The sequence below is a fragment of the Salvelinus sp. IW2-2015 genome, linkage group LG32, assembly GCF_002910315.2.
Source record: "Salvelinus sp. IW2-2015 linkage group LG32, ASM291031v2, whole genome shotgun sequence".
Lineage (NCBI taxonomy): Eukaryota > Metazoa > Chordata > Actinopteri > Salmoniformes > Salmonidae > Salvelinus > Salvelinus sp. IW2-2015.
This window is the reverse complement of record NC_036871.1, coordinates 12041361-12113449: the sequence shown is the minus strand read 5'-3', so window position 1 is coordinate 12113449 and position 72089 is coordinate 12041361. Positions and strand designations below refer to the sequence as shown.

At 43.6% G+C, this 72089-nt stretch overlaps 2 protein-coding genes across 2 annotated transcripts; both read left to right on the top strand.

The window, feature by feature from the left end:
* Nucleotides 1-18641: 18641 nt before the first annotated feature.
* LOC111957153 (actin-related protein 2/3 complex subunit 5) lies at nucleotides 18642-26046 on the top strand. Its single transcript, XM_070436645.1, has 4 exons — nucleotides 18642-18908; nucleotides 19428-19499; nucleotides 19725-19901; nucleotides 25101-26046. The coding sequence occupies exons 1-4, from the start codon at nucleotides 18768-18770 to the stop codon at nucleotides 25161-25163; spliced, it is 453 nt and encodes a 150-aa protein (XP_070292746.1). The 5' UTR covers nucleotides 18642-18767; the 3' UTR covers nucleotides 25164-26046.
* A 5129-nt stretch (nucleotides 26047-31175) lies between these two features.
* Nucleotides 31176-68275, top strand: si:ch211-106h4.4 (MAM and LDL-receptor class A domain-containing protein 1). Its single transcript, XM_023976810.3, has 50 exons — nucleotides 31176-31292; nucleotides 31724-31852; nucleotides 32238-32366; nucleotides 32580-32679; nucleotides 33064-33229; nucleotides 33327-33469; nucleotides 33580-33647; nucleotides 35720-35851; nucleotides 36093-36217; nucleotides 38170-38410; nucleotides 38513-38781; nucleotides 42093-42183; nucleotides 42367-42507; nucleotides 42781-42915; nucleotides 43240-43367; nucleotides 43459-43627; nucleotides 43898-44017; nucleotides 44505-44659; nucleotides 45149-45244; nucleotides 45947-46037; nucleotides 46318-46440; nucleotides 46660-46762; nucleotides 46934-47084; nucleotides 47279-47498; nucleotides 47829-47952; nucleotides 48420-48549; nucleotides 48644-48722; nucleotides 49818-49979; nucleotides 50062-50187; nucleotides 50997-51212; nucleotides 51470-51589; nucleotides 51750-51911; nucleotides 52117-52208; nucleotides 52482-52649; nucleotides 54446-54782; nucleotides 55049-55142; nucleotides 55395-55554; nucleotides 55832-55937; nucleotides 56112-56255; nucleotides 56685-56872; nucleotides 57012-57177; nucleotides 58546-58764; nucleotides 59100-59278; nucleotides 64120-64357; nucleotides 65515-65674; nucleotides 65813-65924; nucleotides 66258-66381; nucleotides 66678-66768; nucleotides 66984-67029; nucleotides 67203-68275. The coding sequence occupies exons 1-50, from the start codon at nucleotides 31265-31267 to the stop codon at nucleotides 67302-67304; spliced, it is 7098 nt and encodes a 2365-aa protein (XP_023832578.2). The 5' UTR covers nucleotides 31176-31264; the 3' UTR covers nucleotides 67305-68275.
* Nucleotides 68276-72089: the final 3814 nt, after the last annotated feature.

Here is a 72089-nt window from a genome sequence, read left to right as displayed (position 1 = left end):
ATTGTGTTTATATCCTCAACAGTTTTTGGTTTATGTATCTGTTTCCGGTTGTAACATGTCTATGTGTTTTAAATTGTTAACCCTCCTGTTATGTTGCGGGTCAATTTGACCCATTTCTGCTTTTGAGTTGTCTAAAATACTAGTTAACCTCTCTTTTTCGCCATGAAATGAAATGACTTTTCCTAATTTAGGGTCATAAACCTAACTTCAAAATGTGGACACACTGATGTGTTGTGGAATGTCTGTAGATTTCGTATACAAACATGATGTTGTCCAAAATAAACAAGTGTCTTTGATGTGTTTTGTTTTGACTGGTTCTGGTTGCACTTTTATCATTATGTTTGGGTGAAAAGGAGTTCCCCCAAGCGTCTCCTTCTCAGTGCGAGAGCAGCAGATCTCTGACACAGACGCTCCAAAATGAGCTCCAAAAAATGTTCAGTCAACGAAGCCTTCTCACAAATTCTGGACTGTGACAGTGAAGGTTTCAGAGACAGAGGACATTTCAGAGACAGAGGACAATGCTGTTGATGATCCAGATAGTGCATTTTTATTTGGTGAAGAGGATTCAAAGGAGGAGTCTAACATACCATCCCGTCCATCAGATGAGAGGTCATGAAGGTCTAAAGATGGTACTATAGAATGGCCACCATCAATCACCACAACGAAGTCAAGGTAGACTGTCAGCTTCCAGTGTAATCATAATTGTTCCAGGGCCTACACAATTTGCTCTCCACCCCTCGCCAAGACAGTAAAACCAGCACCACTTGTGTAGAATGCAATGAACACATCTGCAGAAAGCACACATGTACATTGTGTTCAACATGTGGAGAGAAAGACTGAATGGATCATTTTGACCAATAGGGTCAAATCACACCTAAGTGTTGCTGTTACTGGGAAATTCAAAACCAATGCCTGCTTGGGGAAACAGAAAATGCTTGTTTGTGAGAAAGGAAATATGTTTAACAAATAATTCTCAAATATAGAGTTTTTGAAATCAAATGTTCTTGTATTTTTTCTTTCTGTAAGGTCTGAGAAGACAAAATAAAGTTTTGTCTGTTTTTACTTGATTCTTTGACTGTCTTGAGCGTGTTTAAACTGTGCGTGTCAATCTGAGCCATACCACAATGGGTGTCATTTTTCCCCCAGCAAAGCACAAGGGTTAAATCAATCAATTGGATATCACATGATAAATCATCATCATAATCATCCACAATTATTTATTAGGACTATTATTATGGTTATTATTTATATAGTTGTTTTTCTCATTTTTATTCTCATTCATATTAACACAATATTCTTTTACTTTTTAATATTTAGATATTTAATAAATGTTAGGCTGTGTAATAGTTGTGTAATTAAGCAATTATTTCAAGATATAATCCTGATTTCTTTTTTTGTTGAAAATGCATTATTGGCAAAGTTCCAAAGCAATGACCAGTAAGTAAGGCATGGACCATATATATAGAAATCATTGACATTTGTTCAGTAAAAACAGTAGGATAAATATAAATGTTCTATTCTTTACTTTTTAAGAGCTTTGTCAAAACGGACCACGTGCACGGACCATGTACAGTATGGACGGTGGGAGATATATGGACGGTCAGACGCATTTCTAGTCATTTGGCGCCGACATGTGGACAAATGTACAACTATCTATACAGCAGTGGTGAAAAAGTACTAAATTGTCATACTTGAGTAAAAGTAAAGATACCTTAATATAAAATGACTGAAGAAAAAGTKAAAGTCACCCAGTAAAATACTACTTGAGTAAAAGTCTAAAAGTATTTGGTTTTAAAAATACTTAAGTATCAAAAGTAAATGGAATTGCTAAAGTGTAGTTATGTATCAAAAGTAAAAGCAGATATAATTTCAAATTCCTTATATTAAGCAAACCAGACGGCACAATTTTTTTATTGACGTATAGCCAGGGGCACACTCCAACACTCAAACATAATTTACAAACGAAGCATTTGTGTTTAGTGAGTCTGCCAGATCAGATGTAGTAAGGATGACCAGAGATGTTCTCTTGATAGGAAAATTGTCCAATTCACACACTTATCAAAATGTAACAAGTACTTTTGGGTGGTCAGGGAAAATGTATGGAGTAAAAAGTACATTATTTTCTTTCGGAATGTAGTGAAGTAAAAGTAAAAGTTGCCCCAAAAAATATATTGTAAAATAAAATACATATACCTCCAAAAAAGACTTAAGTAGTACTTTAAAGTATTTTTACTAAAGTACTTTACACCACTGCTTTACAGTGAAAGTAGTATGACTGACCAGGCTACTAAAAATTGTTATTTGCCTTTGACGTCCTTAATATGTTTTATATGTGATGCTTAATTTGAATACTTATTTGCAAGAGTTAGTAACACCTGTTTATGAAGGAAATATGAACTAATTAAGCTTGCTCATCTACAGTAGCTGAGTTGAGAGACTAGTGACTGACAATTTACTAATAGTAATTGACTATAGTATACCTAGTTAGTAGCCTAATAATGAACTCAGATCAGTGAGTGAACTTAACTTTTTAAAAGTGCCAGAGGTTGGCTAACTGTCCACATTAGTTCTGGCTGTGCAGTTACTGACATTGAATAGGTGCATGTTTTTGGCGATGGCAATGGTTTCGTGTAAAACAGCTTACTGCAATTAGCCTAGTCCAGGGATGGGCAACTTTGATGGCGGTGGGGGCCACGGAAAAATAAAACAGCCCCTCCCCACCTTGTGAGCAGAACATTTTAGCGGTCCCCATCGTGACAGCAAAGAGAAAATAAAATTCTACACATTTTTCCATGTGATGGAGAAAAGATCTTGCAATTATATAAGTAATTTCCTACAATTCAACACATTTTGCCATAGGGTGGATGCAAATGTTTGCAGTTTTTATATGACAATGGGCCCCACCCCAGTCGGAAATATGACCATGCTTACTACAACTTAAGAAAGCTGGCCGCTAGACTAACTTACCAATCCTAACATATTTAGCTGACATGGGATAATTGAGTGACTAGCGATGCACAACCACATTTCTAAATTGGTGAAGCAGTTCCGTCCACCAATGGCGTGCTTTACCCTCGAGTTCCCTGAAGGTGACATGGATGCACAACCACATTTCTAAATTGCATCTTGTGTATTTAATTATTCTAACTCTCAGTAGGTTGAGACCCCCAATGAGTTCACAGATATATACACACACAGTTGAAGTCAGAAGTTTACATACACTTAGGTTGTAGTCATTAAAACTCGTTTTTAACCAGTCCACAAATTTCTTGTTAACAAACTATATTTTTGGCAAGTCAGTTAGGACATCTACATTGTGAATGACACAAGTAATTTTTCCAACAATTGTTTACAGACAGATTATTTCACTTATAATTCACTGTATCACAATTCCAGTGGGTCAGAAGTTTCCATACACTAAGTTAACTGTGCCTTTAAACAGCTTGGAAAATTCCAGAAAATTACTTCATGGCTTTAGAAGCTTCTGATAGACTAATTGACATAATTTGAGTTAATTGGAGGTGTTTCTGTTCTATACCGTACCAGGGAGAGATGGTTCCAGTTTGGAGTCAGAGGGCCAGACACTGGTCTCTATACAATGAAAACTGTTGACACAGCAGATACTGTCCGCTATGTATTATAGGTATCTTTCATACAAATCTTAACCTTGTGACCCATTCTATATATCTGTTGTTCGTCATGTAGGTTGAAAGAGGTGTATCTTGGCTATAAAAGACCTTTGTACTTTTGTTTCGGCGCTTTCAACTAATCATTTGACCGTGAATCGTCGACTAGCAATGACCAGCCAACATGATCGAAGAGCACTCAATCGATTCACTTTATACGTGTGCGTTGTATTGACCTGCTCAATCTTTAATAGTGATTAAAGATTTAGTTTAAGTATAACTCTGACTTGTGTGATAAGTTTGTCTCTCCTCATTTGATAGTAAAGAAATGAACTACCACAGAACGGAGTTGACCTGCTCATGAAGTACATCTACAAGGGTTTTGAGAAGCCTTCTGAAAACAGCAGTGCTACACTGCTGCTGTGGCACGAAAAGGTAAGACTTATCCTTATTGGTGTGTGGCTGGAAGCACTTACAAGGTGTGTGGGCATGCTAAAGCCTGAACGATGATACAGTTGAAGTCGGAAGTTTACATACACCTTAGCCAAATACATTTAAACTCAGTTTTTCACAATTCCTGACATTTAATTACCACTTTATTTTAAGAATGTGAAATGTCTGAATAATAGTAGAGAGAATTATTTATTTCAGCTTTTATTTATTTCATCACATTCCCACTGGGTCAGAGGTTTACATACACTCAATTAGTATTTGATAGCATTGCCTTTAAATTGTTTAACTTGGGTCAAACGTGTCAGGTAGCCTTCCACACGCTTCCCACAATAAGTTGGGTGAATTCTGGCCCATTCCTCCTGACAGAGATGGTGAAACTGAGTCAGGTTTGCAGGCCTCCTTGTTCGCACATGCTTTTTCTGTTCTGCCCACAAATTTTCTATAGGATTGAGGTCAGGGCTTTGTGATTGCCACTCCAATACATTGACTTTGTTGTCCTTAAGCCATTTTCCCACAACTCTGGAAGTATGACTGGGGTCATTGTCCATTTGGAAGACCCATTTGCGACCAAGCTTTAACTTCCTGACTGATGTCTTGAGATGTCGCTTCAATATATCCACATAATTGTCCTTCCTCATGAAGCCATCTATTTTGTGAAGTGCACCAGTCCCTCCTGCAGCAAAGCACCCCCACAACATGATGCTGCCACCCCGTGCTTCACGGTTGAGATGGTGTTTTTCGGCTTGCAAGCCTCCCCCTTTTTCCTCCAAACATAACGATGGTCATTATGGCCAAATAGTTATATTTTTGTTCTTGTTTCATCAGACCAGAGGACATTTCTCCAAAAAGTACGATCTTTGTCCCCATGTGCTGTTGCAAACTGTAATCTGGCTTTTTTTATGGCGGTTTTGGAGCAGTGGCTTCTTCCTTGATGGCCTTTCAGGTTATGTCGATATAGGACTCGTTTTACTGTGGATATAGATACTTTTGGACCTGTTTCCTCCAGCATCTTCACAAGGTCCTTTGCTGTTCTGGGATTGATTTGCACTTATCGCACCAAAGTACATTCATCTCTAGGAGACAGAAGGCGTCTCCTTCTTGAGCGGTATGACGTCTGTGTGGTCCCATGGTTTTTGTAGTTGCGTACTATTGTTTATACAGATGAACGTGGTACCTTCAGGCGTTTGGAAATTGCTCCCAAGGATGAACCAGGCTTGTGGAGGACTACAATTTTTTTTCTGAGGTCTTGGCTGACTTCTTTTGATTTTCCCATGATGTCAAGCAAAGAGGCACTGATTTTGAAGGTAGGCCTTGAAATACATCCACAGGTACACCTACAATTGACTCAAATGATGTCAATTAGCCCATCAGAAGCTTCTAAAGCCATGACATCATTTTCTGGAATTTTCCAAGCTGTTTAAAGGCACAGTCAACTTAGTGTATGTCAACTTCTGACACAACTGATTGTGATACAGTGAATTATAAGTGAAATAATCTGTCTGTAAACAATTGTTGGAAAATTACTTGTGTCATGCACAAAGTAGATGTCCTAACTGACTTGCCAAAACTATAGTTTTAACAAGAAATTTGTGGAGTGGTTGAAATAACGATTTTAATGACTCCAACCTAAGTGTATGTAAGCTTCCGACTTCAACTATATATCATATATACACTGCTCAAAAAAATAAAGGGAACACTTAAACATCACAATGTAACTCCAAGTCAATCACACTTCTGTGAAATCAAACTTCCACTTAGGAAGCAACACTGATTGACAATAAATTTCACATGCTGTTGTGCAAATGGAATAGACAAAAGGTGGGAAATTATAGGCAATTAGTAAGACACCCCCAAAAAAGGAAGTGTTCTGCAGGTTGTGACCACAGACCACTTCTCAGTTCCTATCTTCCTGGCTGATGTTTTGGTCACTTTTGAATGGTGGCGTGCTTTCACTCTAGTGTAGCATGAGACGGAGTCTACAACCCACACAAGTGGCTCAGGTAGTGCAGTTCATCCAAGAGGCACATCAATGCGAGCTGTGCAAAAAGGTTTGCTGTGTCTGTCAGCGTAGTGTCCAGAGCATGAAGCGCTACCAGGAGACAGGCCAGTACATCAGGAGACGTGGAGGAGGCCGTAGGAGGGCAACAACCCAGCAGCAGGACGCTACCTCCGCCTTTGTGCAAGGAGGAGCACTGCCAGAGCCCTCAAATGACCTCCAGCAGGCCACAAATGTGCAATGTGTCAGCATAAATATGCATCACAAGGGTTCTGAGGATCTCATCTCGGTACCTAATGGCAGTCAGGCTACCTCTGGCGAGCACATGGAGGGCTTATACAGTGCTGTGAAAAAGTTGTTACCCCCTTCCTGATTTCTTATTTTTTTGCACATTTGTCACACTTAAATATTTCAGATCATCTAACAAATTTAAATATTACACAAAGATAACCCAAGTAAACACAAAATGCAGTTTTTAGGTGATGATTTTATTTATTAAGGGAAAAAAGCTATCCGAACCTTCATGGCCCTATGTGAAAAAGTAATTGCTCCCTAAACCTAATAACTGGTTGTGCCACCCTCAGCAGCAACAACTGCAATCAAGCATTTGCGATAACTGGCAATGAGTTTTTCACATCGCTGTGGAGGAATTTTGGCCCTCTCTTCTTTGCAGAATTGTTTTAATTCAGCCACATTGGAGGGTTCTTGAGCATGAACCGCCTTTTTAAGGTCACGCCACAGCATCTCAATCGGATTCAAGTCCGAACTTTGACTAGGCCATTCCAAAACCTTAATTTTGGATTTTTAAGCCATTCAGAGGTGGACTTGCTGGTGTGTTTTGGATCATTGTCCTGCTGCAGAACCCAAGTGCGCTTCAGCTTGAGGTCACGAACTGATGGCCGGACATTCTCCTTCAGGATTTTTTGGTAGAGAGCAGAATTCATGGTTCCATCAATCACAGCAAGTCGTCCAGGTCCTGAAGCAGCAAAGCAGCCCCAGACCATCACACTACCACCACCATATTTAACTGTTGGTATGATGTTCTTTTTCTGAAATGCTGTGTTACTTTTATGCCAGATGTAACGGGACGCGCACCTTCCAAAAAGTTCAACTTTTGTCTCGTCAGTCCACAGAATATTTCCCCAAAAGTCTTGGGGATCATCAAGATGTTTTTTGCCAAAAGTGAGACGAGCCTTTATGTTCTTTTTGGTCAGCAGTGGTTTTCACCTTGGAACTCTGCCATGGATGCCATTTTTGCCCAGTCTCTTTCTTATGGTTGAGTCATGAACACTGACCTTAATTGAGGCAAGTGAGGCCTGCAGTTCTTTAGATGTTGTTGTGGGTTCTTTTGTGACCTCTTGGATGAGTCGTCGCTGCACTCTTGGGGTAATTTTGGTAGGCCGGCCACTCCTGGGAAGGTTCACCACTGTTCCAAATTTTCTCCATTTGTGGATAATGGCTCTCACCGTGGTCAGACCCCTTTCACTTTTTCAATTTTGTTACATAAACAGACTTATTCTGAAATTGATTCAATAATTTTCTCCTCATCAATCTACACCCAATACCCCATAATGACAAATTATTTTAGCAAAAAAACAAAAAAACATGTATTTACATAAGTATTTTGCTCTGAGACTCAAAATTGAGCTCAGGTGCATCCTGTTTCCATTGATCATCCTTAAGATGATTCTACAACTTGATTGGAGTCCACCTGGGGTAAATTCAATCGATTGGAAATGATTTGGAAAGGCACTCACCTGTCTATATAAAGGTCCCACAGTTGACAGTGCATGTCAGAGCAAAAACCAAGCCATGAGGTTGAAGGAATTGTCCTCAGAGCTCCGAGACAGGATTGTGTCAAGGCACAGATCTGGGGAAGGGTACCAATCAATGTCTGCAGCATTGAAGGTCCCCAAGAACACAGTAGCCTCCATTATTCTTAAATGGAAGAAGTTTTGAACCAGCAACCTGGCCGCCCAGCCAAACTGAGCAATCGGGGGTGAAGGGCCTTGGTCCGGGAAGTGACCAAGAACCCGATGGTTACTCTGACAGAGCTCCAGAGTTCCTCTGTGGAGATGGAAGAACCTTCCAGAAGGACAAACATCTCTGCAGCACTCCACCAATCAGGCCTTTATGGTAGAGTGGCCAGACAGAAGCCACTCCTCAGTAAAAGGCACATGACTGCCCGCTTGGAGTTTGCCAAAAGGCACCTAAAGGATTCTGACCACGAGAAACAAGATTCTCTGGTCTGATGAAACCAAGATTGAACTCTTTGGCCTGAATGCCAAGCGTCACGTCTGTAGGAACCTGGCACCAGGATCAAGGGAAAGATGAACAGAGCAAAATACAGAGAGATCCTTGATGAAAACCTGCTCCAGAGTGCTCAGGACCTCAGACTGGGGGTAAAGGTTCACCTTCCAAAAGAACAATGACCCTAAGCACACAGCCAAGACAATGCAGGAGTGTCTTCGGGACAAGTCACTGAATGTCCTTGAGTGGCCCAGCTAGAGCCCGGACTTGAACCTGATCGAACATCTCTGGTAAGACCTGAAAATAGCTGTGCAGCGACGTTCCCCAACCAGAGCTTGAGAGGATCTGCAGAGAATGTGAGAAACTGCCCAAATACAGGTGTGCCAAGCTTGTAATGTCATACCCAAGAAGACTCGAGTCTGTAATCGCTGCCAAAGGTGCTTCAACAAAGTACTGAGTAAAGGGTCTGAATACTTAGGTAAACCTAATTTGGCTTTGTCATTATGGGGTATTGTGTGTAGATTGATGGGGGGAAAACAATTTCATCAATATAACACTAACATAACAAAACGTTGAATAAGTCAAGGGGTCTGAATACTTTTCGAATGCACTGTATGTTATGTTGGATGGAAAAAGTCATTTGTAAATTCTTCTGTCCTGGTTAAAAAGAAGTTGTCCTCCAATAGATTTCCAATATCCTCGCCCACGTGGAAATTCTGTTAGAGTAATGTATATGCTAATTGTTTGATGGTCCGACCGCATTCTGTCCCCTATCAATACATGTTTTACTTTTGGTGCCAGCGAGAATGACATACGGAAGTAGTCAAGATGAATAGCTTGATTGGGCCTCTGTCATGTATATCTCACTAGGTCAGGATATTTATGCCTCCATATATCCACTGGTTCCAATATATCTCCACCAGAATTCCCACCAGCTAGGTATAAGGTCGTCAAGGTTCTCATTAGCAGCTTTGAGAAATTCCTTGTATATAATGCTCACTTTGTTTGACCAACCTTGGCAGGCAGGCTCAGACTCTTGAGGGGGCAGTGTTGCTTTAGTGGGTCTCTGGCCGTGTTTATCTTTCTGTCTTGGCTACGTATAGGCTACTTGCAGTAGGCCTATAAAACAGATAAGTACTTCTCCTTAGTGTGTGGGTTGCTCAGGTGGGTGTCTAGGGTATAGGGTTGGGGACTGTTCCATCATGACAATAAATAAATAGCCAGTTTGTCATTTATTTTCAAATGTATATCCCATATCTGCACAAAATAGAAAACTCTGTCACAACTCCTGCTCACAGACAGACATGGGCTCTGGCATTTGCAACCATTTCCCTTTTTCACCACACTTTTCCAATCACAAAAACACACACCCCATATTCAATTACAACCACACTCCTCCCATATATACACCCGCACATACCCACATACTGGCCCTCTATGTCCTCTGTTTATTGTGTTTTTATCCCTACCATGTTGATTCCTACCTAATTTTGGGCTTTTGAGTACTTTTGTATTCCATTTCCTTATATTTGAAAAAGTATTATTTCTATAATTGTCCCTTCTTCTAATGCTGCCTTTTATCTATTTATAAAAAGAAAGTCAAATACAAATTATTTCACAACATTCCCTATCGTGAATGGTATAGTGTATTTGTAATTTATGTCTTTAGCAATTGTTTTGTTTTCCTCAATTTTATATTACAATCCCTACCATGGATAGTATTGGGTGTTCCATTATTCGAACTTCGTATGATTTCAAATAGCCACGGAGTAGTCTTGGTATCTCGGAATAGTTGGTTATCAATGTACAGTTTATCGACTACGAGAGCTACACGTTTCCCTTTTAGTCTACTCACTTTGAAGAGTGGGTACAGAATTTGTGCCGTTCCGCAATTTCCTTCAGGAACTGATCATTCATGTCTATTTCCGTGCCAGCGAGTCATTTGCTCTGGCTTTTAACCATTATTTATCCTTAAAGAATGCCAATCTGACTCACACTATGTCATGCTAAAGTTTGATTTTGTCTACAGTATCACCTGGGATCTGTAGCGTTTTGACCAGGAAATCTTTCACCACACTCTCTGGAACTTCACCCTTATTCCCTTTAATACCGGTAAATACCAGATTTTCCCGCCTAGATTTAGTTTGTATTTCAAGTAAGACTTCTTTCAGAAATGTGTAACGTCCGTTTCAATGGTACTGACTGCACCTTTAAACTCGTTTGTTTCTTTCTTTCTCTATTGTCGTGTCTTTTTTCGTCACTCATCTCAAGTTCAAGTACGCCCAATTTATAATTTATCGACTTTAGCAAGTTGGTTTCTGCGCTTACCGTTCCTGGTGGTGAAAAGCATAAATCGTTTGTGTCAGTCGAGGAGTCTAGTTTTCTTTTGGGGATTGGTTCTCTGTGCTTATTCTTCAACATGTTTTGGTGTTGAATGTATTGGTAATGTTGGTTGACACATTTCTCTAGTCTTATAATTTGTTTTGTGTTATCCAGATTGAAAGTTATTTCCCACAAGTATACGAGTATGTGGAGTGAAGTGCTAATATTTAGTCAGATATTGAATATTAGGTTTTTATCTTGAGGCATTCTGCTCTGTTGTCTATAGTCCGCCATTGATCCCTATCAACAGAGTAAACGTTATCATATGATTCATGTTTTATTAAGTACAGTGTGACAAGTATTGTAAATAATTATGTGTTCCTGGGTGGGATCAAACCATGTCTTAAAAAAGGTCATAAGGTCACCAAAATTGTGCTACGGCTATACACGACTGGCCCACCCGTGACAGGCGGGGATACTGACCACTCACTATACTAATGAGGAGCACATGCCTGCCTTTCCACAGCGCCATCACTCCTTATGTGAGTCAATCAGTGAAATTCCATTGGCCCGTACCCACACTCTCCCTACGCAACCTCACTATTCACAGCATTCACACAATGCTCAGTTCCTTTTCCCTCTTTCTCCATCCCCTACACTGCGGAAGAGAAGCAGAGAAAGGGTTGGGGGAATGTTAGCGCTCTCCTCCCCTTCCCCTGTTCTACCCAGTGGGAGAGAAGCAGGGGATGGCTGACTGAATGGCGTGATGTGAGGGTGAAAAGAAATGTGGTTGTGTGAAAAGTTGAGCAAACCTGTATTTGTTTCTCAGAGGCTGGCAGGCTGCAGGCTGAAATGGATTGGCAACACACCATAAGCTCATTATACACACATTCCAAATTGGGATGGCCCTATTCCATTGATGGTGTCTCACTAAGGAACCTCTTCCTTTGAGTTGCTTTTAGCTACTCTGCCGCTGGCCATATCATGCAACAAAGTGAACCTATACCTGTGGAATGGTTAACCCCTTATTTGTATATAATAGATAACAAATAGTATACTGCCCTGTTGCCAATACAGAGACGTATTCAAAAAGTGGGCCAGGAGATGCAATGATTCATTAATGGTTTGAATGTGTTTAAAATCTGTCTTTGTGAACCGGTAGTGTAGCGATGTTTCATGTAAATTAAAGTTATGGGTTCCTGTTTCACAGGTAGAAAATGTTGTTTACAAGTATCAAATACTGATAAAGAAATGGGCATCACAAGGACTGGATAATATGTGTGCGATGGTATGTGTTTAGAAAATGGGACAATGTTTATTTACATGACAAATTAAACTGCTATTTGCCTTTTAAATTAGTCCTATGTGTGTAGTAACTCAAACTTTTGACAGAATAAGCCCACATAAGTTGCATTGTCATTCTTGATGCACTAATATCGTCAAGAAATTAAGATCTGCATTAGAACATTGAGTGTGTGGTTAGTCCCCTCCTGTACTCCCTGTTCACCCACGACTGCGTGGCCAAGCACGACTCCAACACCATCATTAAGTTTGCCGACGATACAACGGTGGTAGGCCTGATCACAGACAACGATTGAGACAGCCTCTAGGGAGGAGGTTAGACTGCCAGGACAGCAACCTCTCACTCAATGTGAGCAAGACAAAGGAGCTGATCGTGGACTACAGGAAAAGGAGGGCCGAAAAGGCCCTCATTCTCATCAACGGGGCTGTAGTGGAGCAGGTCGAGAACTTCAAGGTCCTTGGTGTCCACATCACCAACAAACTATCATGGTCCAAACACACCAAGATAGTCGTGAAGAGGGCATGACAACACCTTTTCCCCTCAGGAGACTGAAAAGATTTGGCATTGGTCCCCAGATCCTCTAAAAGTTCTACAGATGCACCATCGAGAGCATCCTGACCGGTTGCATCACCGCCTGGTATGGCAACTGCTCGGCATCCAACCATAAGGCGCTACAGTGGGTAGTGCGTACGGCACAGTACATCACTGGGGCCAAGCTTCCTGTCATCCAGGACCTATGTACCAGGGGGTGTCAGAGGAAGGCCCTAAAAATTGTCAAAGACTCCAGTCACCCAAGTCATAGACTGTTCTCTCTGCCACCGCACGGCAAGCGGTACCGGAGCGTCAAATCTAGGTCCAAAAGGCTCCTTAACAGCTTCTACCGCTAAGCCATAAGACTGCTGAACAATTAATCAAATGCCATCAGGACTATTTACATTGACACCCTGTCACGGCCGTTGAATGAAGAGGACCAAGGTGCAGCGTAGTGAGCGTACATATTAATTTATTTATATGACGCAGACAAAAACAATAAACAATCCAAAAAAACGTGAAGCTATAGTGCCAACAAACAAAGACAACCTCCCACAAAGACAGGTGGGAAAAAGGGCTACCTAAGTATGGTTCTCAATCAGAGACAACGATAGACAGCTGTCCCTGATTGAGAACCCTACCCGGCCAAATCATAGAAATACAAATAATAGAACTAAAGAACATAGAATGCCCACCCCAAATCACACCCTGACCAAACCAAATAGAGACATAAAAAGGTTCTCTAAGGTCAGGGCGTGACACACCCACCACCGCCCCTTTGTTTTTACACTGCTGCTACTCACTGTTTATTATCTATGCATAGTCACTTTACCCCTACCTACATGTATAAATTACCTCAACTTACCTGTATCCCCGTACATTGACTCGGTACCGGTACCCCCTGTATTTAGCCTCGTTATTGTTATTTTAATTGTGTTACTCTTTATTTTTAACTTTAGTTTATTTAGTAAAATTTTCTTGAACTGCATTGTTGGTTAAGGGCTTGTGTGTAAGCATTTCACGGTAAGGTCTAAACCTGTTGTATTCGGCGCATGTGACAAATAAAATTTGATTGGATTTGTATTGTGTGATTGTATACGTGCGATGTATGCAAGTGGAAGGAATCCACATACAGCTCTTGGTGGACCGAAAAGAGATCATTACAAAAACAATGACTCAGCTCTATTACCTTTTTGTCTGTGGACCAGCTGTCTAGACACACGCTCCTGTATTTCCCCTAGCAAAAACTTCAAAGACTCACACACTTGTCATCTACTGTAGAAAGTGCATGCTGACTCACTGTTTCACCCCTATTTCCTGGTTTTCAAAGATATATTTAATAACACATACTACTAACACTTAAGTGAGTCACCTAAACACTCAGTATCTATTCCATTCATAAAGTGGAATAAACTGGAATAAACTGGAGCAGGAATGTGTTAGTTGACTCATGTTATGTCACAGTACCCTCTGTTAACCTAGTTGATGAGGCTGACTAGGCTCTCAACTTAGCATACTTCATTGTCTGCTGATGGTTAACGGGATCCTTATTGAAAGTGGTTAGGGGTAGGCTTAAGGTATGGCATCCAGGAGTCATAGAACGTCCTACCTCTTGCTAGGAACCCACATTTAAGCAACGTGTTTCAAATAAGCTACCTGGGAATTTCGTCATTCCTCAGCAATGCGTTTCAATAGGCTTCCTGTGAATTTCGTCATTCCTCAGCAATGCGTTTCGATAGGCTACCTGGGAATTTCGTCATTCCTCATTTAAGCAATGCGTTTCAATAGGCTACCTGGGAATTTCGTCATTCCTCATTTAAGCAATGGGTTTCAATAGGCTACCTGGGAATTTCGTCATTCCTCATTTAAGCAATGAGTTTCAATAGGCTACCTGGGAATTTCGTCATTCCTCATTTAAGCAATGTGTTTCAATAGGCTACCTGGGAATTTCGTCATTCCTCATTTAAGCAATGCGTTTCAATAGGCTACCTGGGAATTTTGTCATTCCTCACCTATAATTGAGAGGGAAGTTCCCTCTTCTCTCTCCCACCATAGTTTCGGGGTTAGAGCGTTAGGCCAGTAACCAAAATGCTGCTGGTTCAAATTCTAGAGCCAGCAAAGTTTAAAATCTGTTGCTATGCAGTTGAGCAAGGCACTTAACCCCAATTGCTCCAGGGGTGCTGCAAAATGGTGACCCTGTCTGTGAAGCCACTCTCCGCGGGTGTCTCAGGGGGAGTTGGGATATGCAAAAAACATATCCCATTGTACAAGTGTGTAACAGGACAAATAAAAGTACCCACCAATTTCAGTAACCCTACCAATGGCTATGAAACTGAAACAAAGCAATTTGTTAATAACCTTAGACACACAGTACACTCAATACATTGGATCTGACACAGCATTATTTTTTATTTTTTACCTTTACTTATCTAGAAAAGTCAGTTAAGAACAAATTCTTACTTACAATGACAGCCTAGGAACAGTGGGTTAACTGCCTTGTTCAAAGGCAGAACAACTGATTTTTACATTGACAACTGATTTTTACATTGTCAGCTCAGAGATTCGATCTAGCAACCTTTCGGTTACTGGCCCAAAGCTCTAACCACTAGGCTACCTGCCGCCCCGAAATTATTCACGTGGATTTTGTCTCATATACAACGATACCTTGTTTATTATTATTCTCAAATGGTCACTATGCAACTTCAATAATAATAATAATTTCTGTGGCTCATAGGCTGCGTTCAGACGGGCAGCTAATTTCAGATATTTTTTTCACTAATTGGTGTCACACCCTGACCTTAGAGATCCTTTTTTATGTCTCTATTTTGGTTGGTCAGGGCGTGAGTTTGGGTGGGCATTCTATGTCTGGTGTTCTATGTTGTCCTTGTTTTGTATTTCTATGTGTTTGGCCTGGTATGGTTCCCAATCAGAGGCAGCTGTCTAGCGTTGTCTCTGATTGAGAACCATACTTAGGTAGCCTGTTCCCACCTGTGTTTGTGGGTAGTTATTTTCTGTTTAGTGTGTGTTGTCACCTTACAGAACTGTTCTTTTGTCTTTTGTTGTTTTGTTCAGTTGTTTAATTAAAATAATGAATGGTCCTCTTCTCCTTCTCCCGACGACGTTCGTTACAATTGGTCTTTTGACCATTCAGATCAGCTCTGAAAAAGATCTTATGTGACTGGTCATAAAACCAATTAGGGAAAAAAAGATCAGAAGTTGGCTGCCTGTCTAAACGCATTAATAACGTTTTATTGGTACACACCAGTGGCAACCCGTCACCTGTTTAGCAAAAAAAAATATATACAGTACCAGTCAAAATTTTGGACACACCTACTCACACCTACTCAAGGGTTTTTCTTAATTTTTTACTATTTTCTACATTGTAGAATAATAGTGAAGACATCAAAACCATGAAATAATATATATGGAATCATGTAGTAACCAAAAATGTGTTAAATCTAAATATATTTTACATTTGAGATTCTTCAAAGTAGCCACCCTTTGCCTTGATGACAGCTTTGCACACTCTTGGCATTCTCTCAACCAGCTTCACCTGGAATGCTTTCACAACAGTCTTGTAGGAGTTCTCACATACTGTATGCTGAGCACTTGTTGGCTGCTTTTCCTTCACTCTGTGGTCCAATTCATCCCAAGCCATGTCAATTGGGTTGAGGTTGGGTGATTGTGGAGGCCAGGTCATCTGATGCAGCACTCCATCAATCTCCTGCTTGGTCAAATAGACCTTACACAGACTGGAGGTGTGTTCGGTCATTGTCCAGTTGAAAAACAAAGGACAGTCCCACTAAGCGAAGTCACCAGCAAAGCACCCCCACACCATCACACCTCCTCCTCCATGGTGGGAACCACACATACGGAGATCATCCGTTCACCTACTCTGCGTCTCACAAAGACACGCCGGTTGGAATCAAAAATCTCACATTTGGACTCCAGACCAAAGGACAGATTGCCACCGGTCTGATGTCCATTGCTCGTGTTTCTTGCCCCAAGCAAGTCTCTTCTTCTTATTGGTGTCCTTTAGTAGTGGTTTATTTGCAGCAATTCGACCATGAAGGCCTGATTCACGCAGTCTCCTCTGAATAGTTAATGTTGAGATGTGTCTGTTATTTGAACTCTGTGAAGCATTTATTTGGGCTGCAATCTGAGGTGCAGTTAACTCTAATGAACTCTGCAGCAGAGGTATCTTTGGATCTTACTTTCCTGTGGCGGTCCTCATGAGAGCCAGTTTCATCATTGCACTTGATGGTTTTTGCTCTTGAAATTTTCCGGATTGACTGAACTTCTTAGGGCTAGGCGTCCCATCAGCGTGACACCTGTCGACAACTTCCGGTGAAATTGGAGGATGCGCAATTCAAATAAATAATCATAAAAATTATGGATATTAAACATTTAGGTACATACAAGTGTCTTATATCGGTTAAAAGCTTAAAGTCTTGTTCATCTAACTGCATTGTTCGATTTACAATAGGCTTGACAGCGAAAGCATGCCATGCGATTGTTTGAGGACGGCGCCCCACATCAAAATATTTTTCAACCAGCACAGGCTTCATGAAATCACAAATAGCGATTAAATATTCATTTACTTTTTGAAAATCTTCCTCTGATTTGCAATCTAAAGGGTCCCAGCTACAACATGCATGGTCGTTTTGTAAGATAAAATCCTTCTTTATATCCCAAAAAAGTTTAGTTGGCACCATCGAATTGAGTAATCCACTCGTTCAACTTGCAGAGAAAGGAATCCAAAAAGCTACCACTAAAATTTGTTAAATCAAGTCAAAATAGATTTGTATTTAATCCTCAGGTACCCTAAAATGTAATTAAACTATAATATTTCATACAGAAAGAAGTATGTTCAATAGACAAGCAAAATAAGCAGGTGTGCGTCCTCTTCGGCTGATTTCCAACTCTGACTCCCAGTACCAAAACTCTTCCTCGTTTGGGAAGGAACAAGCCTGAAACCTTGACAAAGACTGTTGACATCTAGTGGAAGCCATAAAAATTGCAATCTGGGAGCTGGAATTGCATATGACCCATTGCTTTCCATTGTAGAAGCATGGGCTCTCTCCCCCCAAAAAATTCTGGTTGGTTTTTCTCTGGATTTTCTCCTACCATATCAATTTGAACATTTCTACAAACTTCAAAGTGTTTTCTATCCAATGGTACCAATTATATGCATATCCTGGCTTCTGGGCCTGAGTAACAGGCAGTTTACTTTGGGCACGTCAGTCAGACAGGAAGTGGAGAAAAATAGATCACAAACCCTCTTTCTGGAGATCTACAGGCCTGTGGGTTTTCAGTCCAACCCTAATTTAACACACCTGATTCTACTTTAACTAGCTGAATCAGATACGCTAAATTAGGATTGGACTGAAAACCTACAGGACAGTAGATCTCCAGGAAGAGGGTTGGGCAGCCCTTTCTTAAAGTAATAATGGACTGTCGTTTCTCTTTGCTTATTTGCCATAATATGTCCTTGGTCTTTTAACAAATAGGGTTATCTTCTGTATACCACCCCTACCTTGTCACAACACAACTGATTGGCTCAAATGCATTAAGGAGGAAAGAAATTCCCCAAATTAACTTTTAACAAGGCACTCCTGTTAATTGAAATGCATTCCAAGAAGCTGGTTGAGAGAATGTGCAAAGCTGTCATCAAGGCAAAGGGTGGCTACTTTTAAGAATCTGAAATATATTTTGATTTGTTTAATACTTTTTTGGTTACTACATGACTCCGTGTGTGTATTTCATAGTTTAATCTACAATGTAGAAAATAGTAAAAATAAAGAAAAACCCTTGAATGAGTAGGTGTGTCCAAACTTTTGACTGGTACTGTATATATATATATATATATAAAATATTTATATATATACTTTTTCGTTGCCTGTTTTGCATGCTATTTTGGCATTAATACGTGTCAAATATCAGTTTGCATACAAAGTAAAACATTTTAAAAAGCCGCATACAAACGGCTTTTTTTTCATCTCTTTTTTTCTTTCTTGAATAAGGCAGCTCCAAAAGTCAGGCGTTTCAACCTAGCTTTTCACTTAGGCATAGAGATAGTGTTTTCTTGACCTCTACCACCATCTACTGTTATTTATGAGTACTGCTCCAACTATACAAATCATACATCAACCAATAGAGAGCGCCCTCTATGCGGAAGTGAAGCTGTCAGTGCGAGACAGGAAATTAAACCAGGAATTCTTTTACTGTAAAAGAATCACAGACAGATTGCAGTATTCTTCTTTAAACAACAAAACATATCGTCAAAATGTCGAAAAATACTGATTCGAACCAATTCAGGAAGGTGGACGTTGACGAGTATGACGAGAACAAATTTGTGGATGATGAGGATAATGGAGAGAGTCAGGTCGGTCCAGATGAAGCAGAAGTGGATTCGCTGATCAGACAATATCCTTTTACATTGATTAGATTTTCTAAGTGCACAGTTACATTTGATAAAGTGGCGTGAAGCCGATACAGATTTTCTCCAAAATGTTGCAATGCACAGACCATCTGGCAAGTCGTGGTATGATGTTGCAGAATCAAGTATATGCTTTTGCGCGTGCCACTTCAAGTCAGGGCGTGGTGCTCTTTTTTCTTTTAATCTTTTATATATATATATATATATGAGGAGAAAATACAATACACGTTGTGCAGTCAGATTTGGTGTTTTATTCAGTAGAAGTTTAGTGGTGGTGGTAGACCTCATATTTTGTTAGTTACCTGAAGACAGTAATTTGTTTCAAAGCAGGTTCTGACAAATTGGGGGGTAGGAAGTGGATTCCACCAGTCAGTTAGTCATTGAGTTTCTGAAACATAAAAGCAACATGATTTGAAGAGGTGAATCAAGCTGACCATGACTGTCTCATCAGTGTTGAACTGTGTTGTGTGTTGTCTCTGTCTGTTTTCCTTAACACTGTGATGCACAGGCAACCTGATGGAAGCTCTGCAGGCTGTGCTGAAGAATCCCCCAATCAACACCAAAAACCAAAATGTTAAGGTGAGCCTTCATTACAACACAATAGATCCGTTTTGAACATTAATAACGGCCCCATGTGAAACACAACTTGCCTCTGTGTTCCTCAAAATACACTTTGAGCTTCCATCTCCTCAAAACTGAACTGTATAGTCTGTGGTTCACACATCATGACATACAGAGTCGAGGCATGTGAAAGTGTGTACTTCCTTAACAGAAGATATTAAAATGTTTGTGTGTGTGTTATAGGATCGTGCTGAGGCCCTGGTGCTTAAAGTGCTGAGCGCCTTCAAGAGTAGTGACATTGAGAAGGCTGTTCAGTCTCTGGATAAGAACGGAGTTGACCTGCTCATGAAGTACATCTACAAGGGTTTTGAGAAGCCTTCTGAAAACAGCAGTGCTACACTGCTGCTGTGGCACGAAAAGGTAAGACTTATCCTTATTGGTGTATGGCTAGAAGCACTTACAAGGTGTGTGGGCATGCTAAAGCCTGACCGATGATACAGTTGAAGTCGGAAGTTTACATACACCTTAGCCAAATTTAAACTCAGTTTTTCACAATTCCTGACATTTAATCCTAGTAAAAATTCCCTGTCTTAGGTCAGTTAGGATCACCACTTTATTTTAAGAATGTGAAATGTCAGAATAATAGTAGAGAGAATTATTTATTTCAGCTTTTATTTCTTTCATCACATTCCCAGTGGGTCAGAAGTTTACATACATTCAATTAGTATTTGATCGCATTGCCTTTAAATTGTTTATCTTGGGTCAAACGTGTCAGGTAGCCTTCCACAAGCTTCCCACAATAAGTTGGGTGAATGTTGGCCCGTTCCTCCTGACAGAGCTGGTGTAACTGAGTCAGGTTTGTAGGCCTCCTTGCTCACACATGCTTTTTCAGTTCTGCCCACAAATTTTCTATAGGATTGAGGTGAGGGCTTTGTGATGGCCACTCCAATACCTTAACTTGGTTGTCCTTAAACCATTTTTCCACAACTCTGGAAGTGTGCTTGGGGTCATTGTCCATTTAAGACACATTTGCGACCAAGCTTTAACTTCCTGACTGATGTCTTGAGATGTTGCTTCAATATATCCACATAATTGTCCTTCCTCATTATGCCATCTATTTTGTGAAGTGCACCAGTCCCTCCTGCAGCAAAGCACCCCCACAACATGATGCTGTCACCCCCGTGCTTCACAGTTGGGATGGTGTTCTTCGGCTTGCAAGCCTCCCCCTTTTTCCTCCAAACATATCGATGGTCATTATGGCTAAACAGTTCTATTTTTGTTTCATCAGACCAGAGGATATTTCTCCAAAAAGTACAATATTTGTCCCCATGTGCAGTTGCAAACCGTAGTCTGGCTTTTTTATGGCGGTTTTGGAGCAGTGGCTTCTTCCTTGCTGTGCGGCCTTTCAGGTTATGTCAATATTGGACTCGTTTTACTGTGGATATAGATACTTTTGTACCTGTTTCCTCCAGCATCTTCAGAAGGTCCTTTGCTGCTGTTCTAGGATTGATTTGCACTTTTCATACTAAAGTACGTTCATCTCTAGGAGACAGAACGCGTCTCCTTCCTGAGTGGTATGGCATCTGAGTGGTCCCAGGGTGTTTATACTTGCGTACTATTGTTTGTATAGATGAACGTGGTACCTTCAGGCGTTTGGAAATTACTCCCAAGGATGAACCAGGCTTGTGGAGGTCTACAATTTTCTTTCTGAGGTCTTGGCTGATTTCTTTTGATTTTCCCATGATATCAAGCAAAGAGGTTTGAAGGTAGGCCTTCAAATACATCCACAGGTACCCCTCCCATTGACTCAAATGAAAAAAGTAGCCAGTACTTTTTGGTAAAGTAGCCAGTAAAGTAGTCAGAAGCTTCTAAAGTCATGACATCATTTTCTGGAATTTTCCAAGCTGTTTAAAGGCACAGTCAACTTAATGTATGTAAACTTCTGACTTCAACTGTATTCTTGTGGGAAGCTGCTATAGACCACCAAGTGCTAACAGTCAGTATCTGGATAATATGTGTGAAATGCTTGATACTGTATGTGATATCAACAGAGAAGTATAATTTCTGTGTGATTTTAAATATTTACTGGCTCTCATCAAGTTGCCCACTCAAGAATAAAACTTCAAACTGTAACCAGTGCTTGTAAACTGGTTCAGGTTATCAGTCAACCTGCCAGGGTATTTACAAACAGCACAGGAATGAAATCTTCAACATGTATTGACCACATCTTTACTAATGCTGCAGAAATTTGCTTTAAAGCAGTATCTAAATCCATAGGATGTAGTGATCACAATATAATAGCCATATCTAGGAAAACCAAAGTTCCAAAGGCTGGGCCTAATATAGTGTATACGAGGTCATACAATACGTTTTGTAGTGATTCATATGTTGATGACGTAAGGAATATTTTCTGGTCTGTGGTGTGTAATGAGGAGCAACCAGACGCTGCACTTGACACATTTATGAAATGTCTTATTCCAGTTAATAATAAGGACCCATTAAGAGAATGACTGTAAAAACTGTTAAATCCCCTTGGATAGATGAGGAATTGAATATTGTATGGTTTAGTGGGATGAGGCAAAAGGTATGGCAAATAAGTTTGGCAGCCCAACTGATTGGCAAACGTACTGCAAATTTAAGAAATCACGTGACAAAGCTGAATACAAATAAAAATAAACTATACTATGAAACATAAATAAATGATATAAAGAATGATAGTAAAAAGCTTTGGAGCACCTTAAATTACATTTTGGGGAAAAAGCCAACTCGGCTCCATCATTCATTGAGTCAGATGGCTCATTTATCACAAAACCCACTGATATTGCCATCTTATTTAATGACTTTTTCATTGGCAAGATAAACTTAGTGATGACATGCCAGCAACAAATGCTGACACTACACATCCAAGTATGTCTGACCAAATTATGAAAGACAAGAATTGTACTTTTGAATTCTGTGAAGTCAGTTTGGAAGAGGTGACAAAATGATTGTTGTCTATCAACAATGACAAGCCACCGGGGTCTGACAATCTGGATGGAAAATTACTGATGTTAATTGCGGACGATATTTCCACACATTCAATTTCAGACTACTAGAAAGTGTGTGCCCTCAGGCCTGGAGGGAAGCTTAAGTCATTCTGCTACCCAAGAATAGTAAAGCCCCCTTTACTGCCTCAAATAGCTGACCAATCAGCCTGTTACCAACCCTTAGTAAACTTCTGGAAAAAATAGTGTTTGACTAGATACAATACTATTTCATAATAAATAAAATGACAACAGACTTTTAGCGTGCTTATAGGGAAGGCCACGCAACAAGCACGGCACTTACACAAATGACTGATGATTGGCTGAGAGAAATTGATGATACAATTATTGTGGGGGCTGTTTTGTTAGACTTCAGTGCAGCTTTTGACTTTATCGATCATAGTCTGGTGCTGGAAAAATGTATGTGTTATGGCTTTACACCCCCTGCTGTAATGTGGATACGAGTTACTTGTCTAACAGGACACAGAGGGTGTTCTTTAATGGAAGCCTCTCAAACATAATCCAGGTAGAAACAGGAATTCCCCAGGGTAGCTGTTTAGGCCACTTGCTTTTTTCAATCTTCACTAACTACATGCTTTGAGTAAGGCCAGTATGTCTATGTATGCGGATGACTCGACGCTATACACGTCAGCTACTACAGCGACTGAAATGACTGCAACACTTAACAAAGAGCTGCGGTTAGTTTCGGTATGGGTAGCAAGGAATAAGTTAGTTCTAAATATTTCCAAAACTAAAAGCATTATATTTGGGACAAATCAATCAATCACTAAACCATAAACCTCAACTACATATCATAATGAATAATGTGGAAATTGAGCAAGTTGAGGTGACTAAACTGCTTGGAGTAACCCTGGATTGTAAACGGTCATGGTCAAAACATATTGAAACAACAGTAGCTAAGATGGGGAGAAGTCTGTCTATAATAAAGTGCTGCTCTGCCTTAACAACACTATCAACAATGCAGGTCCTGCAGGCCCCAGTTTTGCACAGACACATGCATACACACACACACACAATAACATATGCACTATTTTTTTTTAATTTTTAAATTTAACCTTTATTTAACCAGGTAGGCCAGTTGAGAACAAGTTCTCATTTACAACTCCGACCTGGCCAAGATAAAGCAAAGCAGTGCGACACAAACAACAACACAGAGTTACACATGGAATAAACAAACATGGAATACACACGTACACATGGATTTTGTGTTGTAGATATGTGGTAGTGGAGTATGGGCCTGAGGGGGCACACTTAGTGTGTTGTGAATTCTGTATTGTATAACTGCCTTAATTTTGCCAGACCCCAGGAAGAGTAGCTGCTGCCATGGGGATCCCTAAGAAATACAAATGCTAATTGACTGAACATTCCAAACTTCCCATGGCAATTATGCGTCGTAATATTACGATGCAGCCAGCGATCCGCAGTATCCAAGGTACAGCATCCTATCAACTGCGCTGCTGCGCTTATAGTCTGTGGCGGGCCTGCGCGTCAAATCTTCAACAGCAGTCAGCAGATCTCATGACCCTCTGCCCTGTTTTCCCCAACTCTTAAACTAAGCTTCAAATCCTTTCAAGTAACGCCTTCAATTGGAGCAAGGTAAATAATGAGTCAAATAAGCACTAGGCCTAAAACATAAGCAATAAACGTGAGCTGGTAGATTAGTCAGCCTACACGGGAGAGGGGGGGATTTACTCTCCCAGTTTTGATGTGAGTCTTGCGCAACGGACATGCAGGACCATCCCTAACCTACAGGCCTACTGTGTTTTTTAAAAATAGATATGGATAAGATGGGTTCATGGTAGGTGCAGTTGGTAGGCTCATGGGTCCTGTGTGGCTCAGTTGGTAGAGCATGGCGCTTGTAGGTTCGATTCCCACGGGGGACCAGTACGAGAGAAAAGTATGAAGATGTAGGCACTTTGATAAGAGCGTCTGCTAAATGACGTAAATGTAAAAATGCCTATCAAAACATTTAGTTGTAAATAGAAGTGCCATGGTCCCAAGGGAAATAGGCCTATGGCAGGAATATGAATTGATATTAATTTAAATATTGTACCTGTAATGCCCCCCGGACAAAATAAATAAACACATTGGTCTCAAAAAAATGACCTATGGGAGGTTTTTTCTATATCCAGAGACTAAAAACCTGAACAGATGAACACATTTTTTTGCAGATGGGGGGAATTGCATTGCAATTATGCATCACTATAGTCATTATATTGTAAGCTTCTGTTTTTAAATAGATAGGCCTACCACAAAACCATGTTATTCATATCAAAACATGCGACGCCTACACACGCAGCAGCGACTGGGCATGTCGCACATCTCACTGACTTCATTAACGGTCCAGAGAGCAAGTGCCTACAAAAACGGTAGCCTACAACAAGTTTTTTGAGACTGTTGGCAGAGACACAAAAGCTGACCAGATAAACACACAGGCTATTTGATTAGCAGGAGGGAGGAATAACATTGAATCAAAATCTACATTTCCGATGGATGCCGCAAGCTGCTGATATAATGCTGTTATTTGCATTCACTGTATTCATACTGTGTATGTGTCTTTCTGTATGTGTTCTAGGCTCTCTCTGCTGGAGGAGTGGGCTCCATCGTGAGAGTGCTCACAGCCAGGAAAACTGTGTAGGGCTTGTACTGGACCTGACTGATTGCCGCTGGGACCACTCACTCAGGGGATGTGCTGGCACTGGAAACTCCCAGGGCGTGTATTCATAAAGCGTCTCAAAGTAGGAGTACTGATCTAGGATCAGTTTAGCCTTTTTAGATCATAATGAATAAGAATACATGGACACTCTGAGACGCTTTATGAATGTGGGCCCAGAACTGGTTTTCTCTCTACGCTTGAAAGAAGCTCGCAGACATCGGACAACCTGTCTCAAATGGCCCCTTCGTAGTCCTAAAACGCTTAACGATATTCGATCGGAATCCAACGTTTGTCAAATGTTTTGTTGTTGTCAAAGAAGATGAGGAATACTTGTATTGTAAGATTTACATCATCGTAACGTCATAAGGATGACATGTAATATTGTGTCATTTTCCAAGATAAATATTGTGCTATCGTCATGGTGGGTAGGATGGCACCGTAAAGTAAGCTTTCATTCCCTCTAATGCAGAGACCAGTTTGTGTGTGATTATGCTGGAACAAGTTAACCTGGACCCAGATCTGTTTGTCATCTATAGCCAACTCCACTGGGCATTAATAATATTCAGCACTAACAGATCTAGGACCAAGCTCGGAACAAGTCCTTTGGAATGTAGTGATGGAGTGATGTTATCACATGTTCCTGGACACATGTCTCAGAGAAGAACACATGTCTCATAGAACATGGACACATGTCTCATAGAAAAATATCCGAATGTCTTGGTAGAGTTATTGAGGGAATATCATGTTCCTTTCGAACAAGTGTAAACATTCTGAATCAAATGACCAAATGCCTTATTGAAATATTCATTTTTTATATATATGCTGTATAGGACATTTCTGGATTTAATAAACAAACATCTTACTATTTTTTTGTAGATTTTTTGTTCTGAAATTTTCACATTTCTTAAATTTCAAATACGAAAGTTTCTCTATGAAAAAACAAGACAATGGAAAATGTCTATGAAAAAACTGCCAGAAAAAAACCTGACATGCCACTCAGTGTGTTTTGATTGCTTTCTTCTCTTTATTCATATACTGGTATCTTGCAAAGGTTCATTTTGCATTTCTTCCCTGATCGTTGTTGTCACGGTAACCTGCGAGCCGCCACACCTGACCCAGGTGGTAGATCACCCAGTCTCATGAAGTTCGTCCTAGATCACCGGTCCGTCTGCTATCCAGTCATGAAGGAGGATCTGCTCTAGAACAGGCCTCTTGGTGGGGTCCTGCTGCAGACAGCAGTTGATCAACGCCTTACACTCTGTACCATAAAGAAAAAAATGATAGGATGGTGAGTTTGCCTTTGGGTCTCTCTTTTATATATTTTTTTGTCATTGAGCACCATTTTATGTATCCATAACCACATCCAAATACATACCCACGTTTACCAACACAAACTCTTATTTTCTCTCTCAAATGGTCTATTGCTCTTGCCTCCCTCCAGCTCACCCTCCCTCCCGCTCACCTTTAGTCAGGCCCTTTTTGAAGCGCAGGCGGCCAGCAATGATATCAGCCTCCTTGTTGAAGGGCAGACGGCCACACACCAGGCCGTAGAGCAGTACCCCTAGTGACCAGATGGTGGCGTGGCGGCCCTGGTACACACCGCTCAGCACCCACTCTGGAGGACAGTACTCCTCTGTGCCTGAGGAGGAAGGGGGGAAACATTAGAATAAAAATAAAAACATCTTTACCACTGGTCATGTACAGTAGGGCACACTGACAAAATGTTTTAAAACAGTAATGAGCACTTCTTATTGGACGAGTTTAGATAGTACCTCCTCAGTCCCTCAGTTGCATTTTGTGCCTACTGAACATAATGACCCTGACCAGCCATTCTCCTGTTTTGTCCTACCTGAGTAGTCTCTGTAGGAGGATTCTCTCAGAAGGTCTCCACAGCCAAAGTCGATGAGCTTAACCCGCAGGTTGTCCGTCTGCACCAGCAGGTTCTCGGCCTTGACGTCTCGGTGCAGGACCCCTCGGTCGCGGCAGTGCCGAACAGCCAGTACCACCTGTAATAACATAATATATGCCTCTTAACAAACAGTGGTTAAGTAAAGTGTGACTAGAGATATTTGTGTATGTGATCCCTGCGGGAAATGAACACACAACCTTAGCGTTTCTAGCGCCACGCTTTTACCAACTGCGACACACAGGTCTAGACCCATCACCTGTATCATGATGATCCTGGCCAGACACTCGTCCACCCGGCCTCCCAGCTCCTCGATGAAATCAAACAGGTCCATGCAGGGATAGGGTCTCTCCAGCACCAGGATGAAACGCTCGGCCTCCTCGAACCAATCCAGCAGGCCCAGCACGTAGCAGCAGGACGGGGGCCGTGAGACGATCTGCATCAGGGCCACCTCCAGGGGCAAGGCACTCCTTTCTCCGGGCTGGAGGTGAGAGGGGTGGGGAAGTTGGAGAGGTGAGGGGGAGAAATGGGGTGCAAAGGTTGAGAGGGGGGTTGCCATTAGATGAGGTGTTCTCCACAGGTGAGAAGGCGAGTGAGGAACAACAACAACAAGCGTTCCCTTTATTGAGAGTAAGGACCGACAGTACCCCCAACCAACCGTTTACCAACGGAGAACGCAAGAGGCCCGAGCCAAACCCAGACCAAACCCCAGTAGGAGCGTTCTTGTCTTCTTAGACTTACGGTACTTGCAATTGCGTCAACTAAAACAGGCTACTTACAAGCTTTACGTATGGCTCGGCCATTCCTCTGTTCACATACTTTATGGCCACCTGGGGGGGAAAAAGCAACACGATATATTCATATAGTAGTGTGCTTTCACTTCTTGCGTTATGTGAATATTGATAGATGAAAATTCTAATGTTTACTCCTATCCGTTAACTTACTACGACCAAAATTAGAATTCTATAACCAACTGTTACAAGCTTCACCTGTTGGCCGTCACTTTTGCGCATGGCGGCGTAGACCGCCCCACATCCTCCTTTACCCAGCATGCTCCCCAGTGTGAAGAGAGCCTCAAAGCTACCTGCAACAAAGTTACGCATGAGATAGAGCCCAAATCATCAAAGATTAGAAATAACAAACTCAAGATTAGATACTGATTCATGTCATATCCAAATACTAGTTCTTCTTTAGCCTGGTCCCAGATGTCTTTGTGCTGTCTTGCCAGCTCCTGTGGTCATTGTCAGGCCCATGGCAAGACAGCACTAACACATCTGGGACCAGGCTAATTCTTCTTCTTCTGCTGAAATGATACTACGTGTAGTCTGGTCTTACTGGGGTTGGGTCCAAGATTAAAGATACTAGAGTCTGAGGATGAAGAAGAAGAGGATGATCCTCTATAGTTGTGTAGTGGGTTCTTCAACTGGCCTCTCCTTAGTCGGGTTAGATAGTGAACAACGATGGGTATCTCTGGACTAGTGTTTCTATTGTTCTTATTCCTCTTCCAGCCCTCCCTGGACCACACCCTCTCCACCAACTCCTCACTGCTCTCCTCCTCCTCTCTGGCCCTCTTTCTTCTCTTCCGTTTGGTGTTATCATCACGCCATCTCAGGTTTAGTCCCTTACCATTGTTCACCAACCCTCCTCTCCCTCCCTTCAGTCCCGAGCAGGAAAGAACTGCGCTCTCATTTTCCTCCTCCTCGTCTTCCTCTTCCTCCTTGACTTCGTTCTGTCCTCTCAGGGTTTCCTCTTTTCTCTTCCTCCCTCTCTCTCTAATGGCAGCAGCTTCTCTCTCAAGCTCAGCCTGCCTATGTGGAGCTGGGGCTCTGGGCCTGAGTCTATAAGTGTACGTTAAGGCTGGAGTGACCTGTCTTCCTACTGTCTCACTCTGAGAAGGACTTCTGCTGTATGTCTCACTTCGACTTCTGCGTCGGCTCAGGAGCGATCCCTCCCCCATGTCCTTGGCTTTGACTCTCTCTCTGGACTTCAGTTTGATCATGTTGGGCCTCATGCATGGGTTCTTGGCTCGGGATGGACCGGGAGAGTCCTTGTTGGTGGGTTCGCTCCTACTTGGTTTTGGTTTGGGTCTGGCTCGGCCTCTAGCGTTCTCTCTTGGTAAATGGTTGGGTGTTCTGTTGGTCCTTACTCTCAACAAATAAGGGAATGCTTGTTGTTGTTGTTCCTCCTCACTCTCTGTCTCCTGGGAGTGACTCTCCCTGACCCTCAGCCCTGATATTGCTTCAAACAGACAAGCAGCTTGCTTCGTCGCTCTTCTACTTTCTCTCTCCTGTCTTTCTCCTTCACTCTCTCCAGATGTCTCACTCTCACTGGCAGAGCCGGAGCTGCTGCTGCTTCCTTCCTCTTCTTCCTTACTCTCATCACTCTCTCCCTCCCTCTCTCTGCAGCTCCCAGGAGATTGGTCCCTCTCGATCTGGGACCTGCGTCTCCTGATAGGTTTGGCTAACCTCCTGCCTTGGGGAGAGTTTCTCCTTCTTCTGCCCCTCCCCACAGAGTCGGCCTCCGGCCTCTTACGGGGAGAGCGTTTCATCCCATCTCTAGAGGCGATTAGTGGAGGCCTGCGCCTCCTCACAGAGTTGGCATCCATTCTCCTGCGCTGTGGCTGGGGAGAGTCTCTCCTCTCTGTTGGCTCAGAGGCTCCTGGTGGGTAGGGGCAAGCCGGAGTCCCACGCTTCCCTCTCCCCTCTCTCCCCCTCCTCAGCACTTTCAGTGAGTCTCTGGCCATGGAGAGAGGTCTCCTGAGACCCCTACGCCTCCCACAGACTGGCAGGGAAACAGAGTACCACTAAGTTTTTTCAGACAGAAACAATCGCCTACCGTATGTTTTCCCATTATAATCTAATAATATGCTTGATTTGTAGCCCTCGCCTCTTTAATGGCACAACTTTGATTATCTTTAAAAGAAAAGTTCATTCAGACAGGGTTGACCTTACTAATACTCTGTAATAGTAAACATATGCATTTACAAAGTAAATGCATAATTCAAACTATTGGCATGTTCTATATATTGTAATAACCAATGATATTGTAATGCAATATTTATTTTCAATGAATTATCTGAACCTACCAGGGGCAGTTGATGGATTTGACAACCTCCAAGATGCCATACCTCATGACCCACTGACTTTGTTGACCCCAAATGGATACAGAGGCATGGTGATGTCACAATAAACCACAGGTGACTGTTCATGATGTCATAATGTGACTGTGCTTGGACACAATATGATGTCACAGAGGAGGTTCCAAATCACAATTCCATAGTCTGACTACCATAGTAACATGTCATTTGCGTTATTTAGAAGTTAATCTATCAATAACCCAATGAATGTTACTATGGTAAATCATTTGTATTAACTTTTTTTGATTTTTTTTATGTACGTCCCAATCACCTCACTTTTGTCTCCGTGTCGATTAGATTTGAATGTTAATGATTAGTAGACTAATCTACATCACACAGTAGCGTATCACTGACTTTGGTTTCCAGACCTCAAATTAAACTGTCACCCTTCCACTGATCGGTAACTGTACAGTCGTTTGACATCGGTGTACTGTTCCCACTCTCAACACTGACGACTAGGTTCACTGCCAGTTGGTTACAAGCACACTTGATTTGTTTTGCCTCAACTCCCACCGCCTTACAATCTCTAGGAAAGCTGGCAAAGACAGGAACACAGTGAGGAATCAAGGGGCAGAACCATATAACTGTCTCTCTAGCTCCGGTAGTCCAGAGCTCAGCTGTGCTGTGCCAGACAGACAGAGTGATAGGGTTCAGGGCCCGTTTTCAAAAAGCATCTCAGATTAGGAGTGCTGATCTAGGATCAGGTCCCCCCTGTAATACAATCTTCTACATTATGATCGAAAACGCTAAACTGATCCAAGATCAGCACTCCTACTCTGAGACTCTCTTAATGATTACTGGCCCTGAAATACATGGCGGGCCATAAAGACTAGGCAGAGGGAATGTAATGTGTGGACTTTAAGCACATGCTATTGATAAGACCAAACGGTTGAGATAATGGAATCTTTATAAAAACGAGCTGTCAATCAGTTCCTTGGAAGTGATGGTAAAGTGTATACCAGTCAGGCAGTTTTCTGAAGCCTCACTTTTTCTTTTCTTTCTTTTCTGTATTTATTGTATAGTTTCCATGGTTTGTTCAACATGAGAAGATTATTGGTTCTCATATCAGGTGAGTATACCTACACATGATGACTTAGAATGATGATGACTGTGTGTGTCTCTTGGAAGAGTGTTTAAGCAGGACAGTGAGGGTGGTCTCACGTGTGGCGCAACAGTAGTACCTAGAGGGAATGGAATGGTCGTCAGAGGTCGTCAGTAGTCGTTATATTCAAACGGTTGCAATTGTAATCGACTTTCTTGAATGGCGAATTCGCTTCGTGAATATGTGTCCAGCACGGCAGACAATAATCAGCAGCAGTGCTATTCAGAATGAAAATACTTTACATATTTCTTCATTTGTTTCTCCCTTTCTCATTTTAGTAGACACACCCCCTGAATTCTATTAATTGCAGTTTGCCAATGTAATGTTGTCATTAAAATATAGAATGATCAGATCCAGGAAGTCCAGGAACTCCTCTAATAGGAATTTTTATTTTTCAGTCTTTTTGGTCCTAGTTTCCTGTTGTCCTGAGAGAGAATTCCTGTGTGCGACAGGCAAATGTGTCCCCGTTGATGATGTCTGTGATTTCAAGGACGACTGTGACGATGGTTCCGATGAGGCGTTCTGTGGTACGTCAATCAGAAATCCTCCTCCGGCTTCTCTGCATACTCTTCAGCTCCAGAGAGCTGTTATTCTCTTCTCTCTGTTCATGTCAAATGCTCGACAGAGGCTGTGGAAACCAGTTGTTTCTTCCTTTGATAAAAAAAAACACCATTCTGTATAACAATCAAACACTTTCTATCCCTTTAGTTTTAGTCTTAGTGTTTCTCTAGCGCATCTCAGACCGTTTGCTGCGTCATTTTCATTAGGGCACACTGTAGCAAAGCGTTTTTCAATAAAAAAAAACAAAAAAACAAGCGTTTCTATTGGACAAGTTCAGGTAGTCCATCCCTGTGTCCGCCTGTTATCTTCTGTTCTGTGCCCAATGAATATGACCCTGGTCTCCCCTCTCAGGGTCGTGTGATTTTGAGCGCCACTCCTGTGGATGGAACGACAGCAGTGTGGGAGTGTACCGCTGGAGTCTGGAGATGGCTAACATCAGCCTGATACCTGGACAGGACCACACCACGGGATCACCCTGGGGTACATGTCTCAATACACACACTAAGTTCATCTTCATTCCAGTGAAACGAAATGGACGAAAGAGGATCTCAGTGCTACGATGCTTTTGGGAAACACAGCCCTAGTTGAATAGAATGGTCACATAGCTCCATTGTTATGACTGCTGCGTTGTCCATGTGCATCTTTGTACAGTATCTGTGCTGCCTGCTTGATGTGCGTGTGTATATGTCCCAGGTCATGTTATGCATGTGGAAGGCGACTCAGCAACATACTTTGTCAGAGCCGCGTTGTGGCATTCCATTGACAAACCAATGGCTTTGGGATGCCATATAAGGTAAGGAGAAATTCTGTACTAGTCAGCGTTACCCTTTGATTTATGGCACAGATGTTTTAATCATTGCGTAACAAAAAAGAGGAGGGAGAGTTCGTGAGGTATAAAGTCCTAGTTTTTCTCTGGGAATAAGTTTGTTTGGTGTCCTCTTAAAAGTATTTAACAACCTGATGGTGTATTGAAACAGCTATTGACTAAAATACAAACAAATGCGTTTCTGTGGCAGCTAGAGCTCATTTACTATGATATCAAGAAAGAGATTAAAATGTTGTTTGTGGGTTCTTAGCCAGACATGATCAGAGGTAATTGGCCTTAGCCATTAGGTCCAAGCCTCTTGTTGAGGTCGCTACAGTAGCTGTTGTACTAAGGATGCTCTGATATTTTTAGCTTCTGGTACCACATCCATGGGGACTTTAGTGCGTACTCTTGGATGTATCTGAAGATAATCCGAAACACTGGGAGCACAGAATTACTGAAGATCTACAAGCCACCGCAGACTAGAGGATGGAAGAATGCTACGGCCTTCATCGGTAATCAACCAGGAGGTTTCAAGGTTGGCATTGGAAACAAACACACACACTCACACTCGTACACGCACACTTTTTCTTCTTTTTCTCTCTTGCTCCCGCTCTCTTTTTCTCACCCCTTAGTTGGAGTTTTCTGTGGAACCCTCATCCCCTGGAGCTCAGGACATCATGCTGGATGATATCAGCTTTGAGAGCTGTGGGGAAGGGGACATACCTGCAGGCTCCCAACTCCTCACCTGTGACTTTGAGAAGGACACCTGTGCCTGGTAATGACAATAACAATAACAACCATAATAAGAATCCATTTAAACTCCAATCCTCATAATCATACTCATCATCATCCTTAAGATAACAATATTCCTGGTTATGTTTAAAGGTACCCAGACCACACTGTTTCCCTTCTGTGGAAGAGAGAAAGAGGAATAGACCACACTACTGGCAGTGGTAGGTCAAGTGTTTGTCAAACCACAGACTAGATCATATCCTAGATTGAGAGATGGAAGGAGAGGTGTTTTAGTCAGGAAATGTAAACGGGATTATTCTCTTGGTGTGTGTTTTGTTTATTTGATGTATATTTTGGATGTTGACTACACTACATATTCAACAGTATGTGGACACCCCTTCAAATTAGTGGATTTGGCTGCTTCAGCCACAACCGTTGCTGACGTGTATTAAAATCAAGCGCATAGCCATGCAATCTCCATAGACAAACATTGGCAGTAAAATGGCCTTACTGAAGAGCTCAGTGACTTTCAACGTGGACCGTCATAGGATGCCACCTTTCCAACAAGTCAGTTCGTCAAATTTCTGCTCTGCTAGAGCTTCCTGGTCAACTGTAAGTGTTGTTATTGTGAAGTGGAGACGTCTAGGAGAAACAACAGCTCAGCCGCGAAGTGGTAGGCCACACAAGCTCACAGAACTCGACCGCTGAGTGCTGAAGCGGGTAGGGCGTTAAAATCGTCTGTCCTCGGTTGCAACACTCACTACCAAGTTCCAAACTGCCTCTGGAAGCAAGATCAGCACAGTAACTGTTAGTTGGGAGCTTAGTGAAATGGCTTTCCATGGCCAAGTAGCCGCACACAGGTCTAAGATCACCATGCACAATGCCAAGTGTCAGCTGGAGTGGTGTAAAGTACACCGCCGTTGGCCTCTGGAGCAGTGGAAATGCATTCTCTGGAGTGATTAATCATTCTTCACCATCTGGCAATCCGACAGACGCTACAGCATACAATGACATTCAAGACAATTCTGTGCTTCCAAGTTTGTGGCAACAGTTTGGGGAAGGCTCTTTCCTGTTTCAGCATGACAATGCCACCGTGCACAAAGCAAAGTCCATACAGAAATGATTTGTTGAGATCGGTGTGGAAAAACTTGACTGGCCTGCACAGAGCCCTGACCTCAACGCCATCGAACACCATCAGGATGAATTGGAATGCCGACTGCGAGCCAGGCCTAATCACCCAACATCAGTGCCTGACCTCACTAATACTCTTTTGGCTGAATGGAAGCAAGTCCCTGCAGCAATGTTCCAACATCTAGTGCAAAGTCTTTCCAGAATAGCGGAGGCTGTTGTAGAAGCAAAGGGGGGACCAACTCAATATTAATGCCCATGATTTTGGAATGAGATGTTCGACCGAGCAGGTGTCCACATACTTTTGGTCATGTAGTATATGTTTCTGTAGATTACATTTCACATGGTAATCAGAAACTAGGTTTCCATCCGATTTTCATGCAAATATGCTAAAACCTGCATAAAAATAATATGTGCATTTCCCATCAGAGATGTATTTCCATCAAATTGATTTATTGTGGATTAAATGCTGTGCGTGATGATGTTGTGCACATAAAAATAACTTTAGCGATTTAGTTTTGTCACAAAAATTGTTGCGTTATAGCAGATGTACCCACTCTGGTCTTGGCACATGCCAACAACTCGGACACAGTGCTGGTAGGCTAGCCTATTATTATGGACTAGAGCGAGATTATTTTTATTTGTCAAACTTCAGCCAAGCCTGGATCATCATGTCACCAGAATAAGACCATTGATATTTATTGGAAAGGAGCATCTAACTCATCACCGTGCACTTTCACCACCCTGTGAAGTTCATCATAATGTATTTAATCTGTAGTCAAATAAACTGCATGCTTTCCAGAGTCGTAGTAGGAGGCCCATACAGCATCATAGCGTGACTCCAAGTTTACTTCGATATGATGGTTATTATATCAATATGTGTTCATGAATGCGTTTCCACCGCCATTTCTCGCATAATTCATTTTACTGAAACAAAAAGATCCCACCTAGCAATTATTTATTTTTTTACCAAAGAATTAGCTGTTTCTATCAAAACTGTTGTTCCATTTTTTTTTATCCATTCTTTACTTGCATAAAAAAGTTGGATGGAAACCTGGTTAGAGTACAAGATCGTTCTCAACTCACTGTGTGTGTGTGTGTGTGTGTGTGTGTGTGTGTGTGTGTGTGTGTGTGTGTGTGTGTGTGTGTGTGCGTGCGTTAACAGGTTATTTCATGTCCATTAACGCCAGCAGCAGGCTGGACCCCTCATCAACAGCCAGACTCATCAGCTACCCTCAGCCAGCAGGCACAGTCATCTGTGTTAGCTTCTGGTATCGCATGTATGGCAGTGATATTGGTAAGGTCTTTTTTTTAGGCGCCGCTGATGGCCAAATTCAATATCTTTGAATTCATTATTTGCAAAAGGCAATTAGTATTTTTGTCCCAATAAAGATACAATTGAGTGGGGAGTTTCAATAGGCATGATAACTATGACATCAGACTCTGAGGAGGCCAAGGGGGATCAAAACAGACCAAATGGTGCCTACTACCTATTGTCACAGTTCAACAGACATGACCCCTATCTGGTTCTTCTCCAGGCTCCGTGAGGTTCCTCACCAAGTCAACCGGAGAGCCAGAGACTGTTGTGTGGATGAGACATGGGACTCAGGGGAACAAGTGGCGCTTTACAGACCTTACCTTCACCACTGACACCCCACTACAGGTACATACCATATGTCGGATCTTAATTTGACCCCTTTCGTCGCAGGAGCAAAATAATCCTGCAGCAGAAGGATTTGAATGGATATTTAATATTTAGATTAAATTGACATATTTGTAGGGGTAGATGTATTTTTTGTTATAATAAATTGTTCAAGGCAAACAATAGGCCAAATAAATGATTGGTTGCTTCAGTGCCTGTGTGATCCAGTGGTTACAGCCGCTGACCCGGCTCACGTATGCCGGAGTCGGCATGGGTTTGAATCAATAATGTATATAAACCCTGGATTGCTGAGGCACTCCCCAGTAGGAGCAGTCCTCCATAGGAATGAATAGTATTTCACTAAACATTTTCAAGGACAAAATTACATGTATTAAAGTATTTTTTGTTGTAGTCAGGACAGTATCATTAGTAATCTCAAAAAATTATACTTTAAGGAAAATGTTTCACATATTTTTTCATTTTAATGTTTAGCTCACATAGTATAATTTTAAAGTATGCATTAAGGTGTCTGTAATAGAATAAATGTGGCAAAAATGAATGTAGACAGGTGGCAGCGCCAATTGGCCCAGCGTCGTTCGGGGAGGGTTTGGCCGGCCGGGTTGTACGGTGTTTCCTCTGACACATTGGTGCGGCTGGCTTCCAGGTTAAGCGAGCAGTGTGCCAAGAAACAGTGCAGCTTGGCAGGGTTGTTTTTCGGGGGACGTGTGGTTCTCGACTCGACTCTCGCGTCTCCCAAGTCCGTACAGGAGTTGTAGCGATGGGACATGACTGTAATTACCAATTGGGGAGAAAAAGAACTACAGGCTACGGACTTTGTTTGGTGTCAGACTTCACTGAAGACTACCTGTGCTGGAGGACATCTGCAAGATGCTGCTGGCAGGGTTAAATAATAAATGAATGTCAAATCAGTTAGACTAAGTTGTTGTCTTTTTTGTTTGCTGTCACAGTTTACCATAAGGGGTAAAAAATGACCAAACTAAATTTGTAACTACTACTTCTGACTGGATACTTTGTTTACTCTTACTGGAGGAGCTGCTTAAGAGGGCTTGAGTAGTTTCTTAATTGAGTAAATTACAATCTACTTTTACTAAAGTACAGATGTTCAGTACTTTATCCACCTCTGCAAATGATACGTAGCCTAACTATAAAACGTGGGCGAGCATCCACACTGGAGGGAAGTTTATCGTTCTACAGTAGGCCTAAATCAATCAGTTGATGGCCCAAATCAGCTCATCAACTCAGCCAGGGAAACAAACAGTAGCCTATTATTGGTTTTCACATCTTTCGTTATGTGACAATGGATAGGCTAACGGGTAGCCTTCAGAATGTAGCTTATTGGAATATAATTTTAAAAAACAAGGCGTCTATTGCAACCGTCGATGGCACTATATTATCTCCAGTTGATGTCTTGTTAAACCGTATGCGCTAAATTGCAACCATTATTGGTCACCTCATTTCCGCCCCCTAAAAGATGATGTTGGTGTTACCTTAGTCAGAGATCTGTATATAATGATGAGATGCTCATGTCTCCACCCTAACAATGGGAGTCGTTGTCCCAAAAGCAGGAATCGCAGGCATCAAGTTGAGGCCTGCATATTATTAAGCCCACAGAAACGCATTGGTCTTATTCTGGACAGATTTTGGTGAGAGTGAGCCCTCTCGCTTTGCCTCTTCCTCTTTGTCTTAGTCCTGCTTGCAACCAGTCCTTCATGATACGCTTGCCCTCTGGTTGGTATTTTCATCAGAACAACTTAGTCCTTTTTTAACAGACTAAGGGCGTCTTACAGTATCTATTTGACAAGCGTTCCGTAAAATGCAATATTGAAAGCATCCTGTCGGGCTGTATCACCGCCTGGTACGGCAAATGCACCGTCTATACATTTTGACCATATATCTTCTGTATTTTTCAATGTATTGTCATGTATTTTGACCACATAACGTGTGTTTTTCAGTTCATATTGGAGGCTGTGGTGGGTGGTAAGAAAGGTAGCATTGTCATAGACGACTTGGTAGTGAGCAGCAGCAGCAATGTGAATGGCTCCTGTCCAGCGGAGAGAGAGTGCACCTTCCAGGGGTCCCTGTGTGGCCTGCAGGTGGAGATGTCTGGAGACTTCACCTGGAACAGAACCACCGGGGCCCTGGGGGCCAACACCTCCAGCCCAGCGCTGGATCACACTCTGGGTACTGAACTGGGTGAGAGAGACATGCACACACACACACGCACGCACACAAGCAGGCACTCGTACACACACACACACACACTCATCCTGTATATGATGGTATGTTGTTGCTCAGGATACTACCTGAGTGCCCAGCTGTGGAACCACCACGTGGGTAGCAGGGGGCGTATGATAACGGGGGTGAACGATGCCACCCCTCGCAGTGGAGAGTGCTGGATGTTTTGGTACCACATGGAGGGCAGGGCCTCAGGGGAGCTCAACATCTATCTGCAGCCCTTCCCAGGCTCCAGGACCCAGACCCTACTGTGGAGCAGGACTGGAGACCTGGGAGATCGCTGGAGACACGGCCGAACTACGGTCCTCAGCCCTGATATACCTTACCAGGTACATGCAGACACTACTGGTGCTACTACTACTACTGGTGCAACTACTACTACTACTGCTGCTGCTGCTGCTGCTGCTACTACTACTACTACTACTACTACTACTACTACTACTGATGCTACTACTACTACTGGTGCTGCTGCTACTACTACTACTGGTGCAACTACTACTACTACTCTGCTGCTGCTGACTATACTCACTATACTATACTACTACTATCTACTACTACTACTGTGCTGTGCTACTATTGCTCTCTACTACTACTGTGCTACTACTACTGGCTTACTCTGTGCTGCACTACTTGGTGCTGCTACTACTGTGCTGCTACTATTGGTGCTGCTACTACTACTACTTACTACTACTACTGTGCTACTACTACTACTGGTGCTGCTGCTACTACTACTGCTACTACTACTACACTACTACATACTACTACTACTGGTGCTGCTACTACTGGTGCTCCTACTACTAATGCTGCTTACTATGTGCTGCTGCTACTACTGGTGCTGCTACTACTCTACTACTACTACTACTACTACTACTACTACTACTGTGCTACTGCTACTGGTACTGCTACTGGTGCTATACTACTACTGGCTGCTACTGCTACTACCCTGTGCTGCTGCTTACTCACGTGCTGCTGCTGCGTCTACTGTACCATGACGCTGCTACTACTACCACTGCCGCTGCTTACTACTCTACTTGGTGCTGCTACTACTACTGGGTGCTTCTATACTACTACTACTTACTACTACTCTACTATAACACTACTACTACTCTGGTGCTACTACTACTACTGGTGCTACTACTACTACTGGTGCTACTACTACTACTGGTGCTACTACTACTACGGTCTATACCTGGTGCTACTACTACTGGTGCTACTTACTACTGTGCTATTACTCGTCTTTGGTGTACTACTACTGCTATACCCTGCTGCTGCTGCTATCTACGCCTCGCGCTGCTACTACTTTACATGGTGCTGCTACTACTCTGGTGCTGCTACTACTACTGCTACTACCACTGCTGCTGCTGCTACTTACCACTTGCCGTGCTTACTACTACTACTGGTGTGCTACTACTGATGGTGCTCTACTACTACTCTGGTGCTACTACTACTACTGGTGCTACTACTTACTACTGGTGCTACTACTGCTACTTGGGCTACTCTTACTGTCCTACTACTGCTATGTCTACTAGTACTACTACTTGGTGTATTACTGGGGCTTGCTCCTGGTGTACTACTCTATCTGTTGCTACTACTATACTTGATGTTTGTGCTACTTGCGACTGGGTGATACGTACGGTGGATGCTGCTATACTCTCCTATGATGTTGCTCTGCTACTCCACTGCTGCTAGTGTCTACTACTGCTACTACTACTACTGATGCTGCTACTACTACTGGTGCTACTACTACTACTACTGATGTTGCTACTGCTACTACTACTACTACTGATGCTGCTACTACTACTGGTGCTACTACTACTATTTCTACTTCTATTACTATTTCTACTACTGATGCTGCTACCACTACTATTATTATTACTACTGCTACGACTGCTGCTGCTACTACTGCTACCACTACTACCACTATTACTACTGCTACAATTACTACTGTTACTACTACTACTACTGCTGCTGCTGCTGCTACTACTACTATGGATTATTTGTAATGGAGATTAAGTAATCAAATTACAAAAATTAAGTAACTGTAATCAGCCCGGATGATTTAAAAACATTTTTCATCAAGATTACAGTTACTTTCCTAAACAGCTGATGACATTTAGGATTTCTTCATCTAATATGAGCACTGCTGTCATTTTGTGCACCCTCAAGACTTTTCACATGCTCTTAAATTGGCAAGATTCTATTGTCCTGCTGAGCGCCCATCAAGGGTGCAAGGCTACCAAACCATTTACCACAGGCCTGGTCAATCAGAAAGTTGTCTGGACTCCATAGAGTTGCTGCTTTGTGGTGTATTTACAGTTCACTTTCACTCTGTCTCTGTGTAGCGGGAAAGAAAATGCTTTCTAATTGAGCAACATTTCAAACCGCAAATTATAGAACCTATTGTCCAACCCAAATGTTATGATAATCAGTGGTTAAGGTTATACATCACAGTATCTTGAATCATGCATTCCTGCTCGGACATGCTAATTAATTTAAACAATTGATTTATTGAATCATACCATTTTAGTAGTCTATTAGACTTAGGTCATTTGAGTGGGTTTAAGATAAGATCATTAGACTACTCGTGTGTTCTATTGCCTGACCCCGCATGACCAAATTTGTTGGCTCGTGCCGCCAATTAAAAACGTTAGGAAAAAGTTTCTATTGAGCCCTGTGGATGGTCTCACAATATCAAATATAATGTGAATTATAGCATCGGTGTGCTTTCACACCAGTCCCCAAATTAGAAATAGTCATGTTACTATTTTTTAGTTGCAGTTAAAATATGCCCGGGGTGTTAGTATTGAAAGTAATCGGTTACGTTACTGATTACTTTACTTTTCATGTTAAAAGTAATCTGCCCAACACTGACTATTACTACACAACTGAATTGAAATCACATTGACCCCAACTGTGGCGTTTGCATGTGAAAGCCAAACACACATTGTGGTCATACATGAATTAACACTAGAAGTAGATCCGCACTGATAGTGTTTTATCACACGTAAACCGCTAAACGTCTGATTGAGCGTCATAAATCATCATCCAATGAAAAGATAAAGAAAAGAGGCATCTTGCTTTTCTGTGCTGGAGATAAAACAGCTGGCACGTACATGGTTGAGTTTGTCACAAAGTCCGCCATGGTCTGCGATATAGTCTTTGGATCATCTGAAAAACGGAAATATACCCTCAACGTAATCAGATACGTTTTGTGCAAACAGTCTGGTGAGTGCTGACGTGCAATCTGCAGTCAGGTTGTGCACTTCAACCCTTCCGTAGACTACTAAAGGTGTACTAGCACACACAGAGAGTCAGAATGAGAGTACGGGGTGATATCTAGGCATCCTATTGGCACCATATTCCCTAAATAGTGCACTACTTTTGACCAGAGCCCTACAGTGGTGCACTATATAGGGAATAGAGTGCCATTTCAGACAAACCCTAGATATAGTATGACTTCTACTCTGGGATTCAGCTAAGGACACGTTCAGCTGAGGACCACTGTTTACTGTACCCTGTAATCTACTTTCCCACTAATTTACACTTATGAAGCATGGACCCTGTACGTATTGTAGTACAATCAAACACAGACAGTTCATAGATAGACTAAGATTACAGCAATGTGTTTCCTGATTGACAGGTCATCTTTGAGGCTGTGGCCGGGGATGACCGGGAGGGGGACATTGCCATTGATGACCTCACACTTGTTAATGGGCCGTGTCCACCCCAAGGTGAGTGTGTCAATGGATCGATGACCAGTGGGATGTTAATGTGAAAACAAAAATACACACAGAAACCAGAAAGGCTCAGAAAGCTATTCTTACTATGTGTGTGTTCTTGAGTTCGTGCATGCGTCCATCCATATGTGTGTGCACGCAAGTCCATGCGTCCATCAGTGTGTGTGTGTTCTGCAGGGTTCTGTGACTTTGAGATGGACTACTGTGGCTGGCTGAACAGTCCCCCAGCTGCGTCAGGAGTGGACTGGGAGTGGTTGTCCGGGTCCAGTGGAGGACGCTTCTCTCCAACAGTGGACCACACCACCAACTCTGGCCAGGGTAGGCTGACGGTGTGACTGAAGGTGTTTGATCCTAGGTCAACTCTGTCTGTGCCACAAGATCGTATTTGACCGCTGAGCTAAAGTCTTAGCTCAACTTTAGGCTTGGGGAGCTAAAACAAGTCTTCAAGCCTGTGTGACCAATTGGGTTTGAGCCCTGGTCGGCCCTGTGCCACAAGACAGTGTTAGCCTGCTGAAGTTTATACCCAGGGCAAAGTGTGGTTTTCATTGTCTAAAGAAAATGGCTTTACTTTGTTGTGGCTCTCCTCTCCAGGACACTACATCCTCTTCTCGCCTGGTATATTTTCCTCTGGACTGGAGATTACCCAGCTGCAGAGTGAACCTATGGACGCGGTAGAGAATGCATGTATAGAGTTCTGGTACTTCATGGACATGTGGGGACTCATGGGTAAGTAGCCTAAACTGGCTCTGATATGGCTGTCAATGGTGAAGGATATAATGCTAAACAATAAACCTATCTTGCATGCACAGGAGGTTGGTGGCGCCTTAATTGGGCTCGTGGTAATGGCTGGAGCGAAGTCAGTGGAATGGTACATAATACATCCAACACATGGTTTCCAGGTGTTTGATGCCATTCCATTTGCTCCGTTCCGGCCATTATTATGAGCCGTCCTCCCCTCAGCAGCCTCCTGTGCGTGTAATACCATGCCACTATAGGGCCTACTGGTGTCATACATACCAAAACAAAGTGTGTTTGCTTCCCCCCCCCCAGAGCAGATGGAGCTGACAGTGTATGTGAACGAGACAGGTGTTCTACGTTTGATATGGAGCAGATTTGGTAAACTCAACCCAATCTGGTATCAGGCCATGGTGGACTACAACGCTACAGGACCACACCAGGTCAGACAACGGTCAACCAATAAGACAGCGGTCAACCAATGTACTAGTGAGCATTCAAGTAGACATTGTTGGACCATGTGTTTTGTTGCAGATCATATTTTCTACCAAGCGCCCCAAGATGGAAGACGGAGCCATAGCCCTGGATGACATCCACGTTAGGATGAACCTGACCTGTGCAGAGCTGATCCCAACCACTTCAGCCCCCACCACAGTACCCACCACCCCTCCAGCCACCCCTATGGACTGCACCTTTGAACATGGTGAGGCATAGAGAAGAGGCTTACCAGGAAATACATTAACCTGGTCCCAGATCTCTTTGCCATAGGTTTGCCAACCCCTCCTAGTTTAGCCTGAAGTCTCCTGGAATTGCGGAAGAATTCCAAGAAGATTTACTTGGTCTGATTGGCATTATGAGTTGCAGGGAGGGTTCAGCTTCATAAAGGAGCACTGTGAAGGAAGCATTAACATAAGCCTGTAACAGAGAAGATAGGAAAACTACATGAGATGAAAATGTTCCTGTCTTTCCCCAGGCCTGTGTAACTGTGTCCAGGAGACCGACGATGCCTTCGACTGGGTCCACTCCCAAGGCCTGCAGGTGGACCAGCCATGGAATGGACCGCTGTACGACCACACGGTCGGAAATGACAAAGGTACTGTTCTGGACCTGAAGAGCTAGCTACTGTCATGGAAATTCTACACAGGGACATTCCAGGTCATTTTTTAATTAATCATTGTTTATTATCAGCATGCTGGAGAGGTCACAGTCAAACTTAGATGCGTAATGTACCGGTCTGAAGTGAGCTTCTCCCACGGGGCAGTCCCGTTAGATCCCTTTATATACTGGTTACACGTTACATAGGCATAGTTCATAGGGTTGGTTCCGTCATGCGTCTGGCACCGTCTCCTACATATTCTGGCCGTTCTGCCAGATGGTCCAAAGGAGGGGGTCATGTCGGATTATTTATGACACTAAGACAAGATGAAATTTAGAAGGCAGTCTCTTCACATGCTAAAATGTTACAACACATTACTCATAGGGAGACAAATTAAACATCCCTGCATATGCCACAAGTGTCACTCAAAGTGGCGAAGACTGTCATTTAAAAATGGCTGCTTTGTGTCCTGTGTGTGTGACAGGGTTTTACCTGATGGTGAATATGTCTGGTAGCGTGGACGGTGAGACCGCGGTCGTCTCTGTTCCTCTTACGTTCCAAACCACGGACCTCTGCGTTGGCTTCTGGTATTACATGTTGGGACCATCTGTGTCCAACCTGGACCTCTTAGTGCAGACGGTATGTACAGTAGACAGCTACTACAGTATGGGCTGCTTTCCCAGACACAGACTCAACCGGGTCTTGGACTGAGAAGTACTTTCAATTCAGAATCCAAATTGAGCTTGTTTTTTAGTCCGGGACTAGGCTTAATCTCTGTCCTGGCCGTATATGTTTTACACGGTTGTTTTATAAGGAGTTTTACAACTCTGGGCTTTAGTTACATTATAATAAACATACAGAATTCCCTGATGACTGCTATTGCCCAAATCATTGTCAATATATGTATTAGTGGCGAGGGGGTTTAGAGTAACAGATAGAAGCCTTCTACAGTTGGTTGAAATGTCGGTTGAACAAGTGCCTTTCATCACCAAGCTTTTATGCTATTGTCCTCTAACTTGCACATAACTACCTTCTCAACTAATAGTTCTGTTTTTTCCACTCCGCCACATATAAGAGTACTGTAACATTTAGTAGTACATGGAACTATAATCATTCTCTTCATGGTAGAAAACATCAAGAACTGTGGTGTGGACTCGCCAAGGCAGCCAGGATTCAGAGTGGATGAATGCACAGGTTCAACTCAGCATAGTAGACACACAGGAGGTATGGATACACACACACAGTGGTAATGAGGGCCCGGAACAGGGCAGCTGGCCCTTGGATGTACACGGAGAGCTAATATTAATAATATGCATGTCATTCTCTCCTGGTTCAAAGTGGAGGAAGAGATAGACTTCATCACTACTTGTATATGTGAGAGGTTTACCTGATGGTACACACACGTGCACATTGACATGTTGAGTGCACCGAGCTGTCTGTTTGAACTACTGGCGCGCAGCTCGGACACCCGTGCATACCCCACAAGACATGCCACCAGAGGTCTCTTCACAGTCCCCAAGTCCAGAATAGACTATGGGAGGCACACAGTACTACATAGAGCCATGACTACATGGAACTCTATTCCACATCAAGTAACTGATGCAAGCAGTGAATTATATTTAAAAAAACAGATACAAATATACCTTATTGAACAGCGGGGACTGAGAAACACAAACATAGGCACAGACACATGCATACACACACGATAACATACACACACGTGCACATGGATTTTGTACTGTAGATATGTGGTAGTGGTGGAGTAGGGGCCTGAGGGGGCACAATGTGTTGTGAAATCTGTGAATGTATTGTAATGTTTTGAAAATGGTATAAACTGCCTTCATTTTGCTGGACCCCAGGAATAGTAGCTGCTGCCTTGGCTAATGGGGATCTATAATACATGCACATGTATCATCTGTGGTCTAGGTTCAGTTCTCTGGAAGCAGGAATACCTCTGGCAGTGGGTTTATAGCCATCGATGATGTCACAGTCAAGGAAGGAGCCTGCAAAGATCAACGTAAGAGATGCGTTCATAATGGCTCTATAAACACACTGCCCTGTGAAGCATTTTTTAACACTGAAAGTGTGATTGTTGTTATTACATTGCCACTAATGCACATAGGTTATACTATGTCGATCATATCACTTACTAGAGTTCCATTTCATTCTGTGGGGTTATACCATATCAAACACATCATGTAGGCAATATATTTCCTCACTGATTTGAGACTATGAAGATATTCTAAATCGGGAGAGTATGGGGAAGCAGCAGGGTAATATGTGTTTGCTTCATACAGATCCGTGTGGATTTGAGGTAGACTCCTGGTGTGACTTTGAGGTAGACATGAGTCACAAGGGGCGCTGGGACCGTTTGAGAGGCAGGAAGGACCGACTGGACCACACCTACAGAACTGAGAACGGTGAGTGTTATTATGGCCCAGTATCATTGTGTTTGGGAAGGGTGGTAACCAGGATGTCCCATCTGGCCGTCTTCAGGAAGCAGGTCAAACAGTAGTCATGCATGGCATTGTTTGGCTGCGAATTTAGTTGGTGCAAAAGCGGGATTTGAGCACCCGTTAAAGCGCTGCGTAAATCCAATCTATTATAATGACAATTATTGATTGTCTTGTGTCCTGTAGGTTTCTATCTGACTGTGTTGAAGCGGAACTCTGAGGAGATGGAGGTGGCCCAGCTGCTTTCTTCAGAGCTAAGCTCTACCACAGGGATGTGTGTTCGTTTCTGGTGAGCTCAGTCCCTCGCTGTTACCTCACTCTCCTCCCAACTCGCCTCTCCTCACCTTTCTTTTCCCCTCTCACCCCTTGCCTCGTTTCTCACCTCACTCTCCTACTAAAAACCTCACCCCATAATCTCCTCATTTTACCTCTGCCCTGATCTCTCACTCCTCGCCTCTAGGTACTGGCTGCCTGCTGGCTCCACTGACCGTCTGTCAGTGCATGTCCTGAGGAGCGGGGAGCAGGGCCTGGCTCTGTGGCAGCGTTCTGGAGCTTCCTCTACAGGCTGGGAGGTGGCAGAACTCACTGTGTCTGCCCCTAACACCTTTAAGGTTAGCTCAGCTAGCTAGCTACCGCAACACTGTACGCATTCTAATTGGCTGTGGTACCAGCCATTCCTATGACCAGGTATCCTCATTGGAAAGTGGAATGGCGAGTGACTGATGGATATCTTTCCGCTTTCTTCTGACTTCACACGCCCACAAAACTCCCATCCCCTCACCCCACACACCACACACACTCCCAGGTGGTTTTCAGAGCAGAGCACGCGCCGGGCTCTGATTCGACGGTGCAGATTGATGACGTGTCTATGAGGGAAGGAGCCTGTACTCCCACGGGCAGCTGTGACTTTGAGTCTGGCCAGTGTACCTGGGTCAACGAGGCCCGGACAGACGGACACGACTGGGTACAGGCAGACGGACGCTTCCATGGCCCAGACACTGACCACACCAGTCAGACACCAGAGGGTGAGGGCTTGGACCACAGGCACCGCAGGCAGTTACAAAGAGAAACACGTTGATCGATCCAGGTCAACTAGTTGAAAATCATGCTAGAATAGGATTCCCTTCCAATTAAACCTGTGAAAGAGAAGATGCTCTCAGTCAACTTACCTAGTAAAATAACGATAAATTAACACGGAGATTGTACACACATCGTTTTGGTAGCTTAATGTGGTGCAGCCAGACATCAAAGCCCATTTTCCTGTGCATCAGATACTCAAGCTGAAATGGTAGTTGCTGCCTTATGATGATGACTGATGTATACGTAACCTATATTGTGATCTGTTCTCTTATCAGGGAGGTTTTTGCTGAGCCCGGCCCTGCCCCAGAACCAGAGCAGTCGGGCCGTGGTGGTCTCCGAGTGGATCCAGTCTCAGACTGAAGCCACCTGCCTTACCATCTGGTACCACATGAATGGCAGGTCAGAGCCTAGACTTACAGGGACTTGGCTTTTCTTAGAGGGGAAGTTTGTGTGGGAAGTTTGTGTGGTGTCTGGTACATTAAAACCACATATGACAAGTTACATACATTCAAAAACAAGACATACACACCCCACCCTCTGGTTGGAGTAATTTACGTTTCAGTAATTTAGCAGACACTTATCCAGAAGCAGTTTAGGGTAAAGTGCCTTGCTCGAGGGCACATCAACAGATTTCTTTTTACATCTAGTCGGCTCGGGGATTCGAACCAGCGACTTTTTGGTTACTGGCCCAACGCTCTTAACCACTAGGCTACCTGCCACCGTATGGAACGGTACTATTGTAATGAACTGTATATGAACTACTACTATTGGGATAGCAGGCTCTATATTGGTAAAGTGTGGTAGGAGTCAACATTTCTCTAATAGAATAATTATCGTCCCCCCTTTATGTGTTCCTTATTGTGCAGTGAGTCTGGGGCCCTGCGTGTGTTTGAGCGCTCTGGGCCAACAAAACAAGAGTTACTGTTTGAGACCCAGTCTGGGGGATCCAACTGGACCCGTTTTTCTGGCTCTGTGGAGAAGTCCGGCCCATTCCAGGTACAGTGACTGAGTGACTGGTTTAACGCTTTGTAAGCCGCTCACACACTGGTCCTGCTCAGCTGAGTGTACTTTCTAACCCCTGTCTGTCTAGGTGCTGATAGACGCAGAATCTGGAGACCGTGGATTTATTGCTGTTGATGACATCATTGTAACGCCAGGGCTTTGTCCCGGTACAGTACAAACAATGTGGAAGGCTTTATAGCTATAGTTTTAGACTGTTTATGGGAAAATCAAAACAGCAAAGCTAACTGTCCCTGTCCTCTGTCGGCCCTTGTCCCCTACACCTGTTTCGGTCCCCTCATACCCTATTCCATGTCCTTCCATCCCATGTTTGAGGACGTCATCCCCACAGTGACTGTACGTACAGTGGGGAGAACAAGTATTTGATACACTGCCGATTTTGCAGGTTTTCCTACTTACAAAGCATGTAGAGGTCTGTAATTTTTATCATAGGTACACTTCAACTGTGAGAGACGGAATTAACACAAAAATCCAGAAAATCACATTGTATGATTTTTAAGTAATTCATTTGCATTTTATTGCGTACTGGCTGCCTGCCATCCAGGACCTTTACACCAGGTGGTGTCAGAGGAAGGCCCTAAAAATTGTCAAAGACCCCAGCCACCCCAGTCATAGACTGTTCTCTCTACTACCGCATGGCAAGCGGTACCAGAGTGCCAAGTCTAGGACAAAAAGGCTTCTCAACAGTTTTTACCCCCAAGCCATAAGACTCCTGAACAGTAACCAAATGGTTACCCGGACTATTTGCGTTGTGTGCCCCCCCCCCCCCCCCAACCCCTCTTTTACGCTGCTGCTACTCTCTGTTTATCTTATATGCATAGTCACTTTAACCATACATTCATGTACATACTACCTAAATTGGCCCGACCAACCAGTGCTCCCGCACATTGGCTAACCGGGCTATCTGCATTGTGTCCCACCACCCGCCAACCCCTCTTTTTACGCTTCTGCTACTCTCTGTTCATCGTATATGCATAGTCACTTTAACGATACCTACATGTACATACTACCTCAATAAGCCTGTAGAGGTGTCTGTATATAGCCTTGCTACTCTTTTTTTCAAATGTCTTTTTACTGTTGTTTTATTTCTTTACTTACCTACACACGCACACACACACACACCTTTTTTTCTCCGCACCATTGGTTAGAGCCTGTAAGTAAGCATTTCACTGTAAGGTCTACACCTGTTGTATTCGGCGCACGTGACAAATAAACTTTGACTTGATGTTCACCTGTCCTGACAGACAATGGGACTAGCAGCGACTTTGTGGGGTGCTCCTTTGAGAACGATACCTGTGATTGGGCGGATGTCAGTGTGGGCCAGTTTACATGGCAGCGGGGCAGGAATGGCACTACCACGGAAAACACTGGCCCGCCACTAGACCACACCCTGGGCACTGAGCTGGGTAAGACACACAGACATTTAAGACACACACCACCCTTGTAGTTCTACTTTAACTCCACTCTGTTTGTCCTGTATTCCTCCAGGCTGGTACATGGCGGTGGAGTCTAGCCGTGGGGATGTGAACAGCTTTGCAGCGCTGCAGAGTCCCACCATGAAGCAGGCCAGTGCTGTGTGCTTGCTAGAGTTCTACTACCATATGTATGGAACAGGTAAGATGCTCCAGCACATCTGCACGCATACGTAATAAGTGCTGTATGTTTGTGCGTGCATGCATGTACGGGTAACTGCCACCACAAGCCACCAGAACAGCTTCCATACATTGGTATAGATTCTACAAGTGTCTGGAACTCTATATACATTTCATCCTTTGGTGTTTTGTTGTTGGTGGTGGAAAACGGTGTCTCAGGCGACGCTCCAGAATCTCCCTTAAGGGCTCAACTGGGTTGAGATCTGGTGACTGAGACAGCCATGGCGTATGATTGACATCGTTTTCATGCTCATCAAACCATTCAGTGACCACTCGTGCTCCGTGGATGGGGGGCATTGTCGTCCTATAGGAACATAGCCACGGTAGCCAAAATAATGGCCTGCCCAGCATGATGGGCCGTTAATTGCTTAATTAACTCAGGAGCTACACCTGTGTGGAAGCACCTTCTTTCAATATACTCTTTACCTGTATGTGCACGTTTTGCATTTATGCGTGTTTATTAGCTAGGGGACATAGTATCGTGATACTCGTTAGTATCAAGGCAAGGAAACAAAACACAAAGCGGATTTAACTTCTTTAGGAAAACAGACCTAATGTTGGAAACAAACATCATTATGTTGTCATCCAGAGTCACATTTATTTATTTTCCAAGCTAAAGCACACAATATTTTACATAGAGCAGGTTTTAAAACGAACCAAAGAGTTTGGCCTGCTTATGTTTCAATTTTTGGTATGGACCGTCGTAGTGTTTATGGTTGTGTGTATTGTGTGTTGTGTATTGTGTGTGTGTGTGTGCTTGCGTTGATGTAGGTGTAGGGGAACTCAGTGTGCTTCTTCAGGAGGGTTCCAGGACCACTCCTCTGTGGTGGCGGTCGGAGGACCAGGGGAACGCATGGCGTCGGGGGGAGGTGATGGTGGGTCGTACCCCCCATGTGTTCACCCTGTTCTTCCAGGCGACCAGGACCTTCAGTCAGCTAGGGGACATCGCCATCGACGACATCCTCTTCCTCAACTGTAGTCTGCCTGGTGAGCATCAAGCACGCAAAGTGACTGTAGACATGAGTTGTGGTACTTGTGTTGTAGCGGAAGGGAAACAATTACGGTATAAAATACAATGGCAATATCCTAAGTGGTCAATTGTATTTAGGGGAATATAGCGTAGCGTAGTACTGCCTGTCTATTACAGGAGCTACAGTATATAGATTGAATCTCACTTTGCTCCAGTGCTGATTTAAAGCAGGTTGAGTGAGTCTTTGCTGAACTCTGTTTTCTCTCCCCCTCAGAGCCCCAGGACTCCTGTCCAGCGGGTGTGTTCACCTGCTCTAACCGTGTGTGTGTGGAGCAGAGCCGAGTGTGTGACTACACCGACGACTGTGGGGATGGGACTGACGAGGCCGACTGTGGTGAGTGACAAGGACAGTTTGGTACCCAGGAAAACCTTGGTTCATACTTTTAACAAGGACCTGGAGTTTTTCCTGGCCAGGTCACATAATAATAACAAAGAGCTCTAATCGGGTTGGTTGTATCCTGAGTGTTCCCTTTCCTCTGTCCGTGTGTATCCAGAGAAGCAGGGTTACAAAGAGCATTGCAGCTTTGAGAAGGGCCTGTGCTCCTGGGAGGAGAGTGAGGTGGACACCCCCGGGGCTGACTGGACCTTCCAGAAGGGAGAGAGCGCCTGGCCTCAACACGGGCCGCCGAGGGACCACACCAAAAACAATGGAGCAGGTAGGTCCGCTCCGTGCACTTCGAGACCGATTATAGTGTGTGGATCAGGGGGTTCAAGAATTGCCCTATGGCCATCCCCATGGTCTTTCATCACAGACTTATAGAGTAGCAACGCTCCTGAGAGATTTACTTCAGGGTGCTGAGATTACCGTCCCCCCACTACTGTCGGTGGTGTAGATAGAACGAGGTTGTCTTTATGTTTCAGGGCACTATGTGATTCCTGGGAGCCACCTGACTGAGAAGGGCCAGATATCAGAGCTGCTTTCCAGCACGCTGCTACCCAGCTCCAACTGCACCGTGAGTCTTTCTACATTCACAACCACTCTGTCAATCGCTATCTATAAGGTTCACAATGAACACGAATGTTACACCAACACATAGAGGTGGCTAGCGGGCGCACTTGCCACAAAAGCCTGTTTTAGCCCTGCCTGTGCTGTCACAGAAGCGATCAGGGCAAAGATAGGAAGTGTGCCCTCTCTCCATCTCTATGCACCAACAGCAGTGCCGTAGCCTCCTCAAGCTAGTCTGTAGTTCTCTCAGTGAGACGCTGCTCTCTGTCTCTCCCTACAGGTGAGGTTCTACTACTACAGTCAGGATGAGGAGACGGCCAGTCTGACTATGAGGCTGAGGACAGACCAGGATGGGGCTGATGACACTGTGCTATGGACCAGAGACTCATCACAGGACTACAGCTGGCACAGGGCAGAGGTCATACTGTTCGTACCGGTCAACAGCAAGGTCAGAGACGACAACACACGCACAGACATTTGTGACATGGAGATTATTTAGTGTGTATTGCATAACAGATTGGATGGCTCATTGGTGTCAAATTAAAATTGAATTTTATTTGTCACATGCGCTGAATACAACAGGTGTAGAACTTACCGTGAAATGCTTACTTACAAGCCCTTAACCAACAATGCAGTTAAGAAAATATAATTACGAAAATATTTACTAAATAAACTAAAGGAAAAAAACAACAGTAATGAGGCTATATACAGGGGGTACCTGTACCGGGTCAATGTGCGGGAGAACAGGTTAGAGGTCATTTGTACATGTAGGTAGGGGTAAAGTGACTATGCATAGATAACAAACAGCAAGTAGCAGCAGTGTAAAAACAAAGGTAGGAAGGGTGTCGATGTAAATGTAGATAGTCAGGGTGGCCATATGATTAATTGCTCAGCAGTTGTATGGCTTGGGGGTAGAAGCTGTTAAGGAGCCTTTTGGACCTAGACTTGGCACTCCGGTACCGCTTGCCATGTGGTAGCAGAGAGAACATGGGTGACTGTAGTCTTTGACAATTCTTTGGGCCTTCCTCTGAAACTGCCTATTATATAGGTCCTGGATGGCAGGAAGCTTGGACCAGTGATGTACTGGGCTGTACGCACTACCTTCTGTAGTGCCTTATGTCCGGATGCCGAGCAGTTGCCATACCAAGCGGTGATGCAACCGTACAGGATGCTCTTAATGGTGCAGCTGTAGAACTGTTGAGGATCTGGGGACCCATGCCAAATCTTTTCAGTCTCCTGGGGGGAAAAGGTGTGGTCGAGCCCTCTTCACGAATTTCTTGGTGTGTTTGGACCATGATAGTTTTTTGGTGATGTGGACACCAAGGAACTTGAAACTCTCGACCTGCTCCACTACAGCCCCATCGATGTTAATGGAGGCCTGTTCGGCCCGCCTTTTCCTGTAGTTCACGATCATCTCCTTTGTCTTGCTCACGTTGAGGGAGAGGTTGTTGTCCTGGCACCACACTGCCAGGTCTCTGACCTCCTTCCTATTGGCTGTCTCATCGTTGTCGGTGATCAGGCCTACCACCGTTGTATCGTTGGCAAACTTAATGATGGTGTTGGAGTCGTGCTTGGCCACGCAGTCGTGCGTGAACAGGGAGAACAGGAGTAGACAAAGCACACACCCCTGAGGGGCCCACGTGTTGAGGACCAGCGTGGAAAATGTGTTGTGCCTACCCTTACCACCTAGGGTCGGCCCATCAGGAAGTCCAGGGTCCTTAGCTTAGTGATGAGTTTGTGGGCACTATGGCGTTAAACACTGAGCTGTAGTCAATGAACAACATTCTCACATAGGTGTTCCTTTTGTCCAGGTGGGAAAGGACAGTGTGGAGTGCGATTGAGATTGTGTTATCTGTGGATCTGTTGGGCGGTATGTGAATTGGAGTGGGTCTAGGGTTTCAGGAATAACGGTGTTGATGTGAGCCATGACCAGCCTTTCAAACAACTTCATGGCTACCGACGTGAGTGCTACGGGTGATAGTCATTTATACCGGTTACCTTAGTGTTTTTGGGCACAGGGTCTATGGTGGTCTGCTTGAAACATGTAGGTATTACAGACTGGGTCAGGGAGAGGTTGAAAATGTCAGTGAAGACACTTGCCAGTTGGTCCGCGCATGCTCTGAGTACACGTCCTGGTAATCTGTCTGGCCCCGTGGCCTTGTGAATGTTGACCTGTTAAAAGGTCTTGCTCACATCCGCTCACTTGGTGTGTGTGTGTGTGTTCGTATGCTTGTGTGTCCGCAGATTGTATTCCAGTATAAGAGAGGAGATAACCATATTGGTCTGGTTGCAGTTGACGACGTTTCCTTCTTCAAGGAGTGTGTCCACGACCCTAACAACAGCCAGCTGCCAGTCAACCCACCTTCCTCTGTCCCTCCAACTAATCCAGCCACACCCACTCCCTCAGACCCTCCCACAACTGAAACCACACCCACGTCCTCAGTCCCTCCCACCACCAGTCCCTGTACGTTTGAAAGTGACCAGTGTCTGTGGAGTGACACCAGCGAGGGCGTCAACAGATGGCAGAGACAGGAAGCCGGAAACCACACAGTACCAGAGACGGACCACACGACTGGCACAGGTAACTACAATGGACCACACACACTGACCAAACACATGACCACAACCACTTACCAATGACAACGCAACAGCACATGTAAAACCATCTAGCATAAAGGTGACAACTCGATCGGTACTATTAACACAATCAGCCAAGAAAAAAACAGATGGTTACGTTCCTCAACACAGTTTAAAAAGCAAGTGCAGCAGCAGCACTTTTGACAGGAAATTAAAGTTCCAGTTTGCATGTTTAAGCCCTTTTCCTTCTCGCTCCTACTTTGTGTATAGGCTACTACATGGCAGTCAATTTCAGCCAGTCCCAAATCGAGGCTCGTCTCCAGAGTCCCGCCCTCCCATCCTTGTCCCCCTACTGCCAGATACTGTGAGTGACAGACAGGACAGCCAGTAAGCTGATGCCACGAGCCCGCCTTCGATGTCTACCTGTGGATTTTGACCTCAGTTTTATTCAACAATATTTTATATTATAGCCTCACGGACCATGTATTAGCATCTCTCTCTGCCCCGACCCCCCCCCCCCCCCCCCCCCCCCCCCCCCCCCCCCCCCCCCCCCCCCCCCCCCCCCCCCCCCCCCCCCCCCCCCCCCTCTCTATCCACCCTTCTCTCTCACACTCAGGTTTCACTTCCAGATGCGTGGTAAAAGTGTAGGGTCTCTGAGTGTTCTTCTGCAGGAGGCTGAGGGCAAAGAGGTAGCACTATGGTCACGCACACTCACCACCGCCCCCCAGTGGAGACCAGAGCACCTGCCCCTAGGTCAACACCTGCAGCCCTACAAGGTGTGTGTTCCCATATACCCTTTACTAGCTTTGTTGATATGACTCCATTTGGCCGTACATTGAACTGGCATGGTACTTCAGTGGAGTCATAAAACCACATGTTTAGGTCCAGGAGTCATTTTTAACTGACCATGTTACTAGACCAGGAAAAACTCTGGCCACTACTAGACTCTACTAGGGCTGAGAATATTCTGTTCTCAGGTCAGGCGATCAGGAGAAACCTCTGGACCCACAGCGTGCTAGTTGACTGTACTGATGTAATTGTCTGTCCTCTCAGGTAGTGTTCAGAAGCTTGGCCGGGGAGAGCCTCTCAGATGTCTCCCGTGCTGTTGCCCTGGACGATATCTCCTTCCTCAACTGTGACACATCCTACCAGCCACCAGGTAGGCCAGGACTAGATCAGTTTAGCCTTTTAGATCATAAGGAATAAGACTAGGTAGACAGGGGGGGGACCTGATCCTAGACCTGATCCTTGATCAGCGCTCTGAGAAGCTTTATGAATACGGGCTGAGGCCACATCATGTCACTGGGTAACTATTTTACTTTTCTCTCCCTAGCCCTGTCTGCCTATGACTGTTCCTTTGAGAGGGACCTGTGTGGCTGGATGCGGGGGGCAGAGGAGGAACAGGACTGGCAGGTGAAGTCTGGTCCTACAGACACCCCAAACACTGGGCCTGCTGGGGACCACACCACCACCACTGGTCAGTCCCACATTTGCATCACATCACCACTCAATGTACTCATTTGATGATGATGTACATTAAAACACACCCTGTTTTTATTTTTTATTTTATTGCAACAAAAAAGGGTTAGTGTAGTGACCCATTTTCAAAGTACCAGCAACTGGGCGTTGCGTGGAAGACATTTTCAGCATCAGTGTTTGATGCTAGCGATATAGTAGGCTATGGTTCTTCTCTCACTGTTTCTGGTACTTTAAAGGGGTTGTGTAACCAATGTAAATGATCATGATTACATCAAATCTGGACAATATAATGTAACAGGATGGAACTGTTGCCGTTTTTTAATGCTGGCGTAGTCAGCAGTGTGTGTTCAATTGCTTCAACGGTTCCAACCTGTTGCATAATTCAATGGTTTCCTCAGTGTTAATCAGTGTGTTGTTTAATTCCTAGGGTATTACCTGTACATCGAGAGCTCTGCTCCCAGCACCGTTGGTAGTGTTGCTCAGCTGAAGTCCCAGTTGCTGCCCCCTGCAGGGCCCCAGGGGTACTGCCTCTCATTCTGGTACCACATGTTTGGGCCCACAGTAGGATCACTCAGAATGGTGCTACACACCACACAGTCCCGGCTAGGAACACTGGTAAGAACAGACCCTGGATCAGAGATTAGGAGTAACATCTAAGTCTCCCCCTGTCTTTACCTATGACCTATAGGTAACATCTGACCCTAGATCAGTGATTAGAGCCATCATCTACCTGCTCTCCTGTCTTTATCTATAGGTGTGGTACAGGGGTCGCACTCAGGGGGATGAGTGGCAGCTGGCCCAGAGTCATGTGACCTTACACGAAGTCCACTTGGTGGTATTGGAGGCCTCGGTGGGCGGGGAGGCGGGGGACATCGCCATCGATGACATCACCTTCACAGTGGGACCCTGCGCCCCATCAGGTACCCTTCATCATAACTTAATTCTGTACACTTAGTATAACTCTTCTTAATGGTGTACTCTGATACAAGTCCTAGCATGCATTTGTTAGTTTTTATGTCTGTATATGTTAATATACCTGTATATTTCCGTATATCATTAAGTCTATGTTGATATACCTTATGTTTATACACTACATGACCAAAAGTATGTGGACACCTGCTCGTCTAACATCTCATTCCAAAATCATGGGCATTAGTATGGAGTTGGTCCCCCCTTTGCTGATATAACAGCCTCCAGTCTTCTGGGAAGGCTTCCCACTAGATGTTGGAACATTGCTGCGGGGACTTGCTTCCATTTAGCCACAAGAGCATCAGTGAGGTCGGGCACTGATGTTGGGAGATTAGGCCTGGCTCGCAGTCGGCGTTCCAATTCATCCCAAAGGTGTTCAATGGGGTTAAGGTCAGGACTCTGTGCAGGCCAGTCAAGTTCTTCCACACCGATCTCAACAAACCATTTCTGTATGAACCTCACTTTGTGCACGGGGGCATTGTCATGCTTAAACAGGAATGGGCCTTCCCCAAACTGTTGTCACAAACTTAGAAGCACAGAATCTAGAGTGTCATGGTATTCTGTAGTGTTAAGATTTCCCTTCACTGGTACTAAGGGGCCAAGCCCGAACTATGAAAAACATCCCCAGACCATTATTCCTCCCCCGCCAAACTTTACAGTTGGCACTATGCATTTGGGCATGTAGCATTCTCCTGGCATCCCAAACCCAGATTCATCCGTCGGACTGTCAGATGGTGAAGCGTGATTCATCACTCCAGAGAACGCATTTCTCCAGAGTCCAATGGCGGTGAGCTTTATACCACTAGCCGATGCTTGGCATTGGCATGGTGATCTTAGGCTTGTGTGCCGCTGCTCGTCCATGGAAACACATTTCATGAAGCGCCCAACAAACAGTTCTTGTGCTGACGTTGCTTCCAGAGGCAGTTTGGAATTCAGTATGGAGTGTTGCAACCGAGGACAGAAGATAGTTACGCACTTCAGCACTCGCCGGTCCCGTTCTGTGACCTTGTGTGGCCTACCACTTTGCGTCTGAGCCGTTGTTGCTCCTAGACGTTTCCACTTCACAATAACAGCACTTACAGTTGACCGGGGCAGCTCTAGCAGGGCAGCAATTTGACCAACTGACTTGTTGGAAAGGTGGCATCAATGACGCTGCCATATTGAAAGTCATTGAGCTCTTCAGTAACACCATTCTACTGACAATGTTTTCTATGGAGACTGCATGGCTGTGTGTGGCTGAAATAGCTAAATCCACTAATTTGACGTCCACATATCTTTGTATATTTTTTGTATATTAAAAAATATTTTTTACCTTCCAGACCTGTGTGACTTTGAGGAGAGCAGTTGTAACTGGCTTCAGCAGGCTGATGATGACGGTGACTGGGTTAGGGGGTCCGGGTCCACCCCTAACCCTAACACCGGTCCGGACTACGACCACACCACCAACACCGCCACTGGACACTACTTCTACCTGCCCTCATCGGGGGTTGACCAGCCTGGACAGACAGCCAGGATGGCCTCCCCACTGTTCCCTGCAGGTGAAAGGGATATTCTGCGTCCTGTTTCTCTACCCTTCTGCTCTATGTGCACTTGTTCACTTCCCTTCATGGAATTAAAAGGAAAGGACTGGTGGAAGATTGGTATGAACCCATGCCAACCCCAATGCTATTCATTGCGTGGGGAAGAGTGGACAAGTGCACACTTTGAGAGAATCGGAACGCAATCATAGACTAGCAACCATCTCCTAGAGATGAGAGGTTCGGTCTTAAATGATAGCCTATTATTTCACTTGCATATAGTGTACTACTTTTGAGCAGATCCTAAAAAAACTGAATAAGAATATTTGTTACGTGTCTGTCTGTTTGTGGCGCAGGTAAAGGGGTGTGTCTTCAGCTGTGGTACCACATGTCCGGGAGGGGCATGGGGACGCTGAATGTGTACCAGTGGAGTGAACAAGGGGGCCAAGTAATGCTGCTGTCCCACTCAGGGGACCAGGGGGCTCTGTGGAGGTTTGCCCAGGCAACGCTGCAGCTGGACCGGGACGATTACAGGGTGAGCCCCTGTCTTGACACTGTGGGATGCCGTCCTAGACCAAACACACTGATGATTGCTATGTGTCGAAACACAATGGTTTCAGTTTCTATTCCCATCCTTCTCCAGCCTAACACTTACTGTAAATAATCCTGTTTAAGGTGGAATCCTTCTACTTGTTCTACACTTGTCTTATGTGGCAGGGCTTGCAGACCATAACGGATTACAAAGGTAAACCCAGCCATGAGCTGCCCAGCAACGCAGAATTCCCAAACGAGCTGAATAACTTTTATGCTCGCTTCGAGGAATATAACATTGTACCTCGCGCGAAAGCCCATGCTTTTCCGGATGACTATATGATACCGCTCTCCGTGGCCAATGTGAGCAAAATGTTTAAACAGGTTAACAATCAAGGCTGCCGGGCCAGATGGAATAACAGGGTGCGTTCTCAAAGCATGTGCAGGTATCTTCACAGACATTTTCAATCTCTCCTTGTCCCAGTCTGTCATCCCAACATGTTTCAAACTGACCACCATTGTCCCTGTTCCCAAGAGCTCCAAGGTAATCAGCCTAAATGTAATTATGAAGTACTCTGAAAGGCTGGTCATGACACACATCAACACCATCATCCCAGGCACCCTGTACCCATTCCAATTCACATACCTCCCCAAAAGATCCACAGATGACGCAATCTAAATTCCTTTACACACTGCCCTCTCTCACTTGTACAAAAGGGGAAATAACTATGTGAGAATGCTGTTCATAGACTACAGCTCAGTGTTCAACACAATAGTCCCCTCCAAGTTTATCACCAAGTTGGGGACCCTGGGACTCAACCCCTCAACCTGCAACTGAATCCTGGACTTCCTGACGGGTCAGCCCCAGGTGGTGAGGGTAGGCAACAACACCTCCGCCATGCTGACCCTCAACACGGGGGCCCTTCAGGGGTGTGCTTAGTCCTCTCCTGTATTCCCTGTTCACCCATGACTGCGTGGCCGCGCACGACACCAACACCAAAATCAAGTTTTCTGATGACACGAGGGTGGTAGGTCTGATCACCGACGGTGATGAGTCAGCCTACAGGGAGGAGGTCAGAGACTTAGCAGTGTGGTGCCAGGACAACAACCTCTCCCACAACGTAATCGTGGACTAAAGGAGAAAGAGGGGAGAGCAGGCCCCCATCCACATCGACAGGACTATTGTTGAGCGGTTCGAGAGCTTTAAGTTCCTTGGTGTCCACATCACTAAGGACTTGATCCGCACACACCCGCACAGTTGTGAAGAGGGCACGGCAGTGCATCTTCTCCCTCAGGAGTCTGAAAATATTTGGCATGGGCCCTCAGATCCTCAAAGTTCTACAGCTACACCATCGAGAGCATCTTGACTGGCTGCATCAGCGCTTGGTATGGTAATTTCGCCACCCTTGACCGCAAAGCACTACAAAGGGTGGTGCGGACAGCCCAGTACATTACTGGGGCTGAGCTCCCTGCCATCCAGGACCGCTATATCAGGTGGTGTCAGAGGAAGGCCCATCCGGCAAACAGTACCAGAGCATCGGCTCTCAGACCAACAGTCTCCGAGACAACTTCTACCCCAAAGCCATAAGACTGCTAAATAGTCAATAGCCAATTAATGGTACCCAAACTATCTGCACTGACTCTATCTTGCACTGACCCTACACACACTCACTAGACTTTATATATATATGTGACCGACCGCCTCGATTCAGTCTTATGTAGCAAAATTTGAAATTGTGTTTTTTACATTGCACTAAAGTAGAGAATCAGCGCTACAAAATGGTATATTATACATTGCAGTTGAGGAACAATGGGAAAGTAATTATGCTTTGACAGTTGATAAACTTGTAACCCCACTTTTGAGCAAATGCCCTTGAATGTTTTGGTACACCTACTGGAGAGCTCATCTTTGTCTACACCTATTCAGCATCTTAAGCTTTAGTCCCACCCACCTCTAAGGATTCACATGTGAGGCCATGTGCTAAACAGAGTGAGTAAGGTAGTGTAGTAAACAACCAAAGATTGCAAAACTAAAAGTGGTGAAAGTAGTAGCCTACAATAAGGAAAAACTTCAGGTGAAAAATACACCTCATCTAGTCCTTGGCCTATATCCTAATCTGACTTTGTAAGTGTCCAGATAAAAATATTGTATAAATATTTTATAATAATTAGGTGATGCTTACCCAGACACACTTGTTAAATTGATAGGTCATGTGAAAGAAATGCTTTAACCACCCACCAGCCACATCTAGGTAATTGGATGGATCACTATTGTCTAGACATGTTCATGAACTACAGTAGATTGCCGTAATGACCTCTAGACACACCTGGCTAACTTGATGGGTCATCTAACCATCTGGCGATGTGGAGTCTTTTGTTTAGACTTGTAGCTAGCTAGCGAAACAATGAACCATAATCCCAACCCAGTATTTAGGAGTATGGCTTGACAGTACACTGTCCTTCTCTCAGCACATACCAAAGCTGCAGGCTAAAGTTAAATCTAGACTTGGTTTCCTCTATCGTAATCGCTCCTCTTTCATCCCAGCTGCCAAACTAACCCTGATTCAGATGACCATCCTACCCATGCTAGATTACGGCGACATCATTTATAGATCAGCAGGTAAGGGTGCTCTCGAGCGGCTAGATGTTCTTTACCATTCGGCCATCAGATTTGCCACCAATTCTCCTTATAGGACACATCACTGCCCTCTATACTCCTCTGTAAACTGGTCATCTCTGTATACCTGTCGTAAGACTCACTGGTTGATGCTTATTTATAAAACCCTCTTAGGCCTCACTCCCCCTATCTGAGATATCTACTGCAGCCCTCATCCTCCACATACAACACCCGTTCTGCCAGTCACATTCTGTTAAAGGCCCCCAAAGCACACACATCCCTGGGTCACTCGTCTTTTCAGTTCGCTGCAGCTAGTGATTGGAGCGAGCTTCAACAAACACTCAAACTGGACAGTTTTATCTCTTCATTCAAAGACTCAATCATGGACACTCTTACTGACAGTTGTGGCTGCTTTGCGTGATGTATTGTTGTCGCTACCTTCTTGCCCTTTGTGCTGTTGTCTGTGCCCAATAATGTTTGTACCATGTTGTGTTGCTACCATGTTGTGCTGTGTTGTCTTTTGGTAGGCCGTCATTGTAAATAAGAATTTGTTCTTAACTGACTTGCCTAGTTAAATAAAGGTTAAATAAATTTAAAAAAATAAAAGCCCATAGCTACATTACAAACGGATTGTCATAGCTAGCCACCAGGCGTGAATCTGCAGGTAGCTAAAGCTAACAAACTATGTGCAATGTTATCTAGCTAGCTAGCTAGCTAACATTAGGCTATAACCAGCAATGCAAATGGATTTCTGAGATACAAATAATATTACTACACAGTTCGTACACGTAACTTTCGCTAGCGAGCCAGCAAGCTAACTTGCAATGAAAATGACTTTCTGACTAAATTTGAAATGTATAATATCTGAAAATGTAGCTAGACTCTCTTGCCCGTATACAGAACATTGATGAACGCTTCACGGCAGTGTGTCTTTTCCATTTGGCTTTTAGCTAGCTACAGCTTGTTTGGCCTATTGTGTCAAATCCCTCCGGTTCACACTCTTCTGTGTGCAGAAAGTAGCAACACTTTTGCAGTTCTGCATTGCTAACGTTATATCTTTCAAAAGGGCAGTGGTAGCAAGGATTATCTGCACTTACTGAGCATCACAGGTTACAGACAGAGGTGTGCTACAGGGCAGACCAATCCGAACTCGCCTCTTGGCATGTCCAGCCCATACATTATCTGAAGGTTCCTGACTTTTTCTGTGGCTAAACCAACTAGGCTCCTAATTTTACAAAATTATTTGTATTTACGGATGGCATACAAGTTTGTTATTAAGACAAATGAAAGTTCACATGTTCCAGAAGGCATTTCTGCTCCCCAAAAATTGATTTAAAAAAAATATTACGTAAATAAACGTTTACACTAATCGTTTGCTGCTGCTACTCTGTTCTTTATTTAACTTGTATTATTATCTATCCGGATGTCTAGTCACTTTACCCCGCCTTCATGTACATATCTACCTAAAGTATCCCGTACCTCTGCACATTGACCTGGTACTGGTACTCCCTGTATATAGCTCCACATTGACCTGGTACTTCTACTCCCTGTATATAGCTCCACATTGACCTGGTACTTCTACTCCCTGTATATAGCTCCACATTGACCTGATACTGGTACTCCCTGTATATAGCTCCACATTGACCTGGTACTGGTACTCCCTGTATATAGCTCCACATTCACCTGGTACTGGTACTCCCTGTATATAGCTCCACATTGATCTGGTACTGGTACTCTCTGTATATAGCTCCACATTGATCTGGTACTGGTACTCCCTGTATATAGCTCCACATTGACCTGGTATCTGGTATGACCCTGTATATAGCTCCACATTGACGCTGGTACTTCTACTCCCTGTATATAGCTCCACATTGATCTGGTACGGGTACTTCCTACATATAGCTCCATTCTTGTGTATTTTATTTTATTCCTCTCGTGTTAGTTACTATTGATTTTTTTATAATAATTAATAAAACTGCATCTTTGGGAAAGGTTCGTAAGCAAGCATTTCACTGTGAAGTCTACACTAGGTGTATTCGGCGCGTGTGATAAATACAATTTGATTTGATTTAACCATCAAGCTCTTGAATAGGTGAATCATGTGAGTTATTTCAGGGCTACAACAAAATTGTGAAACATCTGGGGGTCCACAAGGAGTCGTTTGAAGATCGCTGTACATGATGGTGATTTTGTTTCTGGTGGTTCTCATAGCAGTCACTCTGTTTCAGATCATTGTGGAGGGGGTGAAGGGGAGCAGTGATGAGGGAGACATGGCCTTTGATGACATCCAGGTGACCAGCAGCCTCTGTCCTCCCCCTGGACACTGTGACTTCCAGACCAACCTGTGTGGCTGGGCCAACGTGGCCATGGAAGGGGTGGATGAGGGGGACTGGCTGAGGGACAGAGGGGCCTCACCAAACCCCAACACTGGGCCCAGTGTGGACCACACCACCAACTCCTCCCTAGGTGAGCATGTGTTATGTTCAGTAGGGCACAACGTAGCTAAATGTTTTCAAACAGAGAATTCAAATGAGTGTTCTTAATGTTAAAGTTCTGGTATGATTGTTTCTGTTTTCCAAACATTTTGAAAGTTTTTGTGTTACGTGTACCTGTCCTCTGGGGGAAAACACAGGGGACGTGGCTGACGTGCAAACGGCTATTTAATTTGACAATTTGTTAAAATTCGGTTAGGGCACGTGTCAAACACAAGGCCCGCGGGCCGAATTCGGCCCATGACACATTTCTATCCGGCCCACACAATGATTTGGGTTGTCAATTCATTTTGGCCCGCTTCCATACAGCCCGCGATGCATTGCACTACAAGTCACAGCCAATGTGCTGCACGCCAAATGGCAGTGCACTGCCACACACACACACCCCTCCTCCCAGACCTACACATGAGCCAGCCAGTGCGCTGTGTCATATCATCACTAATGGCACTGATTGAATCATCTACCAGACCTTACATTTAAAACGTCTTGTAAGCTAAATGTTCATGCCAAGTTTGGGTTCCAACGGGCCCTTTTTTTATAGCCTACAACTAACTACAAGACATAATGGGGTGGTTTCCTGGATACAGAAATAAGCCTAATCCTGGACTAAAAAGCAAGATTAATGGAAAATCTCCAATGAAAGTACTTTTTAGTCCAGGACTAGGGTTAACCTGTGTCCGGGAAACCGGCCCTTTGAGTGCACCATACAGCAGAGTAGGCTGGTGGGAGAAGCTTTAGGAGGACAGGCTTATTATAATGGCTGGAATGGAATGAATGGAACAGTATCAAACATATGGAAACCACAATCTGCCTCCAGTATAAAGGAAGTCGGAGTTAGTTTCGCAAGCCAATGCTAACTAGCTTTTAACGCAATGACTGGAAGTCTACATAGACATCCAGCCATTACGCTAATTCTAATTAGCAACCTCTTTCAAACTGTACGCGGTTACATAATGGTATCCACGAGTTCATCTGACTCTTGGGAAGTAGATAAAGGGAACATGCCAAAATCCCAAACTATCCTTTTAAGGTTAAGGTAAGTGTCCGTTATATATTTTGGCAAGTCTGGCTGTCAATGGGATGCTGGTCAGAAAAGGCCCCTTAGTCACTCCCTGTCCTGTCTCCTCCCAGGTTACTACCTGTATGTGGACAGTTCTGTGGGCCAATGGGGAGACAGATCCATGCTGTTCAGTGAGATACTGCAGGCGGACAGCAGGGGGTACTGTCTGACTTTCTGGTTTCACATGTATGGCCCTCACATCGGGACCCTCAACCTCTACCGCAATGACAGGTGGGTACGATCGTGTGGTCCTCGGAAGGATGGATGGATGGACAGTTGGGTCGGTGGGTGGATGGATGGATTGATGGATGGGTGTATGAATGGTAGATTGATTGGCTTATTGATTGGTTGATTCTTTCATTCCCCCAGGAAAAAGCATGCTAGTGGAGGTGCTGCTGATGTCTTGTGGACGGAGTCAGGCAGCCAGGGAGACGTGTGGTTGGAGGGCAGCGTATACGTGGATTATACACAGCCATTCTGGGTAAGTGTCTACAGTCATAAGTATTAAGTAACTCATTTAACTCTTCAGGGAGGCTTTATATTAAGTGGTCGGTGTAATGGACAGGAAAGCATACAAGGATCTTCTTACATTTTATACTTGTCTTCTCCATGTACGTTTTGTTCCTGGTTTGATTAAACATCACTGGACTACTGTATTAGTGTGTGACTGCCTGTGTCATAAACCACAATTCCCAGGCTTCCAAGCCAAATCATTAACAAGACTTGGAAGTATGGTAATGTGAGACTGATGTGTCACTAATTATACTGTATATGTCTGTGATTATATTAAGGCCGTGTCCTGTCCCCTCCACAGTTTGTGTTCATGTACTGGAGGGGCCGGGCCCCCGGCGGTGACGTGGCTCTAGATGACATCACCATCCATCCTGGTCACTGCTACAACACCGTACCCACGGACACTCCAACTCCTACTACAGATAGTAGGCCTCTCTCTGTATTGTACTAGACTGTGCTGTGCTCTACTGCACTGCGCTAGACTGGACTGGACTACACTGCACTGAGCTGTATTGTGCTGGGCTGGACTTGTTCTGGACTGGAATGTCTGATCAATGGTCACTCAGCCCTCAGGTTTAGACATTTGGTGTGGTCGGCAGGATGGTATTAGAATGAGTTTCCTAACAACCCCTTTTTGACAAGGGTGTTACACTAATGTACACAATGTTACAAACAATGTTCACAAACTTTTGAATTGTCTAATGTGTTCTTGTGCCTCCAGATTCTGTGTGGTTGGGAGTGGTTCTCTCTCTGCTGGTGGTGGCTGTCATCGCCACTGTTCTCTTTGTACTCCGATGGAAACGCTCCACCAAGTATGACATGATGAGAATTATGATAACGTTGTTAATGATGAATTGGTGATGTCTTTCATGGTGATGATAAGAATGCTGCTGATGCTGATGATGATGATGATAGCAATGAAGATAACAATGACAATGACAATATTTGTGATTCCAATGTAAAAATAGATCCAATGATATCTGATCACAACAGTGGTAGAAATAATTCAGTGACATCTCCCCCACAGCCTACCTGAACCTCTGGAAAATGTCCATGTTTTCGATCTTAGCAACGTAAGTAGAATTACATTATAACATAAAATAGTGAACATCATCACAAAATCATATTCTATACTGTTAAAAGTTCTGACAGTCAATGCCCTCATGAAAACGTATGTTTGAGAGCCATATTGGCCAAGTTGTGCTCTGTCTAGGACTGTATAAAGAGACTCCATTTTTATTTCTAGGGTTTAGAATTCGGAAGGGAATCTGAGCTGTCATTCTTCAACACCTTGTATGATCCCTCTTCAGACACTGCAGAGTTCAGAGGGGTTACCTCTGATGCTTGAGGAGGAATAGCTCTAAACCGTTCTCATAAATGTTCTCATGAGCTTATGACAAAACAAAGTTACAATGTACACTAGGGAGAGCGGTTGAAAATTAGCTGGCCAGCTAAAACCATCCCTTTTACTGAAACATTGATTAATGTGCACTATCCCTGTAAAAATTGTAATGAACTCAAACACTACTAAGCAGAGTGTCAACTGAAGTGTATAAGCTACAGTTTGTATCTAACAGCATTCATATTATAGCCTTAGGAAAGCTCGATTGATATACAGTACCAGTCAAAAGTTTGGAGACACCTACTCATTCAAGGGTTTTTCTTTATTTTTTCTATTTTTTTACATTGTAGATTAAAGTAATGATGGACTGTTGTTTCTCATTTTTCTTATTTGAGCTGTTCTTGCCATAATATGAACTTGGTATTTTACCAAATAGGGCTATCTTCTGTATACCACCGCTACCTTGTCACAACACAACTGATTGGCAAAAACGCATTAAGAAGGAAAGAAATTCCATAAATTAACTTTTAACAAGGCACACCTGTTAATTGAAATGCATTCCACCTCATGAAGATGGTTGAGAAAATGCCAAGAGTGTGCAAAGCTGTCATCAAGGCAAAGGGTGGCAACTTTGATGTGTTTAACAGTTTTTTGGTTACTACATGATTCCATGTGTGTTATTTCATAGTTTTGGTGTCTTCAATAATATTTTGCAATGTAGAAAATAGTAAAAATAAAGAAAAACCCTTGAATGAGTAGGTTTGTCCAAACTTTTGACTGATACTGTATGTTCATTATTTTATGCTCAGGAATTGCATTTACCATAGTGACGAGGACAATTTTGATCAAGATCAATAGCTATGTTAAAAAGTGGTATATTCATAATGACATTAGATTAACCAACAAACCTAAATCTTTGTAGCTAGAGTAAGATCGTTTTTTTGCTGCACTTTACTGTAATAAATGTTTATTTACAAGTTTCTTCTTCAGTCTTTGCCTCTCTACCCTGTAATATAAGACAACCATCTCATGCCCCATTCCAAGCCCCATCCCTAGCCCTCTCTCCAAGCCCCATCCCTAGCCCTCTCTCCAAGCCCCACCCCCACCCCCATCCCCAGTCCCTAGACCTCTCTCCAAGCCCCAGCCCCACTATCCATCCATCCCCAGGCCCTGGCACATCCAGCACAGACATGATAGCAAACACCCAGACTCCCCCATGCGGCTGCATGCCTAATGAATCGATGATAGGCTTTCTGTGGTGCAAGGGCATGTATATCTTTGGTTTAGCTAATGGATACATGTTTATTGGTAGGCCTATTTGGTCATCATTTTCGTTAAGCCTAACATTTCACGAAGCTATACATGGTGTTTCAATGCTGTCATTTTTAGACTGCTGGCTGGTGGCAATGATGTTGCTGCTGGCTGGTGGCAATGACTTCAATTTGGAAATTCAAACATTGCAGATTGTAAAATAAATGTTTGCTGCAACAGCATACTAATCAGCTACCACTAGATGTTTTATAATATACACCCGTCCTGTATAGTCTACCTGAACCTGCATGACATGAGCCGTCCTCGTGCTCTCTCCCAGCTTGGATGGAAAGTTGTAGGTGAAACGAGTCTAACAATGCCAAATGATAGTCAGTCCACCTTCAAAACACTAGCTTCCTAGGGACTGTTAATTCAGTATACTCTCTATAGCCATCTACCGTATTTAGCTGCTATTTATGAACTTTGTATAAAAATTACACAGCAGCTAATGGTCATCCTCAATAAATACAAATAGCCTAACAATGAGGAATAAAGTTGTTGGCTTGAGGATAAATTAAGCAACTATTTATTGTTGAACTCGACCGATTTTGTCTGGCTAATAGCCTACACAAATGGCCTGCAATATTCAAGGTAAATTAAATGAAATCCAACTTCAGAGAAGCCCCTGGTCTTCTGAAGTCCTCCTTTTTTTTGTCTGCAATTTTTTTACACCCCGGCCTGTCGGTCCAGGTTACAGGCCCGACTGTTTTCAATACCGAGTATTGCCAACCCAGACAACCTTTCCTGAGACATTGTGCAGTATAGGCCTATGTCAACTGTGATGCACACAATTTAAACTTAGTTTTGAATGGTGCGTGCCAAGATATACCAGAGATAAAGGACTGCTGATATTTACGACCACACAACACAAACGGCGGTTCACCAGTATGAACAAAATCACAAACCTCTATTTTTTTTTTGTCCACTAAGTATGATCATCTATTTGCATCTGCCAATGTATTGGCTGTCCGGTATCCAGACAACCTGTACAGTTAATCTCTTTCCGTAACGTGTTGAGGCCGGCAATGAAGGAGAATGAGCGGCTCAATTAAAGATGTTGCAGAACTGCTCTATTTGAAGAGCAACTGCTTTCTGCCTAGTTTCCCTGATGTTTCTCAGGTAATCAAGCTGTTTTTACCATCCTGTAACTGTCGCTTCTGCGGAGAGATTGTTTTCTAAACTAAAACTCGTGAAGAACTACCTAAGAAGCATTAGGCTCTCGTTCTGATATGCCTTTTGAGCACCTGTGTCAGCTCCACTCATTACACTGGTGCCGTCGCAGCCTTGACCATGGCATTTGTCAACCGATATCCCCTTATGTGTTCAATCAGTATTTTATTTGTATTTTTCAAGGCCTGAGACACTTTTTCAGTTATATTCCTAAAGCCCAAGCAACAAACACTTAGCTGCCTACAGTAGTACATACGTATGGAAATTAAAAAGGTTCCTACGAATGACATTTTGAAGGGTTACTAGAAAATAGATATCTATGACAGGCCCCCAGAGCTGCGACGGTGTCCGGTATGCCAGTGGCCAGACATTGGCACATTCTTCGAAAAAAGGGTTCCAAAATTGTTCTGCGGCGGTCCTCATAGTGGACACACAGTCTTTTGGGTTCCATATAGAACCTCAAGCTGTGAGGGGAGAAGGATTGTTTATGAGCACAGGCACATTTACTGTAGGTTGTCTGCCTCTGAAACTGGCTGAGGATCAAAGACGTGGGTTTCTGTATTACTGTACATTGAACCACATGTTTTTGACGGGGGTGTACCACGATGAAATAATACACAACATAAACACATGATAAAAACCACAGCTACTGTTGGTGTGTTTTAATCCATTTGTGGTATTGACTTCCGGGGTGAACACAGTCCTTGGCAGTGTGATATTCAGTGGCGTGTTGCTTAGTCTTGTCAACCGATGCTTATTTATCATGTGGCTACTGTTAATGGTGCAGTAGAACAACCATATCTGTTTCTTGTTCATCACCACAGACCATGTGGGAAATGTACAGAATCACAACAAAAATACTCTCAATGATAACTCAAATGTAGTAACCTGGGTAACTGAGAGTTGACATATTGATGTCGTTTATTTCATCTTGAAAGCTACAGTATTATGCCGAACCTCACTAGTACACAACTGTATAAGGCCGACATGCAGTATTAGTGAGATACAGTATAGTGAAGAGGTTTTGTGTTTGGCTGTGGGAAGAAGTACAGTATGGTCTATCACACACACACACACAAAATAGTACAGAAAGAGATCGTCCTATGTACTCAGCACAGCCACGGACTCACTGTGTTGGGGCGTGTGCACATGGAGTTTCCAGCGCTTACAGACAGGCTCCAGTCTCGACCATGCAGGAGGGAGACGATAATAACACCATCGCACTCACTGTCATGAGACGTATGATCTTAGATCTACTTTGTTCTATCAACTGATCACACAACCTTTCCAAGAAGAATAGATATAGCAACTTCTGATTCAATACAGGAAGTATTGCTATTGAAATGTTTTGTATTTTATGTTAAAGATTAAACTACTCGATTTTTATTGCGTACCTTGCTCCGGGTTTTTGTTTGAAAAGCGGACAACCTTTAGTATAGCCTTGAGACTTCAAACCAAAAGGACCTTGTGCAGCGGACATGAATAGTTGATGTTTGATAGTGTGCATTGGGGATTTAAAAGGGGGAAAAACAGACATAGGAACTGACGATGTCGAAGACTCAGTTTTATCACTGGAATATTTATTGTTTGCCAGTATAAAATAAGCCATGTGGAATTAAAGCCTGCAAGTGGAAAGTCATTATCATACTCACATTCTCTCTGTGTTTTGTTCTTAAAGCTCAGCCTTGTGCACTATGATTTCTAGCCTTGATGTCTTGGCAAGTTATTCACCTTTTAGAAATAGCTTAAATATTGAAGCAATTACTGTAAACATTAGACTATAAAAGAACAGGATCAATTGTTGTGAAAATCGACATCGCTGCAATGCTGAATCATGAAAGAGTGGAAACAGTTGTCTGGCATAGAATAAAATAGAATAATACTTCCCAGGGGACTTTCCCAAGATACGAGGAGATAAAACAACTTAACAAGATAAGAGGACCTGCTTAGACCTATTAGACCTATTAGTGCCAGTCGTAGCTCATTAAAGGGGCAGTCTGCGATCACTACATACATTTTTTGACTTTTTATAAATGCTTTATGATATTAACTTCTTTTACGCCTTTGTTTGAAAATAAAGTAAAGTGCAAACAAACACTGTGTAGCCTCAAAACACGGTTAAAACTGTCATTTTGATCTTGGATCCATAGCTCTGTCTATGAATTTGAGAGTGGTTACATTTCTCCAGACCCATCACTCAGCTATTTACCAAATCAATGGCGAGGAGAGAACTTTTGTTTGAAATGCAGATTTCCCATTGAAACCGAGGTCTTCGGAAGTATTCTATATCTCTCCAAACCACAATAACAC

Excerpts from the sequence above, each read along its gene's own strand:
- LOC111957153 (XM_070436645.1), top strand. The coding sequence starts at position 18,768 with ATGTCGAAAAATACTGATTCGAACCAATTCAGGAAGGTGGACGTTGAC. Across the intron at positions 19,500-19,724 it reads CCAAAAACCAAAATGTTAAG|GATCGTGCTGAGGCCCTGGT; the intron begins GTGAGCCTTCAT and ends TGTGTGTTATAG. Across the intron at positions 19,902-25,100 it reads TGCTGCTGTGGCACGAAAAG|GCTCTCTCTGCTGGAGGAGT; the intron begins GTAAGACTTATC and ends TATGTGTTCTAG.
- si:ch211-106h4.4 (XM_023976810.3), top strand. The coding sequence starts at position 31,265 with ATGAGAAGATTATTGGTTCTCATATCAG. Across the intron at positions 42,184-42,366 it reads TGGGCCGTGTCCACCCCAAG|GGTTCTGTGACTTTGAGATG; the intron begins GTGAGTGTGTCA and ends TGTGTTCTGCAG. Across the intron at positions 56,873-57,011 it reads AGTCCCGGCTAGGAACACTG|GTGTGGTACAGGGGTCGCAC; the intron begins GTAAGAACAGAC and ends CTTTATCTATAG.